The 69511-nt window shown below is 52.7% G+C and overlaps 2 protein-coding genes across 2 annotated transcripts; one reads left to right on the top strand and one right to left on the bottom strand.

The window, feature by feature from the left end:
• Positions 1–3433: 3433 nt before the first annotated feature.
• LOC103534195 (wiskott-Aldrich syndrome protein family member 3-like) lies at positions 3434–8236 on the bottom strand. Its single transcript, XM_030449075.1, has 8 exons — positions 8104–8236; positions 7243–7377; positions 6949–7102; positions 6567–6684; positions 6257–6432; positions 5621–5878; positions 4522–4886; positions 3434–3591 (listed from the first exon to the last, which is right to left on the bottom strand). Exons 1-8 carry the CDS (start codon positions 8234–8236, stop codon positions 3434–3436), a joined length of 1497 nt encoding a protein of 498 aa, XP_030304935.1.
• A 12697-nt stretch (positions 8237–20933) lies between these two features.
• Positions 20934–54697, top strand: SLC16A2 (solute carrier family 16 member 2). Its single transcript, XM_030449064.1, is given in 8 exon segments — positions 20934–21282; positions 46769–46866; positions 46868–46920; positions 51382–51844; positions 52264–52407; positions 52806–53034; positions 54083–54138; positions 54140–54697. Coding segments are annotated over 8 exon segments (1557 nt in total). The 3' UTR covers positions 54305–54697.
• The last annotated feature ends 14814 nt before the right edge of the window (positions 54698–69511 follow it).

Here is a 69511-nt window from a genome sequence, read left to right on the forward strand (position 1 = left end):
CAAGAGCAGGTTTAAGCCTGTTTTAGAGGGGACCTCATGGTGCTGCTCTGAAGGTGGCACCTTCTGGGTGGCATCCCCTGGAGGAGATGTCTGTGGCCAAACATGTCCCACCCAGCTCTTGCCTGAGGTTTTTCCTGCAGCAAGAGCCTTGCTGCTGGTGACAACCCCAGGATGGTGTCCTCCTGTGGGAACAAGGAGCACGAGGGATGTGAGGACCTTCCTGAGGGCATGGGGACCCATTCAGAGACAAACCCAGTGAGTGCTGGTGCTCCCCTGCTTTGCTCAGGCACTTCTGCAGGGGGGTGGAGGGGCAGGAGAAGCCCCCCCACTGCCATCAGAAGGGGGATGTGGTGGTGGTGGCGTCACCTAAGGAAAGGACAGCAGTCCTCAAAGTGCTGCTGCCCCAGGGAGGGGGAATTCGTGGGGGTGTGAAGGTTTGAGGCTTCTAAAGTGCAGTGCAGGTTCTATGGTCTTTGCTGTAAAGTGTAAACTCCTCAGGACAGGGTCCTTGTCCTTACTTTGAGATTGTTTTTCTCCATAAAGTGGTGTGCCAGCTGAGACAACCTTGTCCCTAAGTAACAACTACTACAGGAAAATGGGAAATTTTGGTGGAAAAAAATGGTGAAAGGAACAGCCTACCCTCCCCTTCCTGACACCCCACCATGGGGAGAACTTCCCATGGTTCTCCATGGTCCATCCAGAAGGAAACAGCTTGGTTCTCCTGCCAGCTGTGCCCCTTCACAACATCCCCTCCAGTCCTCCAAGGTGGAAATTCCATCCTGGCTTCCACTAGAGCCCAGGAGTCAATGCAGGCTCTGCTCCCAGGGGACTCAGCAAAGCTGCTCTTATGCTCATGAGAGGGAGTGGAGATGGATGAGTTGCAGGGTGGAAATCTGAGGGATCTTGCATGAAAAGAGCTCTCAAGAGAAGAGCATTTGTCACCAGAATAAAATAATCCCAGGATAAAAGAGCTGCAAAAGGAGAACCTCTTGTAGGGTGTGATGCTTGCTCCTCCCTAGGTCTCTGCCCAGGGTGGAAAGGTAGATGCTACCCAATCCCTTCTTCCTTCAGAACAACAATCCTCTAAGAGCCACCAGCATCAAGGGGCAGCTCCAATGTTCCCTCAGAATTCAGGATCCCTTGAGGGTGCAATGCCTGGATGGGATGTGGACACCGCCAGCCTTCCCCCAACCTTCATGGAACTTGCACAAGAACAGACTTCACACCTCCCATAGCCTTCCCAGGTGTTCCATGGGCATGGTGGCCCCAGAACGTCCTTTTCCAGATAAAAAACATCCAAGAGGCTCCTGATGGACCTCAAGGATGTGAAGCAGACCCAAAGTGGCTCATTTGTGCTTCTGCTGCCTTTGGCCCGATTCATCTGCATGTGTGCAGACAGGACCTCCCCCTGTTGGCAGTCATAGTGATGACTTTTAATCTGTGGCCCTGAATTGGTGAGCAGGAGAAAGCAGATAAAATGGCAAGAGGAACCCTCAGGAGATCAGTTGGGCTCATTAAACGTTTGGCACGAGCTGCTGGCAGGGAAATGTTGGATTTTGACACGGAACCCGATACCCTCGTGTGGAGGAGAATCTCCTCGGCCCACTTAGGGCACACTTGAGAGAAGGAGAAATTCAATCATCTGTGACCTGGATTGTATTTTTAATGGCTGCCAGGCTAGATAAAAATATTTAAATATTCACTTTTCTGTCAGCCCACGTGGGGCTCTGGGCATTGGAGGTTGCATAACGCAGCCTGGCCTACTTTGGGGAGAGTCTACAGAAGGGGGGGTAGATGGATCAGATACTGAGTGTGGGGCATTTGGGTCAGCCCAGGAGCATGGCCCAGCCCAGCAGAGCCCAAACACCAGAACCTGGGGTCACTGGTGTGAGATCTCATTGGTGGCCACCTGGGCAAAAATGAGGAATGCACCTAAATGAAGTTGGTGAACATCAGATGTGGCCAAGTCCCTCCAACCAAGGCACTGAGGATGTGGTCTGCCAGCAGAGCTGGCCATGCAGGAGTGGATGGATGAAACTGGGGCCTTGCAGGAGTGGATGGATGAGATGGGGGCTCTTCGGGTCACCAGGTTCTTGGCCACCTTGGGGTGCTGCCAGGAGCAAGGTGAGAAGAGCAGGGAGCACCAGGTTCTTGGCCACCTTGGGGTGCTGCCAGGAGCAAGGTGAGAAGAGCAGGGAGCACCAGGGTCAGACTAGAAATGGGTGACTACAGCTCCTGCTGCCTGTAAAGGTCACTTCTCCACCAGCTACACAAGAAACCTGAGCCATGGGTCTGATGGGGACATCTCGGTGGGGAGAGATTTCCTGTGGATCAGCCCCATCCCTGGTACCAGGACAGCTTCAGTGAAGCCAAAGTGGTTCAGATCCCTGGCAGAGCTGGGCCATGATGTCCTCAAGCAAGGTTCTGGTTCTGCTGATCTGCTTTGGGGCTGGGCATGTGACATGAGCTTGGGCTTCCAACCCAAACCAGTCTGTGAGTTTGATTCTATGACTCGGTTTCCCCCCCATTCAGGGACTTCTGTGGTATATGGGAACACAAGAGAGGGCCTTGGGACTTCTCAGTGCCTGGGTCTGAGCTGATCTCAAGCACACGGGCACAGTTTTGGGGGCTACATAGTGCAAAGTTTCCCTAAAAGCAGCATTTTGTCTAATTACTTTTTTTTTTTCAAATAACACTGAAATGTTGTAGTGCTAAGGTCAGGGAGAGCTGGGCTTGGAGAAGCTCCTTGGACACCTCTGCCTTGCTTTCCTCCCCTGAAAACATCACACGTGGCACCTTCTGAAGCCCAGACAAGCCTTTCCTTCATGCTTTTCTCCCAGAAAACTCATCCTGGGGATGGAAACAGGCTCAGGACACCAATGCCTTGGTGGTCTCCAAAGAAGAGCAGCACAGTGGGGACCCTCCCTATGTGACTGCAGCCAAATGGCTCTGCAGGGAAGGAGGCTCCTGGCCACCTGTGGCCTTTGGAGCTGCCCCATCCTACAGATGCTGTCAGCAGAGCATCCCCAACCCCAGGGTCTGACCATGATGGTGGCACCAGCCGCGCTTCTTCTCCAGGAGTTTCTCATCAACACGTTTAACACCTATCTGGAAAAGCACTACTGCCTCTGGGTTGCCCTTCTCTAGCAAAGCCAGCTCAGGGTCAGCCTCTGGTCTTACTCCAGGTGTAAACGTGGAGTAATTTGCCTTCAGAGCATTTTTGGAAGTCATTTAAACACGAAGGTGCTGCTAACTTCTGGTCTCACTGCCTCCGAGGTGCATCCTACCAGTGCTGCTGCTGCTGCTGCCCAAAGGGTGGGTGGAAAAGCAAAGCTCCTGCCAGAGCAGAGTTGGCATCGACGGTGGGGGAGGCGTCTATACACACCTGGGAGGGAGCTGAGGGGGTCCAGGCCAGCCCAGCCCCGGGGCCAGCTCAGTCTGACCACTCGTTATCGTCCAGCTCGGAGTCGTCGTCGGACTCGCTGTACTCCACCGCGATGCGGCGGGACAGGATGGTGGCCACGTCGTTACCCACGGGCTCTTTTTTGGCCTCTTGTTCCCATTGTTCCTGGACTTTGCGGAGCTGGATTCCTGCGGGAGGGAAGGGAGGAATGGTGTAGGAGCAACGGGCTCAGCACCCATGGGTGGGCTCAAGGGGCAGCATCCCCTTCCCCCCCTCCCCCCGGTTAAATGGATGGTCTGAAACAAGATTGCTGCACAAAATTCTGGTGGATCACCATGGCTGAAAAGTTCTGATGGGTCACCATGGCTGCATAAATCTGGTGGATCACCATGGCTGCATAAAATTCTGGTGGATCGCCATGGCTGAACAGTTCTGGTGGGTCACCATGGCTGGACACAGTTCTGGTGAGTCACCATGGCTGGACACAGTTCTGGTGGGTCACCACATCTGGACACAGTTCTGGTGAGTCACCATGGCTGGAGGGATTCAAAGGACATGCAGGAGTGGTGCTGAGGGACATGGTTTTGTGGTGGCCTTGGCAGTGCTGGGGTAATGTTTGGATATGGATCTTAAAGGTCTTCTCCAAAACCAAGGATTCTGTGATTCTAAGGCTCTGGGAGCTGATGAGCAATGCAGGGCATTCTGTGGGATACAGAACCTAACAGGATACAGCTCCTCCTCTGCTCCCACTCGACCCAAAGAGGTTGAACCTTCTTGAAGGTGAGATCTACCATTTGACCCAAAGGTTTTTGCGGGAGGGCAAAATGGGAGAAGCTTTGGAGTGTGTCACCTGCTCCAGATGACACGAGAGCCACCACTCAGCCCATGAGGCTCAGTCCCACCTTGGCTGAATGGTTCCCCCTCTCCCTCCACCCCCCCCTTGGGGTGCATTTCTCTTTCCTCCCCAGTTCCCACCACCTTCCCAGAATCCCAGCCTGGTTTGGAAGAGCCCTTCACACTCAACAAAGCCACCGCCACCTCTCCCCTCCACTGAGAGGTGCTTTTCCACCACGGTGGTGGCCTTGGGGACCTGCCCCGTGTCCCCCCTCCCCACTCACCCCTGCGGATGGCTGCCAGGAGGTCGCTCCGGGCATCGCTCATGGGCATCAGAGGGATCTTCCGGGGCTCCGCGGCGGGGGCCGGCGGCGAGGCCGAGTGGGCTGGTGAGGTGGAGATGGCCGGGGGGCCTGGGGGAGGGGGCGGGGGGGCCACTGGGGGTCCCATGGGGCCGACCTGCGGCGGGGAAGCGGAGTAGGGACCGGGAGGAGGAGGAGGTGGGGAGGGGGCGTAGGAGGGGGGGGCGGCAGGGGCGGGGGGTGCCGAGATGGGGCTGTCGAAGGCAGTTTGGGCTGAGGGGATGATGGGGGGTGGGGGTGGGGGGGCGGGGGGCACGAAGTACTCTGCCATTGGCACTGGCTGGGGCCTGCAAGGGGAGGGCAGAGATGGGTTGGGTTACGAGGAATGATGGCACCCAACACCTCTTCTGGGCACCCATTGCCCATCCCAGGTGCCCACCACCCATCCTGGGCACCCACTGCCCATCTCAGGTACCCTGTCACCCCTCCTGGACACCATTGCCCATCCCAGGCACCATTTCCCATCCCATGTGCCCACCATCCCTCCTGGACACCATTTCTCATCCCATGTGCCCACCACCCCTCCTGGACACCTATTGCCCATCCTATGTTCCCATCACCCTTCCTGAGCATCATTTCCAATCCCATGTGCCCACCACTCCTCCTGGACACCATTTCCCATCCCATGTGCCCACCACCCCTCCTGGGCACCCATTGCCCACCCTAGGTACTCATTGCCCCTCCTGGGCACCCAACTGGCTCTGCAGTGGTTGGTTTGCTCCAGCCCCCTATGTAAGCTCTGTTTCAGGGTGATGGAGGTGGGGAGGCCTTTGCAGGCAGGATGGGCTATGAACCACATGATGGTGGGAAGCCAGTTGGTCTTAGGAGCCCCTCCAACCACTTTATCCCTTTATCTGGGCTGAGGTTACCCCAAAAAAACACTCCTGACTGGTCTGGCTTTGGGTTTCACCAGCACTTTTGGACCATGCTGGCTGCAGAGGGGCTTTCTCCCTGCTGCATCAGCCTAGAAATGGTGGGGGCAGCTCCATCCTGTCCTTGAACACCCCTCCACCAGCCCTACCCATAATCCTTGACCAGGTGAGGTCTGGGCCCGTTGAGGACGGCCTCGGGGGGCACGTGGGGCTGCTGGAGGCGGTTCAGGCTGTTCTGGCGGCTGCTCGGCGCCGGGCGGTAGACGTGGTCCTGGGGGGGAAGGGCCACCAAACCCCCCCCCTCCTTGTGCTCCACTGGGGTGGGGTGGGATGCTGGGGCCAGCAGCTGAGCAGGGTGGTTGGGACTGGCTGGGTAGGAGTGGTCGGCTGCATCCGAGGCGTAAGATCTGCAGGACAAGAAGAGCCAAGGGTTGTACTGCCAGGAGGGGTTGGGGTGTGGGGTTGGGAATGCTTTGGGGGTGAGACAACAAACAAATAAACAAACAAACAAAAATAGCCATAGAAATATAGATGGTAGAACGATTTGGGTTGGAAGGGACCTCAAAGATAACCTTGTTCCAACCTCCTGCTAGCCCAGGGTGCTCCAAGCCCCATCCCACCTGGCCTGGGACACTGCCAGGGATGGGGAAGCCACAGTTTCTCTGGAGCTGCCGTGGGTCTTATCACCTCACCCCTGCTGTGGGCACTGTGTAACCCAACCCCGAAAGATGGAGAAGGAGAGAAAAGCAAAGGTGAGCTGAAGGTGCAGAAGGTGAAAAACGTGCCTATTATCTGGGGACAGTGATCCTTCCGATGAGGCCATGTGATAGGGGGATGGTGAGAACCTGCTATCGGGTCGGAACTCTTTATCATACGCCATCATGTTCCACTCCAGGCGCCGGTTCCGGGCTTTCCTCACTTTCTTCACCTCCCGGGTGGAATCCTCCACCAGCCGCTGCTCCTGGGGGCACACCCAAGCTGTGCTTTCACCTCCAACTCCTCCAGACCACGGGAGCATCACCCAGCCCCAAAAGATGCACCAGGCAGGTGACCCTCCCAGCTCCGACCCCACCACGTCCCCCAGCTGCTCCTTACCTTCTGCCTGCGCTTCTCCTTTCTCTTATCCTCTGTTGCCTGCAACATTTTCTCCTTCCATAAGTTGAAGAAGTAGGAGGGGTCAGTGTAGAACTTGAGGCCATCCTTTTTGTCATCCCTGGGGGGGGCACAGGTGGGAAAAGTAGGAGAGGAGGTCATCAGCCCCAGGAGCAGACCTCCCTTCCCCTGCACAGCAGAATTTGGTACCATCATGGCCATGAGCTGCTGCCCCACCACAAACAGGTCCTTGCCCAGTGCTCACTCCCTGGGGTCACTTGTCCCAGGTGCCCCACACGATGGGGATGGAGAAAAAGGGGTGGAGTCCCTGATGCCTTCTCCTAGAAAGGTCACCCCTCGGGGAGGGATGGAGCACCCAGCCTACCTGTAGGGTGTGAGGATGTTGAGGGGTGGGGGTTTGTCGCAGCGCTGGTACATCTCCATCACAGGGTTGGGGATGGAGTTGCGGGACACCACCTGCTGGTTCTGCACTGTGGAGCTTTTGAAGGCTTTCCTCATGTTGATGTCCTGCAGAGAAACTGGAGGCACAGGAAGGAGGTGGGATGGAGGAGTGTCCTCACCTCCCCCCCAAACAGGCCTGGTGGGTGGTTTGGTGTTGAGCACCGTACCCAACCTACCCCCACCTGGTTGTCACCCTGAGACAGCCCCAGCCCCTCACCTTCCTCCACCGTAGAGTCCAGCTGTGTCACCTTGATGACCAGCAGGTCCACCCTCTCCTGCAGCGAGTTCATCCTCATGTAGAAGCTGTTGGCTTCATTGAACAGCTCACCAAAGATGTCCTCTGCGTGCCTGCCTGGCAGGAGGCAAGGGGTGCCCATCAAGGGGTGCCCATCACAGGACACAGCAGCAGGCAGGTGGTCCTGGAGCCACATCTGTGTCCCCAGCTTTGTGGGGCTCCATCCCCTGCCTTGGAATTTTCTGGAGCTGAACCTCATCCTCTGCCAGACCTGGCTTCCATTTTTTTTTAGTTTTTTTTTGTCCCTGGATGAGGCCACCTAAATATAGCAGCTCCCTAAATACAGGGTTTGTTATTCTGGGAGGGTTTTGGAGAAGAATCTGGGGGAAAAGAGGGGGAGCCCTGATGGGCTTGGGCCTCTCTCTCTATTTTAGGTTTGATCTTCAGCAGTGGGAGCCAAGGACTGAGAACTTTTGTGTGACATCTTCACCTAAAGGTCTAAGATGACAAAGAAAAAGTTGGGGTTCTTTAGCCTTCACCTGACCCTCTCATTTCTGGCCAGGTCACCTGGCTGGTGAAGGTTTTCCATGCCCCATCCCACAGACCAGCCATGAGAAGGAAATGGGTCTTAAAAATGTCACCAAATCCCTACTTTGGGCTTGGTGCTGAGCATCCTCCGTTTTTAATTAGCAGGACAAATCCCACTGGATTTGGGGTGGCTGCAGCCTGCAGGACTCCCCTGTAGCCTCAGTTCCTCTGTGATTAGAACTGGAGGAATCCACCCCAGATCCTCCCCAGCATCCCATTGGTGTCCCCCTATCCCATCCCATGTTGCAGACTTACTGAGGCTGCCCAGCTGCTTGATGATGGCAGCCAGGGTGCTGTTGGTGACACATTCCAGCTCACTTGTCACCCCCTCGGGCAGAGCCCCCCGGCAGAGGTGCCGGGGCTCGATGTTCCTCTTTACCAGTGGCATGGTGCTGGTGAGGCCTCACACCTCCCCTGGGGAAGGGAGAAAGGAAGGAACAAAGAGGAAACCTCCATGAAGGTCGACAAAGTGCACAGAGTTCTCCGTGAAGGTCGACAAACTGCAGGAAGTTCAGCAAGGGCAAGGGTGAGGTCCTGGAATCTCAAGGACAATTGCAGGTTGGATGGAGGATGGAGAGCAGCTCAGAGGAGTGGGATTTGGGTGATGAGCAGCTCAGTGTGAGCTGGCAGCCCGGAAACCATCTGAGTGCATGGTCAGCAAGGAAAGCAAGGGGGTTGTCCCCCCCTCCTCTGGTGAGACCCCCCCCTGCAGTGCTGGGTCCAGCTCTGGGGACACCAGAAGGACACGGAGCTGTCGGAGCCAGTCCAGAGGAGGCCCTGGAGATGCTGGGAGGGCTGGAGCAGCTCTGGAGCCAGGGGGAGAGAGTTGGGGGTGTTGAGAAGAGAAGGCTGCAATGGGGAGACCTTAGAGCACCTTCCAGTGCCTGAAGGGGCTCCAGGAAAGCTGGGGAGGGACTTGGGACAAGGGCCTGGAGGGATGGGATGAGGGGGAAGGGTTTCCAGCTGCAAGAGGGGAGATGGAGAGGAGATCTTGGGGAGAAATTCTTTGAGGTGAGGGTGCTGAGCCCCTGGTTGTCCCCAGAAGCTGTGGCTGCCCCATCCCTGGCAGTGCCTCAGCCCAGGCTGGATGGGGTTTGGAGCACCCTGGGCTGTGGGAGGGGTCCCTGCCCATGGCAGGGGGGGCACTGGGTGAACTTTAAGGTCCCTCCAACCCTTCTGGGATTCTATAAACACAAAGGGAAGCACTCAGCTTTTGCCATTTGCCCAGGTTTTGCCCCCATGCCCTCTGCTCAGAGCACTCATCCTGCCCATGCCACGCCACAGGAGGTCTTACATGACACGAGTGCCTCGGGGCTCAGCTTTGATTGGGTTGATAAGGTCTGAAGACCACAACCAACCTTCCCAGATCCCAGTTCCCTCCTGATTCACTCCCTGGGCTCCCCCCAGCCCATCTTCCTCTTCCTGCTCTGGCATGGAAGGCAGAGCATCTTCCCAGCTTCCTGCTAACAGCCAGGCCCTGAGGACAGAGCCAACAATTCCCACCATGAACCCAGCCAGAAATCTGCAGACTTCACATTTTTTTGGCCCTGGCAGTATTAGGCAGAACAGTTTCCCATTGATAGCACCCGGACAGTGCTCTCCATGTCCTCCCCCACACTTCCACCACCATCAGCTCCTCCAAGTTTTCAGATGCAAATGCAAGTTCCCACCAGGAAAACAGACAAACAAACAAAAACCAACACAAAAAACCCTCCCACAATGGTCTTGAAATCATTCCTGTGGAGCTGATTGTGCTCCTGAAGCACTCCAGCCCCAAAACCCTCTTTAAGGTCACAAGATTCTTTGGGCTCTGAGCAAATGGTGTGTGGATTTTGGGGCTGGAGTTGTCCCTGGCTCCTCCAAAAATCCAAGAGGTTTCCTCCCACTGGTTATTTTTCAGCTGAGAAAAAAATCTGGGATTCTGGGATGGGTTTGCAGGGGAGGTTCCGGGTTCCTGCTGAGGGACCTGGCCACGTGCCACCTCTCTTTTCTGAGCTTCAGCCCAAACTGGTTTTGAGTTGGCTGTAGGTGGCACCCCAAAATCTGCCCCAGCATGTTGAGTGGTCCCTGGTGGGACAACAGGGCACAGGGTTAATGAGCTGCCCGGTAATTAGACCCAGGGAACAAAGAGCCATTCTCAGCATCTTCCTGGGACACAGCCACCACCCCCCTGAGAGGGGGCCTGGGAGGACTTGGGGCCACCAGGGACAGCCCTGAGGAAGAGCTGATGGTGGGTGTCTGGTTTGACCTCAGCATTTGGGATCATGCCATAGGGGAGCATCCCTGGGGAAGACAGGTGTCTTTTAATGTCCCCCTCAAAAAAAAGCTCAAACAAGACTCAGGGCTGGCAGAAGAAGCAACCAAGGGGGAACTGGGCACACAGGGAGCTGGGACAGGCAGTTTTGGGCCATCACAGGGTGCACCAGGCTCAGCAGCCACTGATGGGGCTCTCCCAGTACAGCCCAGCTGAGCATCATCAGCCAACCAGTAAAGCCACACAAAGCAGGACCAAATTCCCATCTTCCCATGGGTGCTGCCAGCCCTTGATGGCATTAAACAGCCTCATCTGGACCCCATGCTCCTAAAGAGGGGCCCAGGAGGTTATTTGAGCTCAGTTAATCCTACCCTGAAGGTTGCTGCTGGTCCTCAACCCTGCTCCTGGCTGTGTTCTGCTGGACCTAACTACAGCCTCCTGCCCCAGGTGGGTCCCTTGGGTGGGTGCTGGCACCCTGGGCTTGGCACAGACTTCAGGGTGAGTGTTGGACTTGTGCTGAAGTGAGGTCAGGGTGACCTGGGCTGTGGTGACCTTGTCCTTGTGCTTCAAGAGTTTGGGGTAAACTCAACCCAGGGTAGGTGGAGTGTTCAGCCTCGGTGTCTGTGCTCAGGTTGGACACCAGGAAGGGTTTCCCACCCTGCTGGGCTGCTCCAAAAAGTGTCTGACCCTGCTTCCAACCCTGCTTCCCCGCATTTACTTCACAGATGCCCCCAGGATGCTTTCCCTGCTTCTCTACCTGCAGGCTCACTGCTCTGGGGGGATTTTGGCTGTGGCTTTTCAGCACATGTGAAACGAGTTGAGAGGTCTCAGCTCTCCATCCTGGCTGGCAGGGAGGAATATTTCCTGTTGGCCAAGAATGGATGAGGACAGAGCTGCAAGTCCAGGGAAAGGGTCCAGCCAAGTCCCCCCAGCCAAAGGGAGGAGGAGGTAGGGTTGGGGCAGAGCCATGTTGGTCCCAGGGCTGGGGTGGGTGCCCTGTGTCCTCTGGGGAAGGTCCCTCACCCACCCCAGGGCTGGGAGCACTGCCCACACCTCTCCTCCCAGCCATCTGCAGCTCTCCTCCCCCGCCAGCCCGGGCACCAGCAGCTCCACCACCCCTCACAAGGCTTCAGCAGAGCAAAATGCTTCCCAGAGAAGCTCAACCCAACATTAAATCACAGCTAAAAATATTCCTCAGGAGTCTGATTAGCAAATGCCACCATTCGGGGTTGGGGTTTTTTTTTAAGGATTTTTTTTCTCTCTCTCTTTCCCCCTTCTACTGCAAACTGTTTCAGCTCTAGGAACAGCACTTGACTAAATTGCCTCTAAATCACCCACAGGCTGAGCTCTGCAACACCAACTTTCGCTAAAAGCCTGCTTAGGAAGATGCCAGAAATGCATCTACCTTGGGGTTAGGCTGAGAAACCTCCTCCTGCTGCTTGGCTGCTTTAAAACACACAGGTTCCTCAGTGGGGCTTTTATCTAAATGCTACTTCTTTACAGGGATTTTTCCAGCAGCTTTTTCTCTGTTACTTGGTTCTGTCATTTGATTTCTCAGCAATGAGGAGCCCTGAGTGTCCCCCAGGCTGACTGGAGACCTGAGTGTCCCTTCAGCAGCTCCTTCCCACCCTGCCAGCCCCCCCACGCCAGCTCCAGCTCTCCTTCCAACCCAAACTAAATCCTCACCCCTCTCCTCTGAAGGGAGAAAGGGCTGCAAAACCCCCCCAAAGCTGTGGATGAAGCCACATGTGATCCTTCTCCAGGCTCTGCTGGACCACAGGGATGCCCTGATGATCCTTACCAGGAACAGCAGCGCAGATCCCAGCTCTGCCCTGGCTGGGAAAAGCTCCCTGCAAGCTGAGAAATCATGTGTTGTTTTTCATGACTCTTTATCTCCAAAGGAAAAATCTTCCATGCCTTGGGTTTGGGGTTGGTTTTCTTTCTGTTATTGTGTGGTGTTGATTTTTTTTCTTTTTTCCTCCCCTCTTTCTTTGTGCTCAGCTCATTAACAGAAGGATCTCTCCCGCTCGCTGGCGGCTTCTGCGAGCAGGAGGCTGCCGAACAAACCCCCCCTTCTTCTTCTGGAAATAGAAGGAGCTTTGATAAACCCGGGAAACCTTCGGAGAGCAGCAAGGGGCTTTCTGGAAACCCGCTGCTCGCTGCCTCGGGGAGTACCCGGCGGGACCGACGGCTCCAGCCCCGGAGCTCTGACGCCGGCTGCTGCCTTCCCAGAGCCCGGGGATGCCGGCAACATTCCCACCAGGAATGGAGGATTTTAGGGCCAGGGAGATGGTTGCATTCCCGCTGCTCAGGGATGGGCAGGGGGCAGCTGGGAGTTGGGGTTGGGGGGGCTTGGTTGAGCAGCTCTGAACACACACACAGAAAAAAAAAAAAAAAAGAAATTTAACACTTTTGGCTCGGGGGCTGTTGTTGGTAACTTGTCAAGAGCTTGGCATCCACAGCTGATTTGTCATCCGCCATAAAATGGAGGCTCGAGCATCTCTGGTTCAGAACTGGGCCAAGGGATAGAGATGACAGCTCCAAGAAATAGGCTTCAGCTGGAGTTTTTCACCCTTCAAGCTCCTCGGGAAAAGAGGGGACATTAAGGGGACCAAGCTGCACCACAGGCATTTTGTGCAAGAGCCCTCAGCAGTGCTCAGCACTTGCAACAGAATCGCAGGGGGCACATTAACCTTTGAGCTGCCAGATGGAGTTTTGCTGTTCTGGTGCTGCCTTCAGCCTTCCCCAGTCAGAGAATCAGTGAATGGTTTGGGTTGGAAGGGAACCTTAAGGATCATCTGATGACCACGGAGCAGCTGAACCTGTCCTGAGGGATGCTCCCAAACTCCAGAAATACCACCATACCACCAGAACTTCAAAACACCCTTCCCCCCCCGCCTTTTTTTTTTTTTTTTTTTTTTTTTTTTTTTTTTTTAACAACCTCTTTGAATCCCAAGCAAGGAGCTGCAGCACACAGGGGTGTGCCCTCGGGGCGCTGAACTTAGCAAGATGAATTCTGAATTGTGCCACCACCAATCTGCCCATCCAACCATCCAGGTCCTGCTCTCCCTGGCTCCTGTCCGGCAGTGGATCCGGCTGCCAGGCAGCCCCAGCAGACAAAGCAGCCACAAACTCCACTAAAAAGTATCTTAATCCAGAGGTATTTTATCACTCTGCCACTACCACCACCGCCAGGCAGCAGAGGTGGAAGCAATAAAATTAAAGCTCCCTGGAAGTAGCTGAATCACCCAGCCTGGAGGCCCAAGCTCTGCACCCTTGGGTGCCTGCCTGCTGCCTTCCTGGGGGGGTTGGGGTACACACAAAGACTGGGGGGTCTTCAACCTCCCCCAGTCATAGAATCATCAAATGGTTTTTGTGTTGGAAGGGACCTTAAAGAGCATCTGATGACCACAGAGCAGCTCCAGCTGTCCTGGGGGATGCTCCCGAACTCCAAACCTCAGTGAGGACTCTGGGATGGGTGGGGGTCATGCATATAGCAGGTGCCACCTGCATTGCTGCCCTCTGCTCCCCCAGCCTCACACCAGGCTGCACCCACCCTGGATTTCTTCTTCCAGGGGGTGAGGAGCCCTGCTCTGTAGGTGTCTTTCTCCCCACAGGTGACCACGGGCCCAGCTTCTCCTGCCACATCGCTGGGAAACCGAGAAGCAGCAGCGGATCCTCCCTCCCCAAGATGAAAGGCTGGAAAAGGGTGACCCCTCCCCACTGAAAGGGTGCAGAGAAGCCAGGTAACACCCCCTCCCCAACCCCCTCAATCCCTGCAGGAATGCAGAGTGACAGCACACACACTTCCCCCCCCCCCCCCCCCCCCCATCATGCCAGGGTGAAGAGAGGCCCAGAGCACCGGGATGTAAATGTGCCAAATGGTTTGAGGATCCACCATTCCCCCCCCCCTCCCGCGATGGAAAGGTGCAAAGCAGCCTCTCCCTCCCACCCCCAGGTGAAGGTATAAAACGGTGGAAGATTCCACCACACCCCCCCACCCCCTGCCAATGAATAGATGTGAAGTGACAAGGGACCCCTCCCTGTGCAAGGCTGCAAAGCGCCAGGCACTCACACCCCCACCCCATGCAGAGGTGCAAAGCTGGAGGGGATCCCCCCTGCAGTACAGGGGTGCAAAGCAGACGGAACCCCCATGCAAGGAGGTGGAGAAGTGGATTCCCCCCCCCCATCCCCATGCAGGGATGCAAAGCAATGGAGCCACCCCCTATGCAAGGATGCAAAGTGAACCCCCACCCCCCCCTTCCTGCAGGGATGCAAAGCTGTGGGGAAACACCTCCCCCCCGCAATACAGGGGTGCAAAGAGGCCTGGACCCCCCTGCAAAAACGCAAAGCAGTGAAGACCACCCCCTCCTCCCCATGCAGGGGTGCGGAGTGGTCCGGAGACGCCCCCCCTTCCCAGGCAGGGATGCGAAGCGGTGGGCGATCCCTCTCCAGAAGGATTCCCCTTCCCCCCAAAAAGATACCAACCCCCAATAAAAAGGCTGCAAAGCGCCGGGGTCGCGATGCGGGTATCCACCCCCTTCGTCCCGTTTCCCCCCTTCCCAAATTAAGGGGGGGAAGGAGGGGGCACACATTCCCACGCCATTCCCCGCTCACCTCCGTTTTGCGGTGTTCGGGGTTTTTTTTAGGCTTGGGGAATGATGCTTCTCTCCGCGGCAGCCCCCGCAGGGCTGCGGCCGCTCCGCGCCTCTCCGCGCCCGCTCCGCAGTGCGCGCACGGCGCATGTGCCCCCCCTCTCCCTTCCCTCCCCAACCCCCCCCAAATTCTCCGCCCCGTTCCGCCCAGGTCCGCACGGGAGGGCCGGGGGTGCGGAGCCGGAACGGCACCGCACCCCCTGCCCTCCCGTGTGGACCCAGGTGCCTCCACCGTGGCTTCTGGTCCTCATCAAAAAGAGAAAACAAGACCCAGGGCATCACCAAAAGGGACAACATCTCCAGCGGTGTCTCAGCTGGAAGCCCTACCTGGAGCTTTGGGTTTGCAGAAGCTGAGGAGCTGGGAGCATCCCCCCACTGCCGGGAGCAGATCCACTGCAGGAGAGCTGGGGAGGGACCTTTTATAAGGACATGGAGTGATTGGATGAGGGGGGATGACTCTAAAAGGGTTTGAAGAGATTTAGGTTGGACATCAGGAAGAAATTCTTCACTCTGAGTATGATGGAGCCCCTGGTTGTCCCCAGAAGCTGTGGCTGCCCCATCCCTGGCAGTGCCTCAGCCCAGGCTGGATGGGGTTTGGAGCACCCTGGGCTGTGGGAGGGGTCCCTGCCCATGGCAGGGGGGGCACTGGGTGAACTTTAAGGTCCCTCCAACCCTTCTGGGATTCTATAAACACAAAGGGAAGCACTCAGCTTTTGCCATTTGCCCAGGTTTTGCCCCCATGCCCTCTGCTCAGAGCACTCATCCTGCCCATGCCACGCCACAGGAGGTCTTACATGACACGAGTGCCTCGGGGCTCAGCTTTGATTGGGTTGATAAGGTCTGAAGACCACAACCAACCTTCCCAGATCCCAGTTCCCTCCTGATTCACTCCCTGGGCTCCCCCCAGCCCATCTTCCTCTTCCTGCTCTGGCATGGAAGGCAGAGCATCTTCCCAGCTTCCTGTTAACAGCCAGGCCCTGAGGACAGAGCCAACAATTCCCACCATGAACCCAGCCAGAAATCTGCAGACTTCACATTTTTTTGGCCCTGGCAGTATTAGGCAGAACAGTTTCCCATTGATAGCACCCGGACAGTGCTCTCCATGTCCTCCCCCACACTTCCACCACCATCAGCTCCTCCAAGTTTTCAGTGTCTCAGCCCAGGCTGGATGGAGCTTGGAGCAACCTGGGCTGGTGGGAGGTATCCTTGACCATAGTAGGGAATGAACTTTAAGGTCCCTCCAACCCAAACCAGTCTGGGCTTCTGGGATTCCATAAACACAAAGGGAAGCACTCAGCTTGTGCCACTTGCCCAGGTTTTACCCCCGTGCCCTCTGCTCAGAGCACTCATCCTGCCCATGCCAGGCCACAGCTTGCACAAGGGGGTCTTAAATGACACGAGTGCCTCGGGCCTCAGCTCTGATTGGGTTGATAAGGACTGATAGCTTCCGCCCAGGCTCTTCCTAGACCTGTAGGCAGCAGGAGTGGTGGTTCCACCAAAGCTTTTTTCCTTGCCCACTTGCAGATTGGCTCTTTGGCCTGCAGAACCCTCCTGCTGGCACAGAGCTGCACTGCTGCTGCTCTCCTCCTGGAGCCACTTGCCCTGGAGATGTTTCAAGCTGACTTTGCTCTGGCCCAAGGGGCAGGACCAGGCAGTCCTCCTGGCCACACAGCTCATGGAGATGCTCCAGACATGGAATGAACCTCAGGACATCCTAGAGCTGGGATGTACCCCCCGCCTCAAACTGAGGAGCTGATGGACAATTCAATCTGTCCCCGGATAAACTAGGTAATTACCAGTTACTACCACTAATTAATGAACCATGGGAATAACTTATCCTGGGGGCATATCCCCAAACTTCTCTGTTAGCAATGCCCTGAAGACCTCAGGGCTCTTAAACTCCTGACAGCTCAGGGAAAGAAGGGGCACAGCCAGCCCCGAACCCCACAACTCCTCCAGCCCTCCATTGCACCCAGTTGGGCGAAGCAAACCAGCAGGGCAGCTGGAGCTGGGTGCTGGGAGGTTGCCAGAACCCTTCCTGCTCTTTGGTTTGGGTCAGAGCAGGAGGAGGTGCCAGGTGCTGCTGCACGCGCTCACCTCCCGCCCAGGCTGCTGCAAGGGGTGAGGTAATCCTGGGTAATTCCTGCCTTCCATGGAAATGCCTCCAGGCCGAGATGATTATCGCTGTAATTAGCCTCTCTGATTTTTCTTGGTGTTCTATAAAATATTAATTTACAGCTGGATCCTTGCCTCCTTTGTGCGCCGGCTCCAGCTCTTCCCAGCAGCCGAGCGGCTCTGGCACCTCTCGCCGAGGTCCCGTGGGGTTACAGGGCAGGACTGGGGTGGCCACTGGTGGCTGGATGGTGCTTGGGATTGGTGGCTCCATCCAGGAGCTTCCACTTCCCTGCAGGAATATGCTCTTGTAGCTCCTGTTTTAAAGGAAAGACTCCAAATCCAACAAAGCACTCCCAGAAAGTGCCCTTCACACCTCCCCATCTGGACGGTGATGATGAGCAGGCAGCTAAACCACTCCAGAAGCCCTTTGATACAACAGGAATCCATCCTTTGCTCCTTTTGGGACAGAAATAGTGGCTTTGCCCAAGTGCCTGGTAAATAAGATGGCGCAGCAGCTGTGGCCCAGCTGGACCCTGTTCCCCTCCCAGCTTGCTGCCATTCCCAGCACCAAAACAAAGCCACAAATGGGGGTCTATGGCACATCATGCCCTGAAAACCCACCCCCTGCTCCAGCACCTTTAAGTTGCCTCACTTTTATGTTTATTTTTTTATTCCAACTGAGTCAAATCGACTTTAATGTCATTAATGAGGAGGAAAATGCCACCTCGAATACGTTGATCCCAACCATTGGGAAGGTTGGGCAGGGAGAAGATGCCACAGTGTGTGTTTGACCTCAGCCAGGGTTTAAGAGGTGAGTGTGTGATGAGTCCTGGTCTTCTCACCATGGCAAGCCTTGGGCTGTGTCTGTCTGTAGGTGACCACTGCTGTGTCCCTTCAGGCTGTCTCCTGAGTTGTTTATTCCTCTGGGATGTCTTGGCTTTGTCAGGCCAGATGGAACCTCTGCCCTAACTAGGGCTGAAATCTAAGGAGAAAAAAGAAGTGTTGCTAATGACAGGCAGGGATTGTGCCCAGCATGTGAATGTCTCTGCTGGGAGCTGCTTGTTACTGGAGCTGTTTTTCCAGTGCTTTTAGCCAAGCACCAGAAGGTTGTCAGCAACATTTTGTCCTCGGGACAGCCCTACGTGTCCCCACACCACTGCAACACCCACTGAAACAAAGCCAGGGAGCAAACCCGCCGGGAACTTGTGTTCTCCTCCGAGGCCACATCCCACCACAACACTTCCCAAGGTGTTTGCATAAGATATTTCCATTTCGGTCCCTCCTTTCCTCCTGCAAAACCAAACACACATGTTTTGTAGGTGCCGAGCCCTTTGGCAGAGGTTCTGGCACCACGTTTTGGAGGCAAGCAACAAGCTGCTAAGAGCCATGCTTTGCCCAGGCAACCAGAGGCCCGTTGGCCACAACATGAGGTGCTGCCAGTCCTCCAGGGATGTTGGATGTGGATCCTGGAGAGCCTGGCCACAGCCACCCATCGTGTCCCTTACCAAGCCAGCAGGCTGGGGGCTTGGAGCAAAAGACACACAAGGGTATTTAATCATTGAGAGCAACCAGGGCAGAGCAGCTTTACCTGTTTTTTCTCTCAGTGTTTTGTTCAGGTTGTGGTTATGGAGATGCAAACCCTCCAGGTGGGATGCTTCAACCTAAATAAAATCTGGTCTTGTATCAGTGGGCAGAACCATCTCTGGAAACTGTCTTCAGAGCTTTCCAGGCTGAATCTCCCTCCTAGATGAAGCCTCCACCAGCTGCCCCAGTCCTTTAACCCCCCCCTCAAGTCAGTTCCCCCTTTGATTTTACCCCCAGGACCCCACTGCTGGTGTTCAGCCCAGCAAGCTGCAGTGATGCCTGGCACAGCTGGAGCCAGAAAATGCTCCAACAGGACATGGTGCAGCCCACATCCAGGAGAGCTGCTGCCCACATCCAGGAGAGCTGCTGCCCATATCCAGGAGAGCTGCTGCCCACATCCAGGAGAGCTGCTGCCCATATCCAGAAGAGCTGCTGCCCGCATCCAGGAGAGCTGCTGCCCATATCCAGGGGAGCTGCTGCCCATATCCAGGAGAGCTGCTGCCAGTGCTGGTCGGTGGCTTTGTCCCCTGCACAAGCTCCTCACTAACATCTGCTCCCTGTGAGGCCCTTCTGCATCTTCATAGAGGAGCAGCCTCAGGAGATGGTGTGAGCCATGGCAAAGGGCTCTCCCACCTTTCTATCTCTGCTGGTTTTAATCCAGCCCCAGCTCTTCTGGAATGAGCCTTTTTTTTGTTGTTGTTGGGGCAGGGGGGGGGGCTTCCTGAACCCTTTCCAGCTCAGACTCCTGGGTCTGAACAACAAAACCTGCAGGCCATCAACCTCAGCTGAACGAATGGTGGAAAATGGTTTTTGAAAGGCAGCGCAGCAGCTCCTGGTATCGGCAGAGGGCAGTGGAAGATGCTCCTAAACCTTCCAAGCTTCTCCCAACCCCCCCCCTCCCTCCACAACCCCGGCGGTGCTGCAGAGATGGGGATCCGGGGAGGAGACTCCATCAGAAAGGAAGGGAAATAAAAATGCAGTTCCTCCAGTAGCGAGGTTGACCCCAGAGCAGCGTTCCCTCCGGGATGGGGGGGATTTGGGACGGAGGGGGATGATGGCGATAAGGGAAGGTGAGGGGAGAAGGCCACATCTCCTGCCATCACTCCTCTCCAGCTTGGATCTGGCCAACAGTGGGAGAACCCCAGCTCCCCGAGGAAGCGGGTGGTGATGGAGCAGTCCTGGAGCCGGCAGGGAGTTGTAGCCGGGCAAGGCCAAGGAAAAGGTTTTTTTGGCTGTAGCAACATCCCGGAGGGTCTTCGCCAAACCCAACGAGCCACAGCACGTAGGCAAACACCTTCGCACCTCTCCGTGGCTGGGTGCTGCTCTCCAGAGGTGGGAAAAGCCAGGAGATGGGTGCTGGTGGTGGTGGGGGCCTGGCTGCTGGCTCCCTACCCTGCCCCGCCAGGAATAAATATCCCCGGAGGTAAAGAAAGAGCAGCGTGAGGTTGGGATGTGTTCTTTTACCCTGATAGGAATCTGACATTGACACAGCCATTAGGGTAAAGAAAGAATAATAACTTCTCCTTGGCAGATAGCAAAGTGGAAATACCTTCAGCGTGTGAAAAGATCGGCTGGAGGAGATGGGAGGGGGTGGTAATTATTTACTGAAGGAAAAGGCCGAGCTCATTTCAAAACCAGGTGGGAGGGGGGCAAGCAGCTGGGTTTGTGGCTGGTGGGCAAACCTGCTGGGTTTGTGTCCCCCCCCCCACCAGCCCGTCCGAGCTGAGGTCACACACAGCCTTTGGGACCCCCCTGCAGCAGGATGCTGGGGTGGCATTACAAAAAAAGCTCTTAAAACTCGAGGGGTGAGGGGGAATCCTTTATGAAATGAAATAAACCAAACCAAATCCCCTCCCTGGGGTTGCGTTTGCCACCTGCTCGGCTCCCGGGGGTCCCAAGGTGAGCAGCAGCAGAAGCAGCAGCAGCATTCTCGGCCATCGCGGGCCCCCCTGACCCCCCCAAAGCTTCCCCCCCCGGGCACTGTTCCCCCGCTCCCCCCTCTCCACGATGCTCCCACAGCCGGCGGGGATGTTGGGGAGGAGGAAGGGGCTAAGGGGGCAAGCGGAGGCTGCCGGGGGGCGGTGCTGTCTGCGGCCCGCCCCGGGGCTGTGCCCGCCGCAGGATGCAGCAGCGGCGGCGGGGGGGAGATGCAGGGGGGGGGCGGCGGCGGCTCGGCGGGCGGTGCGGGGTTACGGCCGGGCCCCAAGCCGGCATTAAGCCCCGCGGAAGCGCTGGGGAAGCGCCAGTGGCCAGACCTGGGGCGGGGGGGGGGGAAGAAAGGGTTTAAGGAGGTGTGTGGATGGGGTAGGCAGGCGGCTCCCCCCCGCCGCAGGTAGGGAGTGGGGGGGGCGAGCGGCGCGATGGAGGAGGAGGAGGAGGAGGAGGAGGAGGAGGATGGAGGCGGTGGAGGGGAGGCGGGGAGTGAGGCTGCGGCAGGAGGGGGCGGGCGGGGGGGCCGGCCGGGGGGGGCGGCGGGCATGTGGGACCGGCTGCGGGGCAGTCGGGCGGCGGGCGGCGGCCGGAGCGCGGCCGCGATGGCGCAGCGGGAGGAGAAGGAGCCGGGGGCGAGCGAGGGAGAATCGGGAAGCGGGGTTGGGGCCGACGCCGAGCGGGGATCGAGCGGAGCCGCCGCTCCTGCTGCTGCTGCTCCTGCTGCTGCTCCCTTCCAGCCCCCCGAAGGTGGTTTCGGCTGGGTGGTGGTCTTCGCCGCCGCTTGGTGCAACGGTTCCATCTTCGGCATCCATAATTCCTTCGGGATCCTCTACATGATGCTGCAGAACGACCTGGGGGAAGGGGAGAACGACCCCGCGTTGGAGTTTAAAACAGGTAACCAGGATCCCCGGCCCCTCTCTCCCGAGCCCAGCGAAAGGGGTTGCCCGAGTCGCCGATGGGGGCTCGCTGAAGCGGAGTTGGCAGCCCCGGGGGGAACCGGGGTTTTGGTCGGGGGTTCGGATGGAGGGAAGGTGCCGGTTCAGCCTCCCGGAGCTCACCGAGGAGGCTGCGGGGCTGGAAGCTCCTTGTCGGATGCATTGAACCGTGATTATTCCCCGCACACGCCCTCCCTCCTTTCGATCCTTGTAGTGGTGGCTATATTTATCTCCAGCAGCATCATGTGTTTCTAAGCTCCTGGGTACTCAATGAAAAGTAATTCATTGGGAAAGCTTGCCCAGAGTTCGTCCCTGCCCGGTGTGTTTTGGAGTGAGGAGAGGAAAGCTGGGGAATCAGCTGTTGTATGTGAGCCACCCCCCTCTTGGGGGTTTTCTTGTGACTGTTGGTTTGTTAGGTGGAGGGGGTTTTCGTGTTGTCTGTCTGCTTCATCTGCTGTCTCGGGGGTAACCACAGGAGAGCATCTGTCCTACCACCACCCTTCCTCCCTGTCGGATCCATTGGGTGGGAAAGCCCAGGCTGGGCAGGTCTGGCACCAGGTCACAGCGAAGGCAACGCGGGGTCTCGAGTAGCTGCCACCCCTTACCAGCAAACCCCACAAGCTGCACCCAGATGTGTATTTTGGTAGGACCTACAGAATCGAGACTAAACAAACTGCACCCAGATGTGTGTTTTGGTAGGACCTACAGACTTGAGACTAAGTAGCATTCATGCAGGGAAAAGGGACGTTTCTGGCTGCAGAGACACTGCTGTTGAACTTGACTTGGCAAGGGGACACCAGCCCCATGGGGTGTTGGTCCCAGTGGGTCGGTGATAGATACTGGTGTTGGTAGGCTCAGCCTTGTCCCAGGTTCTGCTGCGTCCTTCCTGAGCAGATCACACCCATCCCTGCCATGGACACCCATGGGCCACCTTGCTTTGATGTGGTGGGCAGAGACAAGCACTTGGCGCTGAGGGAACCTACTTGTGGTGTTGTCCTGACTCTGGCTGGGATGTGGGAAACAGTTGGAAACCAAAGTGGGAATGTGCTGTGGAGACAGGCAGTGGGGAGTGGGAGCGGGAGCGTGAGGACCCCAAAGTCTTATTTGATGGAGCAGTGGTGCCCGTGGTCCCTCTGCTGAGCTGGCTGGGGATCCCTGTGAGGAGCGTGGCGGGATGAACCACGTTACGGGATGCACTGCATCGACAGGACACAAATTAACTGGGGAGAACTGGTGCCATCCTGTAATTATGGGCAGTAACAGAGCGCCGCAGAGAGCTGCGGACGTGTGGCCGGTTGTAATTAGGGTGACTGATGGTTCTGGAGGAGTGTGCGGCAGTGTGATGCTGCCCAGGAAGCTCATCTCTGTTTCCTGCTCCCTCTGATCCTATCTAGAAAGCCTAAGGCAGAGCTCTTGAAGGCAGAAGCGGTAACAAAAGAAATTAAATCCCGCGAGTTCTGGTGGTTTAAAGGCTCCATACCCAAGAAGGGAGGTTGCAGGAGCCAGCATCTGCCTCTCTCTTCTGCCATCTCTTTATTTATGGCTGTGACCGTGCAGAGGCCTTGAAAAAAGCAAAGCGTGTGGGTGTGGGAGGTGAAGCTGGGCTCGGTAATTAAATTGCCTGGGTGACGAATATATGCATTTTTGGTCCGGGTTCTTAACGAGGAGGTCGTTCCTAAGCCCCGCGCCGTGGCTGGGTGCCGCCTCTGGGGTGCGGGGTGGCCGGCGGCGGCAGGAGGTGCCGGTGATGGAAGCCATCCGTGGTACCTCAGGGGAGGCTGCAGCTGCGGGCAGCTGGGGTGCAGCGTGGGGCCCCCCTCCAGCCTTCCCTCCCTTCCCTCCCTTCCCCGGGTTGCATAATTTCCCCGCGGCGCTCGTTTGCGTGCAAACATAATCAGGAAAATAGTGTAGCTCCTTTCCGAGCGCGAAGTGATACGGCCTTCCTGAAAAGGCTGGGGGCTGCCCGGCTGTTCGTCCTCCGGCCTCCGTCTGTTCCTGCCGGCTGCGAGCAACAGCCAAACCCATGGGGTCCCCCTCGTCCCCCTCCATCCGGGAGCGGCTCGGGGGGGAGATGGGGGAAGGGACGCGGCGCACACGCGGACACCGAGGACGCGGCCGCCTCGCTCGGCCCTTTGGCTCCGAAACCTCCCCGGGAAGGTGGGTTGGGATCAAAAGAAGGGATTCATTCGGAGGCAAAACGGGGAGCGGTGTTGGAAGGCGGTCCGGCAGGCCCTTTAAAAATAGGGTTCTGTTTATGCCGGAGCAGGTACTCGTCTGCACTAAACAATAGCCGCCCCAGCGCGGGGCTATAATTACCGAGGTTTATTTCTTGTTTGCATTGGTCACGTTTTCTCGCGTTTGATCTCGGGGAAACGCAGGATCCGCGGAGTTCAGCTTTGGGGTCAGGCTTTGCAAACAAACCCTCTGCTCAAGACCTCGTAGAACACATAGGCTCCGGGCTTTAAGGAAATATACTGCGCCGCGTGTGTCAACAAGCAGCGGCGGCCCGGCCACCGGGACCACCGCGTGGCCGTTCGCTGCGGGATGCCAGAGCTGCTGGGGGCTTCTGCGGGCACATTCTGTGCTTTCAGGTTTGTTTTCTTTTGGGGAGGGAGTGGAGGATTGAAAATGGAAAATAAATAAATAAATAGCCATGTGAGCGCTCGGCCAGGGGGTGGAAAGTGAAAAAAAAAAAAAAAAAAAAAAAAATCAAAACAAACCAAAACCACCTCCGTCTCCTCAGCTGGAGAGGTGTTGAGTGATGCTTGATGGTTTGCTGGGAGAGGAGTGGTGGTATTTCCCTCCAGTTGTACAAGGCTTGTTCCTGCGCTGAGGGATGTGTGGGGCACAGCTGCACGGGTGCCAGCACTGCCAGGCGTGGGCTGATGCTGAGCTGAGGGACTGAGGAACCGTCCCAGGGTGCTCATCTTCCTCAGCTCCAAAAGCCACTTTGGGTGGCAGAGGCATCCTGGTAAGCATTAACTGGACATGGACCTTCTGGAATCGATGTCTGTTGCTTGGATGCTCTCCCAGCCTCAGGAGAGGTGAGTGTGGGATGAGCCTGGCCCTGTCCAGGTCTCTGTCCTTAGCCAAGGTTGGGGGTTTCAGCCATGGAGGTCTCACCTGTGACCAAGCCACCCAAAGGATGCTTTGGAGGGCCAGGAGTGTGACATCTTGTTCTTCCAAACACATCCTTGATGCTTGACAGTCTGGCAAGCACTGGGGGGACAGCTTGGAGAGGCAGATTGATTTTTTTTATTATTATTATTTCTTTTTTTTCAAAAGTGCTTATTTATCATTTCCTTTCCCCCCTCCTCTGCTTTGTGTCAATATCCTGGGTACAGATTAACTCAATTTGCTTAATATTTAATGTTTCTGCTGCTGGGAATGGGAGCTGCTCTGGTTTTGGGTGCAGCTCCTCCCAGTGGTGTTTGGCAGCATCCTCCCATCCTTGTGCAGCGGCACGGGAGCAGCTTCTCCCCTCGTAGTCCAGCTGCTCTCCAAGCACCCTGGGCATGGGCCCCATGGCCCTGGGCTTCTCCTAACTCATAGGTGTCCCCACAAAGCTGAGGTGTACTGAATGCATCTCTACCTTGGTATTCGCCATCTGTTTCTGTGGGGAGTTCTCCCTGAGCAGTTGATTCACCACCCTTAGGGCAGGTGAGCCTTAGCTGGAAAAGGTTGGTTTTACTCCAACACTGGTTTGATTGGAGGCCTTGGTAAGAGAGAATGAGGTTGTTTGGGGGGGGGGAAAAAACCCAAAAAAACACAACACTTTCGACAAAACAAAACCAAAATAGTTGTGGTAAAGAGATCAGGAGGAGAAGCTGTGGATGAATCTTTGGACTGAGAACCCCAGCACTACGGTTTGGGTGTTGGGTGAGGGCAACTTGCCTCATATATTAAAAGTGTCAAGCAGCCAGGAACATACCTGAGACCTGGCATGGGTGTCACACCCAGTGCTGGCACCCAGGAGGTTCCTCTTCCTCTTATCTCTTCAAGCTGACACTGTGGTGTCACTCTTTACCCAAACCACAGGATTTGGGACTTTTATTTCATTAACCAGGAGCTGCACTGGCCTCGTTTCACAAGATGGGTGCTGTGGACCTTGGTGATCCCTGGGAGGCTTCTCCACATCCCTCCAGGTTTCCAGCCATCCCCGCCCATAATCCAGCCCTGCAGAGGGATGTGTGGGCATGAACCATACTGGAAATATGGATCAGCTTGGACGAGGATGTAAAACTGCCCAAAAAGGGCTCCCCAAAAGCCTTTTGTCACCCATCCTGCTAGCTGGGGGGGGGAGCAAAGGGCACTGTGGAGCTCTTCTGGGGATTTCTGCAGTGGGATGCTGAGTGCAAGGTGAGATAAAGCAGCCTGGAAAGCAAACACAACACAGTCCTGTCATTAAACCTGGTTCTTGAGGCCATCAGCAAGTGATTAAGGTTATTAAGAGGCCTGAGGGCTGTTTCTAAGGAAGGTTCTTGTTTGTAAAGCCTGCTGGGGCCTCTCAGCCAGCACGCTTGCCATTGTTAGTGGGGTTAATTTATTTTTTAAGTGTCCTTCACCATCCAGCCAAGAGATGCTCCAGTGTCAGTCGTGTGTCTGGTGTGGCAGCTCCTGTAGTAGCAGCTTTGCTGTAGTAGAAGAGGCAACGTGTAGGGGGTGCAATTGGTTTGGGGTTGGTTTTTTTGATGGTTTTATAACAAACAGATGAACCCTCTCACCTTGCTGGCCTTGGGCTGTGGTTTTAGCATGGAAGGTTGTTGGGTTTTGGTTCCCGCTCAGCGGTAAAGGAGCCAGTTTTGTAGTGCCTGGTTTTTTTTTTGGGGGGGGTGAGAATCCAAGCAGTTTGACAAACCCGACCTTTTATCCCTTTAAACACCCTGGGTAGGTGGTTTCTGCCCTTCAGGCTGGGGTGGTTGAGACATCCCACGACCTATAACCCATCAGGTTGGAATAAAGTCCCTGTAGCCTGGAAGGCATCCCTGACCTGGCCGTGGTGCCGTCGGTCCGGCTGCACATAGCTGGTCGTGGGCTGTTGTCAACCTGGCCTTGTGTCCCCAGGGCACGCCTCCCTGTGCTCCCATCCCTCCTCCTCACCCCACGTGTTAGGGATCTGGTGGTTCAGAGGTCCATTCCCGTTTGTGGGGTGGGCACCTGTCAGCACCACACGCATGGGGTGTCAGGAGAGTGGTGGAGAAGGCCAAAAGTCTGGGGGTGCCATGGAGACCCCCGTGCTGGGTGGATGTGGAGCAGGGCTGCTGCATCCCTTGTGGGGGTTCTAGGGAAGGAGGAACAACCTGGGTTTCCACCATCCCAAGGCTGGTTTTGTGTCCTGTAGCACGTGGAGGGGACAGTTCCCCACTGGGGACATCGTGGGTGGCCCTAAACAAGCCCTTCTTCTGCCATGCTAACAGGGTTAATTCCCAGTGGAGACGGTGGCACCAGCACCTGCTGTGCCCAGGGTAGGATTTGGATGACTTGCAAGATCTGGATATAGGACCAGATAACCTTTTGCTTTTTTATCCCAGTGACTCCTTGGCCCTCAGCCAGGCTGGCGTGACGCGTGTGCCACCAGACCAAGTGACACTGGTAGGGATGGGTGAAAGCCCAATGGGGACCTCGGTGGCTTTGGGTGGGTGCCCGGTGGCCCTAGGTCTCACCCCAGCACCCCACATGTGGGCTCCCAGAGCTGGTGCCCCCCTTGCTGAAAGCAGCTGACCCACCTCCAGGATTTAGGGGGTCGCCCACTTCTTGGTTGGCATTTGGGTGCCGTTGGGAATTTCTGGCTTGTCCCCAGATATCACTGTCACTCCCGCTCAGGTTTTAAGGTGGTTTTTTTTGGATGGTGACCTCATGGGGGTTTCCTGTAAGCCGGGCCGGGCATGGAGGAGGATGCCAATGTTTCCCAAGTGGGCTGGTGGCCCTTCATCCACCTCTTGTAGCCAACATTTTCCCTGGGGAGTCTCTTTTTTCCAGCCTTTCTGTGTCCTGGTGTGTCCATGGCGTAACCATCCCTCCTCTGCCAACAGGGTGAGGGCCAAAAGGAATGGTCACCCCTGGGATACTCCAATATAACCCACCTGCAAAACCACTGCTACACCCATTCCAGTGGGGATCTCTTGGCTTTTCCCTTCCTCTTCCTCAGAGGCTTCGTTATTGCCCCTTCAAAGGGAAGGAGGTGCTGCCTTTTGGTGGGAAATGGCCTGAAGAAGGGACGTGGGGCTGGGCATTGCCTTGAGAGGGGATCTCTTGGTTCTCTGTGGGTTCTGGGAGCTTGGTTGGTTCTAGGTTTTATTTCTGTCCCCCTTCTTCCCCCCCCTCCTCTCTCCTCCCCAGCTTCTCCAAGAGAGTTGGGGCAGTTGCAAAACCCCCGTGACGTGCGCCGGGAATTGCTGTAACACGCTCACCGGGCTCGAGCCATTCCCACCTCTCCCCAGCACCTCGCACAACAGGTCCTGCCAGCTCCTGGGGCAGGCAGGACATGGGGCTGCCTGCCTGCACCCCTGCCTGCACCCTGCCTGCACCCTGCCTGCCCCACCACCCATCCCCGGGCAGCACTGCTCCCGCCGCTGCTTCGTCGCGAGGTGGCACAGCCCTGGGAGCTGTTAGAACATTTTCAGGCTTCCTTTGCCCTGGGAGCTGTTAGAAGATTGTCAGGCTTCTTTTCTCTCCCCCTCCCCTCCCCTCCCTCTTTTGTTTGTAGATCCCTAAAAAAAAAAATAATAAAAAAAAAATACACCCGATGGGAGAGGTGCCTCCAGGGCATCCCCTGAGCTGGGGGAGGCAGGGCCTCGGCATGAGTTGGAAGCATAATTTTGAGGTTGACACCATGGCTTTGGAGCCATCTGGTCTCCAGAACTTTATGGTGGAGGAGATGAGCTCACCAGACCCTGTTTTTGTTTTTGTTTTTCTCCCTGTTTTGGGATTTTTAGTTTTTTCTTTGCCTTTGGGTTTGGGTTTAGCAGCTCAGTGATGGGTTTGTATCTTGCAGAGCATGGATGGGCTCAGAGCACCCACCCATCACCCCATCCCCAGGGACCAGCTGGGACAGGGACCCCTCAGCCACCAGTGGCATCCTCCTAAATCCCCCTTGCTGGCCATCTGGCATCAAAAACAAAGGGGTTTGTTTCAAGCTCTTGGCCTTAATCTGCTGGCCAGCAGATCCTGTGCACGAAAGGGAGGTGAAATCTGTCCCTCTTGGGGGATGTTGGGGCTTGCCAAGGAGTCAGGCATTTCAGCCAGAGACTTTATCCAAACCCCAAGAGAAGGAGCAGGAGCTTTAAGAAAACTGGAAAGCAAACATTGTGGAGTGAGGGCTGTGCCTCCTCTGCGCTCTCTGAATCGGGTCTGCTGGGGGGAAAAAAAAAATAATAGAAATAATAATAAAAATCATCTGTGATTAAGGATTGGCTGTAATTACCTAATGGGTATGCACCAGATGATGCCCAGACAAGCTCCCTCCTGGGATTTCCCAACTTTTAGTGTGTTCAACTTTGCAGTCATCCTAAAGTGCTCCTAGATTTGTGGAGTTATTGATATTAGAGAAGTGCTTGCAGGAGGCTCGTGGCTGAGCTCCTCAGCTTTGATGGCCAGGGACATGTTTGGGACATGAAAGATGGATCTCCTCGTTCCATATCCACCATTGCCATGGTAGAAACAATTTAAAAAAAAAAAAAAAAAAAAAAAAAAAAAAAAAAAAAAAAAGAGGGAAAAAATCTGCTTTTTGGGTCTATCAGCCAAGCGAGTCGGGCATCTGGGGACGTGTGCTGGGTGAGGAGGCAACACCAAGAGGTTCCTGGGGGTGGGCCAGCTCTTGCTCTGTGTGTTTTAGCAAAAAACCCACATTTATTTCTTAAGGTTTGGGTAAGCAATGAAAGTGGGGAGCACCGGGGGGAGCTTGTCTGGGATTAAAATCACCCACAAGCCAAGCACGCCGAGCTCCTGAGCCTGGGGAGAGCTTAATTAAAGTCAAAAGGAGAAACGTTTCCAAGCAAATAATACCCGAGTAGTTAAATGGGATATTTTTGTTCTGGACCCAGAATGTATCTTTTTTTTTCTTTCTTTCTTTTTAATTTTTTTTAGGTTTTGTTTCCCCCCCCCTTCTTCGGTGTCAGCTTTAATGAAACCAAATGAGATCTCCAAGAAAAACAAATTGGAGCTCTTAAAAGGCGCTGGGGAGATAAAAATCAATTTCAGAGTGTTGCTGGTAACACCTTGGGTTATTAAAACGGAAAGAATGCTAACGATGCGATTTGCATCGGCCTTTCTTGTGGCTGTGCCCCTGGCAGGAGCCCTGGGGATAGAGGCAGGGAGGGCACTGCAGGACCACCCCCCCCCCCCCCAGCCCCCTGCCCATCACCGTGGCCTCTGGGCTGGGTTGCAGGGCACGGGCCAAAGGGATTGGGGGGTATTTGGTCATAAGTTTAGGGGGAGGAAAGAAAGGGGAGGGGGGATTTGGGAGGGCTTTGGTTGTTCTTTCCCAAAGCTGGTAAATACCAAAAGCTGGTGGGGTTGGGAGTGGTGCTGAGGTTAAATATGAAAAGACTTGAAAAAATGGCAAGAATCAGGATGTGGGGGACACCAAACTTCAAAAGAAAAACCCAACAAAAAACCCACCCAAACAAAATAAATCAGGTCTTGGTCTTGCTGGAAGGGACATTGTAACCTGTGAGAGCTCTTCTGGAGGTGCTGGATGTGTGGATGAAAATACCAAGGTGGTCTGCAAGGTGTTTGGGGTGGCTGAGATGCTGGGATGGGGAACTGGGGTCATCTCCTCCAAAATCAGTGCCCCAACCCACCTGGTGTGGCTGAGAGTCCCGAGTCCTGCACTGAATGGTGCTCCCAAGGCATCCTGGCTGCTTCCTGGGATGCTGAAGGAGGGATGTGGGAAGGGCTGGGGAGCAGCTGGTGATGTGGTTTTGCACTTTGGTCCCTCAACCATCTTCTTTCTGCCTTTCCATGGGATCAGTGGGTTAAATGCTGCTGGTTTTTTGGGTTTTTTTTTTATCATGTGCTTCCATCCTGGACCATCCCCTGGTGGGAAGCAGGTAGAGGAACCAACATCCAGCCTGGCTCCCATCCCAGGGCCAGAGGGATGGGAGCAGGGATGGGGGTGATGCTGCTGGCTCAGGTTTGGGGGGAGGTGCTGGGTGTCCCTCTTTTTGCTGAGCAGGGGGATGTTTTTGGACAGGGTGGCTTCGAAATGCCGAGGGTGATGCCATCCATCCCATAATCCCCACCCACCTCCAGTGCAAAGGCCAGGCCCCATCAGATAAAGCAATTAGAGCTTTATGGCTTAATTGCAGGGTGTAATAACTACAGTGTTTGAGGGAGATAGGACACGGCCAGGGGGTGACTATCAGCTGGGTTGGGTTTTTGGGTAGGTTTTGGGGTTTTTTTTCTCTTTTCAAACTCAGTGCTGCTGGAGGGGTGAGAGCTTCCCAGGGCTCCTCCTGCCTCTACCCTGCTTTGTCTCCTGCTCACTGGGACACCCAGCATCCAACAGAAGCCTTGCTGACCACCCCTGCAGCTGGTGAAAAAACCCAGGAAAGGGTGAAACTGGCCAGGGATGTGGTCAACCCCTTTCCAGATGGCTTTTCCCTTGCATCTTGGTTCCATCCCTCGTGGCTTTTTCCTGTTGGCAGGTTGCAAGTGCAGGTTCTCCCCTGCTCAGGGACATCCTCAAGCCCTGCCACGAGGCTTTTCCACTCTTAGGGTTGCATGTGAAATGCTACGAGGTGGGCAAAGGAAAATGTTGGATTTGGTGACTCCTTTGGTGACAACTTGTTGGGGTTGGTGTGGGAGAGGTGAGTGGGGCATCAGCCCAGGACCCAGAGCTCTGCTCAGCTCCAGCCTGGGGGATCTGGTTTTCCACTCTCCTCATGGAACCTGTGGCCAGCAAGGTGGCTCTGTGATCCTGCTCTTGGGATTTTGGGGCATTTTCCTGCCCAGACTGGCCTGGCTGGGGATTTCCTACCTTGAAAATGAGGATTTTGGGGGTCTGGGTTGGTGCAAGGTGGGTTTCTCACCAAGACTTGGTGAGAAATAATAATTTTTAGCAGTAGGCTTGGTGGAGTCAGGTTAATGGTTGGACTCAACAATCTTAAAAATCTTTTTTCCAACAAAAATGATTCGATGATTCCATGATTCTATGGCTTGTCCTGGTGTCTTCAGGGCAATGAGATAAAATCTCAGGACACATGGGGACAAGGGAGGATGTCACAAGCTTTGAGCTGCAGAGTCTTTGGGATCTGCATACATTAAGGGAGCTTCATGTAAAATCAAATACATTGCCCAAAGCAAAGAAATCACTGCAGATATTCTTTTGTTGTTGTTGTTGTTGTTGAAGCTGTTAAACTCTGCCCTGCTTCAGCTCAGCAACCAAAGCCTGAACCAAACAGTCCTGATTTGACCTCAGTATCTGTCTGTTTAACCCTCACTGCCTCAGCCTAAACTACACCTGGAGACAGGAATAACCCTTATCTACATTTCTAGAGCTTGTTTTTCTCCCTGGGGATGACATCCCCCTGGACCTCAAGTTTCCCAACCACCCTGCCTGCAGCCTCCCCCCAATCCTCTAATCATGGTTTGTGCTCTGCTGGCCTCATAAAAGAAATAAAACCTGCAGAAAAAAAAAAAAAAAAAAAAAAAAAAAAAAAAGAAAATCAAGAAAGCAGTTTTTATAGCAGGGTTTTTCTGTTCAAGGAAGGTGGTTGCTCCGATTCACTGTGGAATGGAGAGGGAAGGAGGGGGAAAAAAGTCAAGAAAAACCCTAAAAGCTGGTGGGGAGATGATGTCAGGCCAAGCAGCATGAGCAGCAACATCTTGGGGAGTTTTTAATAGTTCCTCCCCTGCCAAAGGAGGAGGAATTGGGTCTTGCAAAATGCCAGGCAGTGCTGGGTGATGTTTGGCTCTTGGTGGCTGGTGCTTTTTGCAGCATGTGGTCCTTTCTCCTGTCCCCTGGCCACTCAGCTCTCAGGGTTGTTCTCAGCCTTTGAATCAGGGAAAAAGATGGAGAGATGGAAAGAAATTGAAAAATGAGGAAGAAAGGGACCCCAAAAAAGCAGGATGGTGGAGCCAGTGTGTGAGCAGCAGGTTGTTGGCTGGGTTCCCCTTTAGTCAGGGCTGGGGATGAGTCCATCTCCTTTTCCATTTTCTTATGAATGAGTCAGTTTTGGCTCAGCCCCATGGTCCAACTGGTTGGGTGAGAAGCAGCTGGGATTAATCTCATCAGGAATGAGACAGGAGTCAGCTTCTCCCCGTGGGATCCCCAGCTCCTCCCTCCACTGAGGCCCCTCCTGATGGCAGCAGCGTGGGAACCCCTGAGCCCCAACTCTGGGGGGATTTGGCTTCTCCATCACCCCACTCCCCTGTGCTGCTGGACACACTGAAGCTGCAGGGTTGGGTCAAACCAAGTGGAAGATGCCAACGGGGATCTGGATCATGGGGATCTGCCCTGGGTCAGTGCCTCAGCACAGGTAATTTATTTCTGGGGGGTGAATTTCAGCTTCTGGTCACCTGTGGTTGCTGCTTGGCTGTGGCTTGGGTGTGGGTTGCTGACCCCATTCCAGAGTTGCTCCTTGGCCAGCAGGAAGGATTTGACCTTTTGCCATGAGCTGGAGCAGTTGGGATTCTGGAGCCCTTTGGGATGGTGAGACCCCTGGTCCCACTGCTCTGCCCTTTGATGCTGGCATGTGGCACAGATTTCCAGCCCCTGGCCCTGCTCTGTCCCTCTGTGGTGCCGCCATCTGTGTGTGCCCCAGAGCTCCCTGGCCCTGCAAGAAGGGTGAGCCCAGTGCTGGGGTCATTGCTGAGCTCTGCCTGGGAGCTGGTGATGCTTCAGCAAACAGAATCATAGAACCACAGAGGGGTTTGGGTTGGAAGGCGCCTTTAAAGTTCATACAGTCCAACCTCCCTGCAGAGAGCAGGGCCATATTCAACTAGAACAGGTTGTTCAGAACCCCATCCAACCTGACCTTGAATGTTTCTAGGGATTGGGGCTTCTGCCACCTCTCTGGACCACCTGGGCCAGTGTCTCTCCATACTCACTGTAAAAAAAATTCTTCCTAATGTCCCATCTAAATCTCCCTTCTTTCAGTTTACAACCATCACCCCTTGTCCCCTCACTGCAGGCCCTGCTAAAAAGCTTTCCCCCTTCTTTCTTGCAGACCCCTTTAGGTACTGAAAAGTCACAATTTGGTCTCCCAGGACCTTCTTTTCTCCAGACTGAACAACCCCAACTCTTTTAGCCATAGGCAAGGCCCCCCCCCAGCACCATCATGAGGTGACTGGTGTCCTCCAGGAGAGCCCCATGGACCAGTGCTGGGGTTAGCAGTGGGGTTAGATCCACCCCACACTCAGACTTTTGCATCCTGGGCCTTCTCACATCCCTCCTCACCCCAAAATCATCCCTGGGAACCCTGAAGTTCCCAGGAAACTTCAGCTCCTCGTGCTGAAACTTCTTGGTCCCTGCTCTTCCCTTTTCCCCTGGGCATGGGTGAGAGAAGTTGGAGCTCAGGAGCCAAGCCCAGGGATTGTGGTGAGTGTTACCCCCCTCTGGCACCTGTGGAAAGGGGGAATGTTGATTCTTACCCCTACCCCAAAGCCCAATATTCCCATGAGGAGGAAGAGGAGGCTCCTTGGCCAGTAGGGTGGGACAGATGGTGTTTAAACCTGGCTGGTAAGCAGAGCAAAACCTACCCAGTAACCACTAGAAACCTTCCCTGTGATTTACTCTGATTTCAGAAAAAAAAAAAAAAAAGAACTGCTTTTCTGCAGGGCAGCACATTAATATTTCACCAGGTCTCAAAGCACTTTGCTGCTGAGGCACTTGGGGTGGCACCACCTGTCCCCAGGTCCCCTTGGTCTCATTAAACACTGTGTGGCTCCAGGGAAGCCTCAGCCTGGCTCTGCCCACAGCCTCCCAGGGGTTAAAGCCCTGGGGAGTCACTTTTTTTAATATATATGGAGATGTGTGTGTATCCAGAGGTGCCCAGGGACATATCTATGCACATCTGAGAGGGATTATGTCTTTTGGAGCCCCGTTTGAGGTCTGTCAGGAAAACCTGGAGGGTTTGGGGCTGGGTTCCTGGGATGCTAACGGGAAATGTTGGGCTGGAGAGTGTGGGCCACAGGAAACCCTGGTGCTGGCTGAATATGAGCCTGAATGTGCCCAGGTGGCCAAGGTGGCCACCAGCATCCTGGCTTTTATCAGCAAGAGTGTGGCCAGCAGGAACAGGGCAGGGATTGTTCCCCCTTGACTCCAGGGGTCAGTTCTGGACCCCTGATGACAAGAGGGACATTGAGGGTCTGGAAGGTGTCCAGGAAAGGACAATGGGACATGGGAGCATTCAGCCTGGAGCAAAGGGGCAGAGGGGAGACCTTCTGGATCTCTACAGCTCCTTGAAAGAGGTTGAGGTGAGGTGTCTGTCTCCTCCCAAGGGAAGGGACAAGAGGAAATGGCCTCAAGTTGTGCCAGGGGAGGTTTAGGTTGGAGATTGGGAACAATTTCTTTCTGGAAAGAGTGCCCAGGGCAGGGTTGGAGTCCCCATCATCCCTGGAGGTACCTAAAGCCATGTAGGTGTGGTGCTGAGGGACGTGGGTTGGTGGTGGCCTTGGCAGTGCTGGGTTAATGGTTGGACTGGATGATCTTAAAGGTCCTTTCCAACCCAAACAATTCAATGATTTGATGCCTTGCTCGTGGCTTTTCTCCACACACCCCGAGCACCAAAGGGCAGGGTTGGCCTTTCCCTTTCCCTGCCGAAGCCACCCGGCATCTGGAAAACTTTCAAATGAGACCAGGTCAGCCAAAAGTAACAGCTCGTTGGCAAAGGAGTAGAACCTGCTTTGTGTGGAGGGGAGAAAAAAAAATACAAAATAACCCCAAATCTCACTCTTCTTCAGTTTCCTTTAGCTATCGGATTTGCTTAATTACAGCCCACTCTGTTTTCTTGAGATCTCCAGGTGTTCTCAAACGTGCTCTTTAATGTAAAGAAACACCAAGAGATTAAAATCACATGGATATTTTACCCCTCTTTTGGCCTCTGGGTGTTTGGTTTAATGAGGATACTCACATCTCCCATTGTTTGGGGATTTTTTCCCCCCCCCCCCTCACCATAGGCTTCAGGAGGACTTCCCAAAGGCCTCGGTGTCCCCATGCTGGAGAGCAGCAGAAGAGGAAAGAATTTCCCAGTAGCTGTCAGGAGAAGAGCCCCAAGATCTTGCACCAGGGTGGCTGCAGGTCTCAGGATGCTCCCTGGGTGGGTGCCCACCTAAGGTCCCTGCTCAGCCTCCTCCCAAGCAGCTTTTCTCTATTTCTTTGGCTTTTTTCTTTTCAAGCTGCTCCCTCAAAGGCGGAGCCTCCCCGATGGATCCCCCAACCATGGTGATTGTCACCTCGTGTCACCCATGGGAGGGTTTGTGGGGCTGAGCACCACCAGATGGAAGAAGCCATGGCAGGGAGGTGTCACCTCCTTCAGGAATGAAGCCTGGGGGGCAAAACTACCTGAAAAGCAGCCTGGGGAGGGCCCTCCCTTCACAAAACACCTGCAGCAGCCACCCAGATTTTTTTTTTTTTTTTTTTCCCTTTCATTTTTCTCACCCTGTCTCCAGTCTGGACTTGGGCAGGTTTTGTCTTCAGGGAAACTGGGGCCTTGTTGGGTGTGAGCAAACAAGGAACATAACTGAGATATTTTGATCCTATTGGGTGGCTCTGCTGGGGAGTGGGGTGGGGGCAGAGGCATCGCTGCCACCCCAAGGCTCCCCAATTCTGGGTGCTCACCCCAGGCTCAGGGTGCCCCCGTACCCACCCCAAGAGCCTGGGAGGGTCTGTGGGGTGCTTACAGGCTGGGGGGTTGTTGAGAATCCTCAGCAGAGCTCCTGGGTGCTGCAGGGAGGACCACAGGGGATGTTTCTTGCAACCTCATCAGGATTGGGGTACCCCAAGATGGGGCTGGGGTGACAATGCCATGGGGGGTGGCTCCTGCAGGGTGGGCTGCTTTTTTGGGGTGTCTTTACAAATTGTTGGGGTGTGATGTGACAGGACATTGTTCTGGATGGGGACAATGAATTATTGCTTGGTCCCCAGGAGGATGTGGGAAGGTGTCTTCCCTGAGCACCACACACTCAGGAAGGGTTGGGTCAACTGGGAGAGGATGGAGAAAGAATTAGCCTGGCCTGGGGTTGTTCTTGGTAGAGGAGGGAAGGTCCAGGACCACCTTCAGCTCTCAAAAAAGTTGCAAGAAATGTCATGAACTGTTCTGCCAGCCTGGTGAGGGGCAGGTTGCAAAGTGCTGCTTCGGTTGGGAGAAATCCTTGGAGTGAAAGAAGTCCAGCCCTTGTCTAGAGGAGGTTGGAGATGCTCCTCACCAGAGAGTTTGGAGAAGAGGCTGGGCAGAAGCCAGCCAGGGCTGGGAGGTCTGCAACAGCACAATATTTGTCTAAAAAATGGTGGTTGAAGTTTCTGGGCAGGGTGGAGGAGCTGTGTCCAGGACTCCTGGATTTGAGACTTTCCCCTTAATGCTCAGGACTGGCAAAGGGCTGGAAGTATTTTTCTTTCTGAGTAGCCCTTAATTAACTGCAAGGGAAGGCTGTCAAGTACCCAACTGGGAGAGAAAAAAGATCTCCCTGAGCCTGTGACCAGCCCAACATTTTGTCTCTGTTTGTTCTCCTCGGCTTCTTTGTTTTCCCTTTGAAAAAAACAAAATTAAAAAAGGGTGTTTTTCTCTTTCCCTCCATTTAACTGCTATTTATTTGCTGGTAAGTGGAAGGAATTCAGCTGGGATCAGCCCGGCTCCTGCCAGCAACCCAAGTTGAAAAGTTTCCGTGGGGAAGATGGAAGAGCAGAGCAAGGGGGAGGTTGTTTTCCACCCGCCGGGCCCCTGCATCCCAGCCAGCCAAGCTGGGTGGGTTTAATTCTCTCTCTCTCTCTCTCTTTTTTTTTTTTTTTTTTTAATTATTATTATTTTTATAACTGGGATGTTGACAAGGACCTGTGGGAGCTGCAGTGGGAGGAGCGCAGAGCTGGGCTGGAGGGTTTGCTTCTCACCCTTAATGGGAACCAGAAGATGGCTGGGGAGAAATTTGGCAAAGGAGGAAGCTTTTCTGTCTCTTCCAGCTTGGAAAAAAACATCATTTCTCACCCCAGCCTCCCGGCAGAAGGAGGAGGGTTCCCAGACTCAGGAACTCAGTTTGCCAGGGTGGGGAGAGAAGGCAGAAGGGGGTTTCGCAAGGGATGGAGTTGTCTCAGGCCACCAGGCACACTTGGGGGGTTGTCCCCAACCTGCCTGCCCTCCCAGCTCCACACCACAGCTGTGTCTCCATCGTGGGGGTATTAACCCAAAGGCACAGCTGCAGGACCCCAAAATCCCCCCTTACCCTGGAGTGACAGCACCTCTGGGCACCCCAAGGCAGGGAGGGGTGGGGTGTGCTGGGCATGGGCACCCAGAGGGATGCACATGGGTGCTGTGCTTGGCCAGGTGATGCACTGTTGACCTTGATGGAGATGTCCCCTGTTGGCATCACCACCCTGGCTCAGTTTCTGCTTTGCTGTCTGCACTGGCTGGAAGCCACGACCTCAGTGTCACAGAGCCCAGCTGGGACCAGCCACATGCATGGGATGGGTGGCAGGGCTGTGGGACACAGTGAGGTGCTCCCAGAGTTGTCATCCTGCCCTTTTAGGGGTTTCAGGTGTCCTCTAAAAGTGGCAATGCCCGTTTGGGTCCCAGGCTGGTGCTGGCTCCATCCTGGTGCCATGCTGGAACAGGCTGTCCCACCTCCTGTCCTCACGGGCCCCCAACCCACCCCTTGCATCCTCCTTGCCCCGTTTGCAGACCCGGTGTGGTTTGCCTTAGCTGGGCCATCGTGTCTGTACAGAGTGGTCTCTTGGTGCTGGAGGTCTTCAAAGGGAGGTAAAGCAGCGGTGGGAGTTCCTTAAGCTTCTCCAGCCCTGTCCCCAGCTGCACTGTCCTCCCAGTTGTCTCTGTGCTTTGGGAACTGGTTACCAGTCTGAGCCAGCCAGTTAGAGGAAGAAATTGGAGATGACACAGGTTAGGGCTGGGCGAAGAGAAAAGGTGTCACCAGCAGCCTGTTGAGGACAGGACAGGGGGTGGAAGGGCAGGAGTGCTGAGCTGGTCCCAAGGCAGCACTTTGCACACTTGTGTGAGTGAGCAGAGGGAGTTAATCAGAGTCAAAGCCCAGTGAAGTTTGGTCAGGCCGTGACTTCTCCAAAGGCTTTAGAAGTTTGGACCTGCTGGTGTCCATGGCCAGAGCTGACCTGCACCCTCCTGCCCAAGTTAATCATTGATGTGGTGATTCCAGGATCTGTGGGAACCTCTTCCCTGAAAACACAGGGGGAGGAAGCTGACACTGGAGGAAACCTCAACCCGCTGGAGTGTGATGGGCTGGAGAGAGCCAGGGCCACTGACCCCAACCCTAACCCAAAATCCCTGACCCTGAAGGCTTGTCCTAACACTCACCCTAAATGACCCTGACCCTAATCCTGAATGGGATCTTGACCCTGACCCATTGCTGCCCCTCTCATTGTGGAATGCAGATGGCATGTTTATTGCCCTCTTGGAAGCCACATGGTCACCCAGAGTGGGGCCACCTGGAGCAGCTGCTCAGGAGCCCCCCCTGCTTACCCCGCTCTTGGGGACATGGTCTGGTGGTGGCTTTGGCAGTGCTGGTTTAATGCTTGGACTGGATGATCCTGAAGATCTTTTCCAGCCAAAGTGATTCTGTGGGTGAGAGGAAATGACCTGGTCCACTTTGGTCACCCAGTCCCAGCTGGGAGATCCCTGAGGGGCTGCTGGTCCAGCCCTGAGCTGCTTCTCAAGGAGATGGATGTGGCCACTGTGTGCTGGGAGTGTGTAAATCCTAAATTATTCCAAACTGAGCTCAGGGATCATGAAACTTGGGGTCTCCAAAATGGTGCTGGGACTTCTTGATGGTTTCCCATCAGTTTTTCCCCATCCTCCTGGTGTAGAGCTGCCCCAAAAACATGGGGGCTCCTGTTCTTTGGGTGAGTGCTGGTGTGGCAGGGGGACATTCAGGGGGTGTGACAGCTGGGGAGAGAAATTAGATTGAAAAAGAGAAAAAAGGAAAGATGGAAAAGATCAGGAGGAAGGTCTGGGGTTGGAGCTTTGGGAGCAACCAACCCCTGGTCCTGGTGCTGCCGATGCTGGAAGGGGATTAAAATATATATATATTTATATACTTTCTTCTCTCCATGGGTGTGTTTTGAAAAGGGGCTTGGGAACAATGAGGATTAACAAGCAGATAGAGAATTAAATGCCGGGTTTGAGTCTTCAAATGTGTGCACATTTCAGAGGGGCTCTTTGTGCCAAGATCAACTCCATCAGGAATAAACAGCGCTCGAGATGAAAGGCAAATTACAGATTGGTGCTCCCCGGGTGGGAGGAGGGAATTTTCTCCAATTAAAATGGAACTTTTCTGGAGTTTTGGGGGGTTTGTTGTTGTTTTGGGTTTGGTTTTTTTTTCCCCCATAAAGGCTCTGGATTAAAAGACAGCCAGAGGCTGGTGAGGTGTTTGATAGCATGGTGGAAGGAGGGGATGCTTCCCCCAGGACATGTTGGTGGTTTTTTTTTTCATCCCAGAACTAAGGATGTTTAGGAGCTGTGGCAGGGCACTGGTTTCCTCCAAGAGTGGTTGAACCGAAGAGTGCGGCCCTGAGCTCTCACCTGGATAGGAGACATGGGAAAACTTGGTCCAACTTGGAGTCACCCACCATTGGGAGAGGTTAGATGAGATCTCCAGCTTCCTCGAGGATGTCGATCATGGAAATGTATCCTGACAAAAGCAACATGGCAGGCAGGTTGAGGGAGGGGATTGTCCCCCTCTGCTTTACCCTGATGAGCCCCTCCTGCAGTGCTGGGTCCAGTTCTGGGGTCCTCAAGCTTGAAGAGGGGAGATTGAGATGAGATCTTGGGTAGAAATTCTTCCCTGTGAGGGTGCTGAGCCCCTGGCCCAGGTTGCTCAGAGAAGCTGTGGCTGCCCCATCCCTGGCAGTGTTAAAATCCAGGTTGGATGAGGCTTGGAGCAACCTGGGCTGTGGGAGGTGTCCCTGGGCATGGCAGGGGGTTGGAACTTTGGAACTGGATCATCTTTGAGGTCCCTTCCAACCCAACCCCAGTCTGGGAGTCTGTGACACCTGGATGGGTCAGGGTGGATGGGAGCCCCTGTGGAGATGAAGTTGTGACTGGAGCTCCTATTTATTGGGCAACTTTGGAGTGTGGTAGGTGAATCATCTTGCAAAAATTGTAAGCCAGAAGGCAATGCAGAGAAGAAAAACCTTCCTGGCTCACTGAGAGGAGAGCTGGGGAGAAAAATCCAGGCAGGGTGGTTTTCAGCTGCAGAGCACATGCTGCCTTGTTGCTTTTGGATGGATTTCATGAGAATTTGCATTTCTGGACCTGCTCTGGAGCCTCTGAAGCTGAGTAGGAGCCCGGCTGTGGACAAGGAGGACGTGTTGCAGCTCAGACACGAGCTCCAACGCCATCTTGCTCTAAACAGGGTCGGATTTTATGGTTTTGGAGCAAAAAGCTGCAAAATGTGGCTGGGGCTGAGTTTCTCCAAGGCATTGAGCACAGGAACCTCAGGCAAAACTCCGTGCTGCTGCTTGCCAAGCCAAACCACAGATTTGTCTCCATCTCTACTTAACATGGCCACAGGACAGCTAATATTGGGCTTTTTCTCTCACATAAGCCGTTATCTGTCACTTAGTGGTTACAGGAGGTGGCCTGGGCATCATCTCTTTGATGTCCCCTGCGTCCTTGGGAACAAGGGAAGGCAGAGAGGCCCCATCAGGAGAGGTGGGGTGGGTTGTTTAAAGCAAAGTACATTCCCAGCCTGCTCTGCTCCAGTGCCCTGTGCTCCTGAACCAGTTAAAAATTGATTTTTTTGAAAGGTCTCCTATGGCAAAATCTAGGTGGAAGCTTGCTGGGTCTGGGCTCTGGGAAGCTGTTGCCTTATCCATGGTCACGAGGCCACGCTGTGGTGGTGTCACACCTCACCTCTCCTACAGCCCTCACTGTTTTTTCCTTACTCTGTCCTAATACTGCACTGAAAAGGTCTTTAGTCAGATCTGGCCTTGAATAATTCCTCTGAATAATTCCATTTATTCCAGTTTTTGGGCCGTTATGGAATTGTTTTTGAAACAAGGAGGGAGGGAGAGCTGTCAGCCAAACCTGAGAAAGGAGGACTTTGTTTCTGGAGCTTTAGGGTATAGTACCAAGCAGGGGTTGCTATACAATTAATGAGTTTATGGCTTTTAGCTGCACATGATTCTCAGTGCTGCCACCACCACCTCCTGTCCAAGAGCTTGGCTGCTCCTAAGTTTGCTGCTCCTCAACGGCAGTCTGCTTCTCCTTAGCTTTGGTTTGGCTTTGTTTGCTTCTCCTTAGCTTTGGTTTGCTGCTCCTCAGCTTCAATTTGCTGCTCCTCAGCTTCAATTTGCTGCTCCTCAGCTTCAGCTCCTGGTCCCCACCTTTGGTTGCTGCTCTCAACTTCAGTCTGCTTCTCCTTAGCTTTGATTTGCTGCTCCTCAGCTTTGCTTTGTTCCTCAGCTTTATTTTGCTGCTCCTCAGCTTCAATTTGCTACAGCTCCTGGTCCCCAACTTTGCTTTGCTCCTCCTCAGCTTTATTTCCTGCTCCTCAGCTTCAGTTTGTTGCTCCCCAGCTTTGGTTTTCTCCTCTCAGCTCCTGTGAGCTGCTTCTCAGCTTGTTTTCCCTTCCTGCTGTGCATCGTGGTGGCCTCCTCAGATGTCACTTTGCCTCTGTCTTTCTTTAAGCTTTGCCCAACCCTCCCCGGGATCTGCTCGGTCCACGGGGGGTGTGGAGTCCATGGGGCTGAGCTGTTGGGAACTTTTCAGGCTTTGCTTTGAAGGAGCAAGAGGATGACGCAAATCGGTTTGAAGGGCACAAAATGAAACAGCTGCTTGGTTTTGCAGACAGATGTGCCGCGGGTGGCTCGTGTTAGCTCCACCAAGGGAGGCCACAGCCCTCCCTTCCCAGCAATGGCTGCGTGGGCAAGGCCACCAGGTTGCTCGGGTCCCCAAAAAAGCAGCCAGGTAGGGCTGGGGGGGCTTTGAAGAGGTGTGATGAGGTTGGTTGTGCCAGCAGAGCTTCCCTCCTCTCCCCAAAACACACAGGGCTTGGGAAACGGGTGATTTCTTGATGGAGCTGGGAGCTGGAGGTGAGTTGCCTCGGGCTGCCCCACCTCTCTCTCCTCCAAGGAATACCGAGTGGCTGGGGATGCTGACCCTCCCCAGAGCATCCCCTCCCTGCCCTGCCCGGCGGGAGAAGCCACGGGAAGCGAGGGAAGACACTTCCTCCAGCGACGGATCTGAGGTCACCTCCTGGTCCTTGATCCCTCCAGCCCGGGGTATTTGGGTCAGCGGGGAAGCACGGCTGAGAGCGACGTCCCTTTCTTCTCTGTCCCAGGAGATTGGGTTCTAAAGGAACAAATAGGCTCAGCCCCGAGTCCTGTTGCAGCCCGAGTTCTTAATGATGTTTTTTGGAACAATGAGCTCGGCCCCGGGGGGAGGTTGGATCTGTGTCTCTGAGTGGTGACATTTTCCTCTGTTGTTTCTCACCTTCCCGTGCCCACCTTGATCTGCTCTGCAGAAACCTCTTTCTGCTCAAGAAAATACAGGCAGGGAAGGGAATTTTTCAATCCCTTTGGGATGGCCTTGCTGGAAAGCAAAAGCAGTGTGGCCAGAAGGGGGAAATTGTCCCCCCTGCTCTAGTGAGACCCCCCTGCAGTGCTGGGTCCAGCTCTGGGGACACCAGAAGGACACGGAGCTGTCGGAGCCAGTCCAGAGGAGGCCCTGGAGATGCTGGGAGGGCTGGAGCAGCTCTGGAGCCAGGGGGAGAGAGTTAGGGGTGTTGAGAAGAGAAGGCTGCAATGGGGAGACCTTAGAGCACCTTCCAGTGCCTGAAGGGGCTCCAGGAAAGCTGGGGAGGGACTTGGGACAAGGGCCTGGAGGGATGGGATGAGGAGGAAGGGTTTCAAACTGGAAGAGATTCAGGTTAGATCTTAGAAAGAAATTCTTTGCTGTGAGGGTGGTGAGAGCCTGGTCCAGGTTGCCCAGAGAAGCTGTGGCTGCCCCATCCCTGGCAGTGCTGAAAACTTGGTTGGATGAGGCTTGAGTCATCTTCACTCCTCCCCTCAAAAAGCTTTACAGACCTTTTTTTTTTTTTTTTTTTTAAAAACTAAAAAAGTTATTCCTGAGTTCTTTGGTGTTTCTGTCAAGGCATCCCCTGGAGAAAGGGGTTTCTCAGCCCATTGCCAACTGGGTCCCTCCATGGGACCTGGCTGGCCAGCTCCAAAACCACCAAAACCAGTGCCTTCAGCTGGTGCTTCCAGAGAGGTGGTTGGACTTGGAGCACCTCAAGACTTGATCAAGTCTTAACCTGACTCCTGTCCAAATTCTACCCCAGCTCTTGAGCTCCTTCCAGCCCATCCCCAGCTGGCTTTTGTCCATTCTTTCTTTTAGGGATCTGCTTGATTGCAGATAAGGTGCTGATAAGGCTCCGTGCCTCTTGTGGGGGCTTGTCTTCATGTGTTTCAATATCTCACCCAGCCTGTCAGCCACAGGGAGCTGTGAGGTGTGGCTGGGTTAGGAATTAACCATCTCATCCAAACCCTGTGGAAATCAGAAGCAAAGATATTTTTTTTTTTCCCCCCCACCACTTTTTTTTTTTTTTTTTTTTTTTTTTTTTTTTCCTATGGGTTTTAAGTCAAGTCTTAACTTCTCCAGCATCTGAGGAGGTGCCAAAGGGGAGCCCTGACTCAGGCTGGTTAAACCCTGCCTGGTTTCCAGCAGCAGAGTGACTGCCTCTGCCCTTCACATCCAGGACCATCCAGGAGGAGTTCACTGCCTCCTTACACCCATCCCCCAAAATCAAGTCCCTGGGAGCCCAACCCCACATCTGGAGGGGCAGGTTTGGGGCTACATTTCACCCGAACCCCATTTTTTTTCCCAACCTGGGGTTTATGCCATGGCTTTCCTCCAGCCTTGCCCTGCCCTGGGTGAAAGGAGGTAAAACAGGAGGGTAAATGGTGCCACCTGCTCTCTGGGGGCTCTTGCAGTGGGATCACACCAGGCTTGAGGTGGCTTTCTCCCTGCCCCCAGGTTTTGCTGAGGTTTCCTTCCAGTGCTGGGAGCTGGCCCAGCTCTCCCCGGCTTCCTGGGGCTTCGCTGGGAAACGTTGGGAAGACAAAAACCCCGCTCTGGAAGTGAAGCTATTGTTCTTACTAATTTTAACTTGATGTTCTTCCCCGAGCCTATTTTTATTCATTGCTTGTGGTAAGCCCTTTTCTCTAAGGTAGAGCAATTTTGCCACAAGACCTCCTTTTTTTTTTTTTTTTTTTTTTTTTTCCCCAATTAATAATTATTTTGATATAATTTTAAAAAATTACTCTTTTGGGGGGATGTGTTTACCTAATTTTAATGGAGCCATATCTCCTTTTTTGCAAACCCAAAAGCTGGAGGAGCTTTTAAACACCCATTGCCTGAGCCTCTCACCTGGGTTTGCCTTTGATCTCTGCAGGTGAGTGTGCATTTTTTTTTTTTTTTTTATTTATTTATTTTTAATTTTTTGGAGGGGGATGGAGGGGTCGTGGGGGCACATGGATTGATCCTGCTCATTTGCAATGTAAATTCCCCGGGTTATTAAGATCCGAATCTGGCCTTTAAATTTAATACTATCGCTTTTATGCCTTTTATTTCCGCATTTCTGAAAGTAATTTCCAAAAATAACAAACTTCAAACATGACGGGGCCATCTAACGTTTTTACTGCCTTGGCTGGAGTAAAAGGAACATTTCTGGAAGTATATTATCCAATTTAAACGAGCCATTTTCCCATCTTGGCTCCCCCTCCACCCTCACCCCCTCGCCAACTTCTTTTAGACGGCTCTTTGGAGCAGTGCCACCTAATCCCATTAGAAGGACTTTCATTACACTCTGCCTTGTGTTTAGAACCAAGAAAACCAGCTGGAGATGGGGGCTTTGGGTCCTCACCATCCTCCTCACCCTTTTTTTTTTTCTGTATTTTGTATTGAGGCGAGAGCCCGGCGACTCCCACCCTGTTCTCACTCAGTTTCTTTTCTTATGGAAAAGTTGGGAGTAAATTGGGTCCTTGAGACCTCGTCATTAATTTGGAAGGGTCAGCTCTTCCCAGGCTAGGGAGGGTTTGCTTTGTGTGGTCTTTTGGAGAGGCTGTTCTGCAGCTGGGGATTTGCTCTTAATAGGGACCTGGCTGTTTTCTGAAGGTCTCCTGGCTCTTGGAGGTTGTTACTGGATGGGGGTGGGAGGGTGGGGGGAGAAGTTGTGCTAAAAGGGTTTGCAAAGTGCTTGGTTTGGGTGGAAAAAAAAAAACAAAGCCCACAAAAACCCAAAAAAACAAAACACTAAAAAAAAAAAAACCAAGCAACAAGAAAACCCCCCAAACCACAACTCCCATGAAAAAGAAACAAAAAACCATAAAACCCAAGCCTGGGGAGGGCTGTGCAGGGCAGCTCTGAGCCAGCAGCTGGAGATGCTCCAGAAGGTGCCCATGGGTGCCAGGTAGGTCTAGGGACCTCTTGCCCATCCATCTTCTTGCCCTGCTCTAACACCTCACCAAAGGGACCTCTTCTTGCTCTGCAGAGCTGGCAGACTGAGGCTTGTTTGCCTTGCCACATTGCTTTTCTTGAAAGGCTGCCTTTCCACCCCAAAATAGTCATGAGAGAGAGAAGGTGGAGGGCAGGGAGAAGACAATCTGAAGTCATCTGCAAATAATCAAAGTTTCTGGAAAAAAAAAAAAAAAAAAAAAAAAAAAGACATTCCCCTGACAGTGCTTTTCTCCAGGGCTGGTTGGAAGGAGATGGGAGATCATGGTCCTGCTTGGGCATCACCCTGGTTCTCCCATCAGCTCAGCTGCTGCCAGAAATCCCAGGGGAGGTGATGTGGTCCCAGCTTGGGGGAGCAGCTGTGGGGAGTGGGGGACCTGGAAATGCAGAGCTGAAACTCCAGGTAGGAAACCTTCCTGGCCCAAGGCAGGGAGCAGAGGGCTCTGAGGAGCTCGGGGAGCTCTGGCCATGGAATGTTCCCCAGGGGCAGTGGTGGCAGTGGAGGTGTCGTTCCACACACCATGAGGGCACACACTCCTTAGAAAGGAGGCTTGGAAGCTCCAGGACAAGTTGAACTCAGTGAGGGGGAATAAAAGGAAAAGTTGGCTGGTCTCTGTCACACGGTGAGCAGTTGGGTTGCCTCCCAGGCTGTGATGGTGTTCCTGATTGAGCTGTACTGGCAATTCATGGGCTGATGGGGTGGCCTGCCTGGCGAGACACCTTCAAAGCTGGAGTTTGTCCTGCTTGTTCCCTCCTGGCCTCGGTTTGATGTCCCAGCCTGACCATCCCCTTTCTTCTCTCTCTCCCTAGCATGGGTTGGCTCCTTGGCCATGGGCATGATTTTTTTCTGCTCTCCCATCGTCAGCATCTTCACCGACCGGATCGGCTGCAGGACCACGGCAGCCATGGGGAGCTGCCATTGCCTTCATTGGACTCCTCTCCAGCTCCCTTCACCAAGTAAGGTTGCAGAGGGGCTGTCCAGCTCCTTGGCGAGCTCCTCTTCTCCCTGTTCCCTCCAACCCCCCTGCCCATCCTTTATTGCTGTCTATTGGGGTAAAACAGGTGGTTTCCATCTAGACAGGAGGGCTCCTGGCATCGCCCGCAGCCTTTCCAAATTGCTCTTTTGACCTTGAATAATGAGAGCCAATTTTACTTGCACAAGAGACTTTATTTTATGAGATTTTGGCCCTCGGGCCCTTCCTTTGGTCTAGGCAGTGAGAAGCTGATGTGCCTCTTGCAAGGAGCTCCTGAGAAACACTCCTGGACTAAACCAGCCTCCTTCACAACCAGTTTCACCTTGGGTACTGAAAGTAAATTAATGTTTAAAATACTGTTGGATGGGTTGCACCTATCAGGAGGGAGTTTCCACACAGGGCTGGTGAGAAGGAGGAGGCAGATAGGGTTTGGAGTAGTTTGGGCTGTTCCTGGGCTGGCTTGGGGGGTTGCTACTCCTTTTTTTCCACGACTGATCCCATGCCATGAATTTCTGCTGGTAGCACTCCTGATGTGCATTTGGATGGCAGATGTACCTGATCCAATCACAGAATCATAGAATCATTCTGGTTGGAAAGGACCTTTAAGATCATCCAGTCCAACCATTAACTGCCAGGGCCACCACTAAACCATGTCCCTAAGTGCCACATCCACATGGCCTTAGGTACCTCCAGGGATGGGGACCCCACCACCCCCTGGGCAGCCTGGGCCAGGGCCTGACAACCGTTTTGGGGAAGAAACTGTTCCCAGTCTCCAACCTAAACCTCCCTGGGCAACTCGAGGCCATTTCCTCTTGTTCTACTCCCTTGTTCCTCAGGAGAAGACAGAGCCCTTCTTGCTTCAACCTCCTTTCAGGGAGTTGTAGAGATCCAGAAGATCTCCCCTCAGCCTTCTTTGCTCCAGGCTGAGCAATATGAGAGTCTTTCCAACCCCAGACATTCGTGTCTTTGTAGGAGCAAAACGAATTCACCTCTGGGCTCCTTTATGTGGCACTTGTTTAAATGTCAAAGCCACCATGGAGACACCCTCCAAAGAATCCTTTGCCCCAGTTTTTCTGAACAAAGGCATTGCTTTGGGTTGGGTTCAGTTAAAATCAATATTGTTTTAATTAAATTCTTCAAGGAGTGGGATTTTTTTTGTTTGTTTGTTTGTTTTAAAGCAAATAGACTCTGGTTTTCCCAGTGGGTGACTTGCCTGCTCTTTGCTCCTCCCTCCCACCTGCCCACGCCGGGCAGCGGGCCACCACCTCCCTTTCCCCTTGGTCCCTCATGCCATCTCAACCCTGATTCCTGTGGATATGTGGTGTGTGATGGGGAGGAGGAGAAGGCAGCTTCAGAGCCTCCTGGCAAAGCCCAGGGGACTTGAGATGCCCAAACCATCTCGCCCAGCAGCAGGGTGGAAGGAACCACCCTTGCTGGCTTCCTCCACCGGTGCCACCCCTTTGATTTTAAGAGGTCCTAGTGATGGGGGAAGGCACAGTCAGTCCCAGCAGTCATTTCCCATGTCATTTGCTTTCCTCCCTGATCAACCCCAGCCTGGATCTTCTGCCTCCCCACTGTAAAAATGTTCATGTGCAGCCAAAGAGCTCATGGGACCAGGGAGCTGCCAGCGGAGCCCTTCAAAACAAAACTCCAACAGTCCAGGCAGAAAAGAATATTATTTCCAGGAGAGCTCCAGAGCTGCAATCCCCATTTCCTGCCTTTCCCTGTGCTGGTCTCGCATTCCTTCACCTCCCTTCAAGGGGGGAAAGGAGCCCTTGGCAGCTGGAGAAAAGAACCACGGGGATTTGGCAGAGCTCCATCTGGATGGTGAAGACCCATCCCAAAATTACAGCTGTCGTGGCTCCCGCTCCCCCAGGATGATGGAGAGAGGTTGTTTGGTTGGGTTTTTTTTTTAATTTTGAGGGTCTCCTTTACCAGCTGGAAGTGCCCCAGGCAGTGCTGGTGGGTGCAAGCTTGAGGGATCAGGCAAGGGCTGGATCAAGGCTCATTGACCCTTTTCTTCCTGCTTTTTTTCTAGAATGGGTTTGCTTTGTCCAAAGAGAGGAATTCAGGTTCCCAGGTCCAAAATCGTGGCCACCCAGGGGGAGCTCAGCAACCCCTTCCATGTTTGGTGTCTCCTCCACTTCAAATATTGGGAGCTTTGGATGAAAAATCCCCAAATAAACAAAATCTGCCGGAAAGCAGAGCCCTGGGGCAGGCTGAAGTTTTCTGGATGGGTCTAGATGAGGGCTTTGCTGCCTGGCACTGAGGTGTCTTCTGCACAGGTCAGCAGCCCAGGCCACCTCAGATTCTTCTGCACCCTCAGAAGAGGGAGAGCCCAGTTGGTTCAGACTTCACCCTCCCTCCAGTTTTAGGGGGATGTTTCAGTGTGAGGAGTGGGAGATGGTGACAGTTCAGCAGGGACAGCTTCATCCCCCCTCCCCCCCCCCAGTGCCCTCCCAGCCCTCCTCTTCTCCACCATTTAGAGTTTTATGGTGGGCTTTGAGTCCCTTTTCCTCTACTTCTCCCTCCTCTCTGCAATTTCTGCCCAATTTCTCCTGCAAAGAGACAACTCCCAACCTCTGCCAGTTGTGCTGAGCTGGGGACATCCCTGTTCTGAGCTGTCAGTGAGGCAGGGCCACCTCCTTATCCCAGCTGTTATCCACGGGAGGCCTCATTATCTAAGAGAGACAATGCCACCCTTCCACCAAAGAGCAGCTGTCTGATTCCCGATGGAAAATCCTGGCTAAGGAAGGAACCCCTGCTCCATGTTGAGGTGTCTTAGTGTCCATGGGAGCAGATGGGATCTCCGGGGTTTGTCTCCACTGCTCCAACACATCAGCTTAGCTGCAGTTCCAGAGCTGGTGGGACCCAGCTGAGCTGGCCAAGGGACATGAGCAGCACAGCCCAGCTGCTTGTCTGCCTCCTTCTGAGGGGTTTTCTGATGTGGCTTCCCTTCTGGAGGAGCTGGAAATTGCCTCTCCTGACAGTCTTTGAGCTGTTGGGTGCAGCAAACCCGTTCTGCTTGGCCAGCTGAGGAGCTGAGGATGTAATGGAAGAAATGAGGGGCTGGGAAAAGGTTTGCTCAGCTTCAAAGCATTCTGTTTGAGCTGGGCTGTTGGCTTCTGGCTCACTGCATGGGAGACACTCAGTATTTCCCATGAGTGTCAAAGACCCATTGGTGGAGCATCTCGTGCTGGGTGAGCTGCCCAAAGTTTTCCTCCCATCCAGTATTTGTGGCAGACTTTGCAGCTGGATGCATTGCACGGGGATGAGGAAAACCAATCCATCATCTGGAGAGGAACCCATCGGGTGGTTTGCCCTGCTTTGGCTTCGCAGCCAACTGGAGGCTCCTTTCTCAGCTGCTTCTGTTGGGAAAAATGGGCCGGCACCTGGGAAAAGGCTCCTTCCAAGGGCTCTCAGGACTTTCTACTCCTGCTGTATAGCAGCCACTTTGCTCCTTCCTTGAGTGAAGCCACAGATGTGAGGTACAAATTAGATCTATTAACTGTGTAATTGAAGGTCCCAGAGGAGGTTGAGGTAGAAGAACTTAATTAAGCAGCCTGAAACCTGGGCAGAAACACAATGTTCCCTTTGTGAGTGCCCAATAACCAGTGGGGTTGGTGCCTTCTGCTTTCAAACGGGGAGTGCAGAATGTTTCCAATTTGTCCTTTCTGTGTGGGGGCTGGGAAAAAAAAAAGGATTTTCTGACTAAAAACAACCCACTCTGCCTACCTTACAAAATCTTGCCAGCTGTAATTTCCAACCCATCCAAGGCAGGTCAGCTTCCCAAGGAGGATGGGTTGGCTGCTGCTAGGTCCTCTCTGCACAAAGCCCTCTCCAGCCAGGCTCATTTTCCCAATGAGTTAACGTGCCAACTGTGAAAGGAGAATAATCCTTGCTTTGGCTGGGGCTAAGCTCCTGGAGGTCAGACCATCTGCATAGCACCCGTGGTATGTGAGGCCTGGGCCCTGTCTCCAGGTTCTGCAGGAGCATGGGGAGCTACACTTATTGCAGAATCCTAGGATGTCAGGTTAGAAGGGACCTCAAGGGCTGTCTGGTCCAACCCTTCTGATATTATTGTTCATGTTGAAATTTTCCACTGTTGAGATGAGACTTGAAACTTTCCAAAGTGAGGAAACCACCATTTCTCCTGGGAGACCATTCCAGTGTCTGACTGTCCTCAGAGTGAAAAATTTTCCTCTTGTGTCCAACGGGAATCTCCCCAGGAGCAACTCGTGCCCATTGCCCCTTGTCTCGTCCATGGGACTCCTTGTAAACAGGGAATCTCCATCTTCTTTGTAGCCCCCCTTTAAGTATTGGAACATGGGAATCAGGCCTCCTCTAAGCTTTTCCTTCTCAAGGCTGAACAAACCCAGAGTCTCCTCAGCCCCAGACTTAACGCAACCTCTTTGATATGGTCTTTGGTTCTTTTTTTCCCCCCACCAGATCTCTGGAAGTTCGTTACTTCACCTACGGGATCCTCTTTGGCTGTGGCAGCTCCTTTGCCTTCCAGCCCTCCTTGGTCATCCTCGGTCACTACTTCAAGCGCCGCCTGGGCTTGGCCAACGGGCTGGTGGCTGGAGGCAGCTGCCTCCTCTCCGTGCCTCTCCCCTTCTTCCTGAAGATGGTGGGGAAGGCCATCGGGCTGGCCCATACTTTCCAAGTACTCAGTGCCTTAATGCTCATCCAGATCTTCTTGTCCTTGACCTACCGGCCCATCTTGCCACCTTCTTGTGACTCTCAGCACGACGGGCAGGACAAGCTGGGCAGTCGGAGTATGAGGCAGCAGTGCTGGGCCCAGACACGCAAATATTTCAACTTGAGGGTTTTCCGGAGAAAAACCTATCGGATCTGGGCCTTCGGGATCGCCACGGCCGTCCTGGGATATCTCGTTCCTTACCTGAACCTGGTGAGAGCCTCAGCTGGGGCTGGGAGGGGAGGGAGGTCCCTTTGCCTGGAGCAAAATGGCTCCTCCAGGCTGGTGAGGGAGGAGGTGGGAAGGTGGAGATGGGCAGCAGGACAGAGCCACCTTTGAAGGCTGGAAAGGGGAAAAGGGGTGGGAGCAGACATGTTGTCCTCCTCTTGTGTCTCCTCTGTGCCAGGGTGGGCAAGCCAGTCCCTCATGGCTCAAGAATCAGTCACAGGAGAGGAGCAGGGGCTGTTGAGTTTGGGGTGGGTGGTGGTGTGGACACCAGGGTCATACAACCAACCCCAAAGCCACCAACCCTCTGTGGGAAGTCTTTTTTTTTTTTTTTTTTTTTTTTTTGGGCCATGAGAGGGGTTACCTTACTGAGGAGTCACAGCCTTGCATCCTGCCCTCCCTCCTAGGTAAAATACGTGGAGAAACGATTTCAGGAAACCAAAAAGGACTGGATCCTCCTGGTCTGCATGGGAGGCATGGCAGGCCTGGGGCGCTTGGTTTCGGGCCGCATTGGTGACTGCATCCCCGGGCTGAAGAAGATTTACCTGCAGGTATGTTGGGTCCCCCTCCTTGAGTACCTGTTGGCCAACCTCAGTGATGGGCAGAGACGTTACACGCTGGAGCTGAGCTCTTTGTGTCTTGTTGAGCAATCAAGGTCTCTGGTCTCAGCTCTTCCCAAGCTGCTGGACACCCTCTCACCTTCCTGTGGTTTTTGAAAAACAAACTGCTGAAATCTAGCAGCTAATCCAGCAGCTAATCCTTCCTAAAGCTTCTTAAAAGGTTATTCTTAAGGGCCTCTGCGAGACGAGGGCAGAGGATGGATGGCTGTGCTGGGTCCACAGGAGGGGCCGATGCCATCAACCTTTTCAGTGACAACTCCATGGCACTCCCTGCTGCCCAGCCCCACTCCTCCTCCATCCCAACACCCTGCCCACTCTTGTCTCCCCAGGTTGTGTCCTTCATGCTGTTGGGCCTCCTCTGCATGATGATCCCGCAGTGCCAAGGGTTCGAGGGCGTCATTGTCATCTGCCTCTTCCTTGGCCTTTGCGATGGCTTCTTCACCACCATCATAGCCCCCATCGCCTTCGAGCTGGTGGGGCCAATGCAGGCATCCCAGGCCATAGGGTACCTCATGGGGCTGATGGCCGTGCCCATGACGGCGGGCACGCCGATAGCAGGTTGGTAGCACCACGATGCTGGACCTGGAGCAGCTGTTGGGGAGGGAGATGCTTCCAGTACCTTCCATCCATGGTGCTCTTTTGGCGTGAGAGCAGACATACGGGGCTGAATTTTCTGGCTTGTTGTCTTTTGTGGAGGTTGGAGTAGAGGTGTAGTGTCAGTTCATGGTAGCATCTCAGGGCCTTCAGCACTGCCAGGGATGGGGCAGCCACAGCTTCTCTGGGCAGTCTGGGCCAGGGCCTCACCACCCTCACGTTTCTTCCTAATGTCTGATCTAAATCTCCCTTCTGCCAGTTTGAAACCATCACCCCTCCTCCTGTCACTCTATGTCCTTATAAAAAGTCCCTCCCCAGCTCTCCTGGAGCCCCCTCAGGTACTGCAAGGACCTGAAGGTCCTTCCTGTGTTTCATGGATGTAATCCCCAGGCAGTGTCTACAGAGGAGAAAGTTCAGTGGGGCTTTCCAGAGCCGATAAACGGCGGTGCCTTGATCTCCATGGAGGCCTGGCTGTGTCAGGACTTGCTGAGCTCACACGTGCAGGAGGACCTCGTTGGTTTTTAAGGGATCTGCCAGCCTGTATTTTCCAGCTGACATCCCCATGGAGATAAAATATCCATAAGCAAAGCAGGGCTTTGCCAGAGGGAGGCAATCTCCAGAGGAACGGCCCCTTCCCGCTTCTTCTGGCACCTCCAGGCCAGCACAGGGCTGGGAAGAACCACCTCAAGTGGTTGGTGGGTTGGTTGGCTGGTTGGTTGGTTAACAGTGTCTCAACTTGCATTTGGGTTCATCTGGGATGTGTCCCATTGTGTCCTCTTCTGGTTACATCGGAAGGATGGTTGAGGGTTTCCATCTTGGTCTCCTCGCCATATCCTTTAATCCCAGGGCATAAAAACCTCCAAGGAACACACCCAAAAATATTGGTTTAAGAATCCAAATCTCCCCAGATCTGGTGGTGGAGGCAAGCTGCAGCTCTCCCTGAAAGGAGGAGAGGAGTGGCTCATTGGGCTTGACCCCAGAGCGGCCTGTAACCACCCTTCTTCTCTTCCAGGATACCTCAACGATTATTTTGGGAATTACGACGCGGCTTTTTATTTCGCCGGGGTCCCCCCCCATCATCGGTGGTTTGGTGCTTTCCTTCGTCCCCCTGATCCACCAGAGGATGCTGAAAAAGCAACGTTTGGATTCTGGCAAAGACAAGATGCTGGGTTCAGAGGCAGTGGTCAACGGGGAGCTGCTGCCGGGTGCCCCGGCCTCCGAAGCCCACATGTAAAAACCTCCTCTCCCGGCCTCACCGGTGCCACCAGCAGCTTCTCTGTAGCCCAAGCACAGGCTCTTTTCTAGCTGGACCATAAATCTTGATGATTGCAGATGCACTGTGTTTGTAAAGGAGAAAAAACAAACAAACAAGCAAACAAAAACCAACAAAAAACCCCACATTCTTCTGGTTAAAGGTTTTTAACTGGCAGAATCACTCTTTTTGGGGGGACAGTTTTGATTTCCAAGCCACCTCCTTGGGTTGTTTTTTGGTTTTTTTTCCTCTAACCATTTTTTCTAAGGAGAACTCCCACCAGGATTCACACTTGACCCATCTCCCCTCCCCAGTTTTCTCTATGTCACGACAGAGGTTTACAGCTAATAAATGCCTTTTTTACAGCAGGTCACAGAGGGAGCTTGTTGGACCTTCCACCTGTCTATCCTTTTCCTCCAGTGTCACTCAGACAACCTCCCCAGCCAGCACCAGAGGTTGGGACCCAGATGGAGGAATCACTGCTTTGGTCCAATGCACAAACCAAATAAATGGTCGGCGAGTCCCACTTTAATCTTCTCCTCCTCCTTTTCCACTGCTCTCCCATGCACCCAAGGAGCTGCAGCTGGGATGATGGGGAGCTCGCTGCCACCCTCATCAAATGGAGCCACGTGGGAGCACCCCTTTTCCTCCAAAATATGCCTTAAAAAAACAAGTGGACAAGAGCAGCAGGTCCTTCAGCCACTTTCTGCCTCTGTTTTCTTGCCCAGTGACTCATAAGTGGGCTTTTGAGGGGCAGAAGAGAGGGGCAGCTCTGGTTCTGTAAGGTGAAACCCACGGGCAAGGCTTTGAAATGGGATTTTTCAGAGGTATTGAGGTCTGGTAGGGTCAGGACATCATGTCATGGAGCCATCCATGTGTCATGGATCCATCCAACGTGTCCTGGATCCTGTTGGGTGCCAGGAGGTGGTTTCCCTGCACCCAAAGGGTGTGGAGATGCACAAGGTGCCACCATTTTTTTTAAATTTTTTTTTTTGGGGGGGGGTTGGGAGGGAGGGAGCAGTTGTGTATTTTGCAGCAATAATCACCAGTCAGTATTGGAGGGGGGAGCCTGGGGTTTCCAAAGGGTTTTTAGGCCATGGTAGCATTGAAGTCCTAGGCCAGGTGTTGCCGTGGAGAGGATGGGATGGGATTGGTGAAATTCCCAGTGGGAGAGGGCTCAAGGAGCTGGTTCAGTCCATGAGCTCAACCTTGCTGAGAAGTTTATCAGTGCATCACTAATGAGCCTGGCACGGAGCAAGGGAAGTCCTGTCCTGGTCCTAGTGTGAACTGCTGGGACCAGGGTATTTTTTCCAGGGAATAATAACCCAGGAGAGTGTAAGAAACAAAGCTCCCCATGATCCTGGCTGCAAAACCATCCTTTGTTGGATTTGCATTTTATTTTACCAGCCATTAAAAAATCAAAACAAAACAAAACAAAGAGAAGCCTCCAAAGGGGACGTGTGCTGTGGGACTCATCCTCCCACGGGAATCAATCATCATCCTGTGGGAATCAATCATCATCCCGTGGGAACCAATAATCATCCCGTGGGAATTGCCATCCCATGGGAATCCTCATCTCATGGAATTGTCATCCCATGGGAATCATCATCTCATGGGAATCCTTATCCCATGGCAATCATCCCATGGTCACCGGGTGAGTGTGGGGGTTTGGAACACCAAGACCAATCTTTGCTGGGGAAACTGGGTTTCAGTGGTGGACCCTCCCCCCGGGCAGTGGTGGGGGCTTTGTATATAGGCTCAGGATCCTGCATATCCCTCTTTTCCTGTTTTGAATCCACGTTGGCTAATGCATTGTGACGTCTTGTAGTCTTGTGGCCCTTCTGTCCTGTCCCCCCCCATCCCCCAGGACGAGCTGGAAAATTAACTGGTGTGTTGTGATGAGTCTGTTGGTGACTATAAAACAAGATGTCCCTTTGTCTCTTTCTTTTATGTGCTTTGCTGTGACTTATTCCCCTTCCCTGCCCCTCCTGCATCCTCTGCTACAGCTCTGCTGCCTCATTGCTTGGTTGAAGAAGCCCCAGGAGGCAACAGGAGTTGAGTTGGAAGGGAGGGCATGCAGGCACCTGGGTGTTGGTGGGATCAGCCTAGGGCAGGGTGTTCAAGTGATGCTTTTCAGGCAGGAGCATTGGCAGTGGAGCAGCTCCAAAGCCACCTTGACAGCTGAAGGAGAGGAATACAGAATCCCAGATTAGTTTGAGTTGGAAGGGACCTTTGGGATCATCTCATTCCAAGCCCATGCCATGAGCAGGGACACCTCCCACCAGACCAGGTTGCTGGATACGTTGCATTGTAACTCCTTTGGGGAGTTTTGGGGCTTTTATTGACATCAGAGTTGGATGGAGTTCTTGAAATCATATTCTTCACCCTAACATCCCCAAAGAGGAGCTTAGGAGGTATTTTGAATCAAAAAGTAGCATCTTCAGACCAAGAAGAGGAACTTGTCTGGCCTGAGCTGCAGAGCAGAGCCCACCTATGAGAGCACCCAGCTTGGGACAAAGCTTCATGGCAGTCAAACCTCTCTGGCTCATAAGGTAATTGATGGTTGAAATCCCAAATTCCTGCAGATTTCCTCTTGCCTTAAACTCTCCTGCAAGGGCTTTTACCCCAGGAGGAGCTGGAGTTCTGATGCTGAATGCTGGGAAGGCATCAGACCAGCCCTGAGCCAGATTCCACCGAAGGGATGATGGTTCCCACCTCATTTTTGATCTTTGCTCTTCTTACCCACCCTCTGGGAGTTTCTGAGTGATGAGTTACATTCGTTAGCCACCTTAATTTGGTGGAAAGAAGCCACCCCTCATCCCCTCCTGGATCAATGTCTGGTACCAGCCTCCCAAACCCACCCTGAGCATCTTGGATCCAAGTCCTGCTCTTGGTGAAGAAGAGGGCAGGTTCTGCAGCCGGGAAAGCACCAGCCATGAGAGCTTCACCTCATCTGCAGACACAGGGAGGAGTGGGAAGGGCAAAGGTTGGTGTCTGCCAAAATACAGGGAGGTATTGTAGGGTCTGTCACCTGCTCTGTGTCTAGTTCATCACTTGAGTATTTGGCAGCTTGGAAGATTTTGGGGGGACTTGGGAGGTGTGAGAGGAGGGATTGAGTGACTGGAGTATCTGTAAAGAGGGAGAAAAAAGAGGTTTCTGAAACATCCTTTAATCATAGAACTGGGTTGGGAGGGACCTCAAAGACCATCTGGTTCCAACCCCCTGCCTTAGACAGGGACACCTCCCACCAGGTTGCTCCATGCTCCATCCAACCTGTCCTTGAATCCTTCCAGGAATGGGGCAGCCCCAGCTTCCCTGGGCAGCCTGGGCCAGGGTCTCACCACCCTCCCAAGGAAGGTTGCCAGAAACTTCATCCTAAATCCCTTCCTGCTCCATCCCATCAGGACCCTGATGGCTCCAACACACCTGTGGCTTCCTCCAGGTGAGCAAGCCCTGACCAGGAGACCTTCACCAGCAAAACTCCCTTCTCCTCAGGTTTTTCATTTAAAAAAAAAAAAAACAAACAAAAAAAACCGCTTTTGAGTGCTAGGAGGGGAAGGTGAATCCCAACGCTCCGAGCTCAGCTGCTTTGGGGAGCTGAGGAGGCCACAGGAGGAGGCTGAGCCCCTCGGGGTGGGAAGGGGGTGGGAGGGAGCAGGAGCAGCCTGGGTGCCCGTGGCTTTCTGTGTGTGTACGGCGAGCTCGGGATGTGTCCCAGCAGCGCTCTGCTTGGGGCTTGGCTGGGGCTCCCTTTGTAAACCTTTAGCTTCAGGGTGTTCAAAAATGAGTTGGGTTTTCTTTCTTTTTTTTCTTTTTTTTTTTTTTCCACCCCCTATTCTTTTAAACTGTTGAGGAGTTTGGCACCAGGTTTAACTCCTCTGGCTCCAGCTGAAGGATGGAATAGGGACAGCCCAGCTGGAAGAAGGGCTCCTGGGTGGGTGGTGGTGGGTAGGTTTTGTTTTTTTTTGGTTGGTTGGTTTTGGGTTGGGTTTTTTTTGTTTGTTTTTAGTTTTTTTTCCTGGGAAGTGCTGTGATTCATGGCTTAGAGCTCATGGGAGTTGTGAAACAAAGCTGGAACCACTTGCAGGAGCTGCTTCATCGCAGCGTGCCCTGCCCTCAGGTCCTGCCACTGGGAAAGACCCAGTTCTAAGTCACACCAGAGCTGAAATTTAACTAATTCTGGCTCCTCTTTGGGCTGGGCTTGAGGTTCCCTACCATTTTCCTGCTGGGAGAAGGCCACAGACTCATTCCCACCCAAGCTTGAGGGGGTTTTGTGGTACCTTGGGGCTCGAACCCTCCAGTTTCAAGATGCCTTGACTCTGCCTCCCACCACCATGGGCTGTTGAGGACCTTCATAAACTTCCAAGATGTAATTCCTGGGCTGGAGGAGCTGGGCAAGGACATTCCTGCAGTGGCCTAAGAGTGTTTGGCACAGTCTCTTGGTCTTGGTTTGTTGGTGCTGAGAGCAGTTTGCTGTGGGCAGTGGGATTTGGTGCTTTGGATCTCATCTACACTTGCTCAGATCACCCCACCCAGTTCAGGATCTCAGGTGGGTTCTTCACCCTGCCTGACATCTCCATCTTTGCCCATCCAGTCTGCAGAGCAACAACCTGTGGCCAGGTCAACATGGACCAAACCCTTGGGATGTGGTGAGAGATGGATCCAGCTGAGAACCTTGCAGGTCCCTCCATCCTTCACTGCAGACCATGCCCCACCTTCCACCTGCCTCTGCACCCAACAGAGGTTTGTTTGGGGGCTCCTTTGGTTATTTCAGCTTCAAGAAGTTTCATGCTGGCAGAGTCCACCTCTTCTTAGCAAAAACAGGAACGGCTTTGGAAGCCCCAGCTCCTTTGCCAAGGCAAACCCTCTGTTGCTTCAGGAGGCCTTCCACCATAAAACCTCCCACCCAGGCAGCCCTTTGAGGGGCTTTTGTTTAAATCTCAGAATTCTAGGGGATGGAAGGGACCTCTGGAGATCATCTAGTCCAACCCCTCTGCCAGAGCAGGGTCACCCAGAGCTGGTTGCACAGGATGGCATCCGGGTGGGTTTTGAATGTCTCTGGAGAAGGAGACTTCACCACCTCTCTGGGCAGCCTCTTCCAGTGCTCTGCTGCCCTCAAGGTAAAGATATTCCTTCTCATGGTTAGATAGAGCTTCCTATGCTCAAGTTTGTGCCTGTTACCTCCTGTAGCCCTCCTAACCTCTGGGGAGAACAATGTGACTGACAAATGCTCCTTCAACACTCCAGTGCTCTCTGCACAACGCAGGGATGGAGCTGGCACCATGGAGGGGCTCCACCAGCAAGCAGCAATCCACTTAAAGCCATTTTCCTTCTTTCTGAGAGCCTGAGGAAGGAAAAGAGATGTGGGGATGGGATGGAGCTGCCATCCCCTGCAGCTCCCCACAGGCTGGGGAGGTGAGGGAGGCTCTGGGTGTTTTATCAGCTTGGCACAGCAGGTCCTTGGACTTAGGTCCTGGTGACAGGGAGGTTATCACCCTGCACAACCCCCTTTTAGGCTGTTTGGTTATTTGAATTTATTTTTTTTTTTGCAACCTTTGCAACACCCTTGGTGCTCCACCTCCCAACCAAAGCCGAGTGCCCACCCCAACCCTGCCTGGGTCCCTGCTGCTGCTGGGAGGGGAAAGACACCCAATCCCTCTTCTTTTCTGCAAAAACATGGCTTTGGGCAGGAGGTCTCATCCCTCCAAAGCTTTTCCTCTTTTGTTTCCTGGTAACACTCTCCCCAACCCTCACCCTCCATCACCTCCCACCAGCATCCCTGACCCGGAGCCTTAGAGCCCAACCTTGGTGTCTGGTTTACTAAGAAGTAAATCTTCCAGTTTTGGGGGGGGATTCCTCCTTTTTTGTGTGTGTGTACCCTTTCACTCAAGGCCTGCAAGCCGGGTTGTTTTAGGGAGCAGATTCTGGCCCTGATGCTGGGTCTGCTTGGGTTTATTTTTTTGGCACCTTCAATCCAAACCGTTTCGGTTTTCAAAGGCCACGGAGGCTTCTCCAGGGCTGAGCTTTCCCAGAGGATCCTCTTTCAGCCCTTGGAACCTGCAGAAGCACGAAACAGGACTTGGTTTTCTTATTTTTTAGGGGGAAATGACCCTGCTCTCCCTCCTGCTGCCCCCAAAACCCAGGAGGGTGAAGCCAAATCTTTGCTTTCAGCTTTGGGGGTTTTGGAGCCAACCCCAGTGAATGCAGTTTTGAGTCCTGCACCTCTGATGTGCTCAAGATGTGATTAAGACTCAAATAAGAAACGTGCAAGCATCCTGGAGAGCTCTGCAAACCCCCGTTTTTTGATTTATTTTCTTTTTCCCCCAAGAAGTCCTGTGAGGTTCCTGGGGTTGCAAAGGGATTTGCTGCAGAAGTCAGACCCTGGAGACAAGAATTATTCCTGGTTTTGTTTTTTTTATTTGGTTGGGTTTCTTTGTTTGTTTGTTTGTTTGTTTGTGGGGGTTGTTTGGTTTGGTTTGGTTCTTTTTTTGGTTGATGTTCTCTTTTTTTTTGGTTCTTTTTTTGTCATCTGCTCCTTGTAAGCATTTTATAATCCCTGAAACTTTTGTATCTTAAAAAAAAAAAAGAAGAAAGAAAGAAAGCAGCAGCAAACCTGTCCTGTATATTGTTTTGTTTTGTAATGTTTTCTAATGTTTTCTAAATGTCACTTAAAAAAAAACAAACAACAAACTGTGTAGAATAAAACCTCTGTAAGAAGTTTGTGCCTGTGTCTCTCTCTGTGGCTGATGGTGGGTGCTGGGCCCCTGGATGCTGGAATATCAGAAGAAAAGGGGCTGGAAAGGTAGGAGCTTGAGATGGGAGTGATTTTCATTTCTTTTATTATTTTTTAAAATACTTTTAATAATTTTTATCAAGTCTTTCGTGCACCTTGAGGTCCTGGGAGAAGAGGTTCCTCCAACATAGGAGAAAGAAAGCTGGAGTCATGGAGAGAATATTGGAAAGAAAGAAAGAAAGAAAGAAAGAAAGAAAGAAAGAAAGAAAGAAAGAAAGAAAGAAAGAAAGAAAGAAAGAAAGAAAGAAAGAAAGAAAGAAAGAAAGAAAGAAAGAAGAAAGAAAGAAAGAAAGAAAGAGAAGAAAGAAAGAAAGAAAGAAAGAAAGAAAGAAAGAAAGAAAGAAAGAAAGAAAGAAAGAAAGAAAGAAAGAAAGAAGAAAGAAAGAAAGAAAGAAAGAAAGAAAGAAAGAAGAAAGAAAGAAAGAAAGAAAGAAAGAAAGAAAGAAAGAAAGAAAGAAAGAAAGAAAGAAAGAAGAAAAAAGAAAGAAAGAAAGAAAAGAAAGAAAAGAAAGAAAGAAAGAAGAAACCCCCAAGAGCATCTCAGGGCCCAAACTGGAGGCAAAGATTCTCCTGGGTCTGCTTTTTGGGGGGGTCTTTGCTCCATGGGGGCTCTGGTAGCACCAGGGTTGGGGTTTATTTTAAGTAACGGTAATAATAAAAATAATAATAACAACGAAATAATTATACTACAGGATACACAGGATAGATAAGATATATGAGATATATATATATATATGATTTATGAAATCACAGAATCATAGAAAGGTGTTGGAAGGGACCTTAAAGGATCATCTAGTCCATCCCCCCCTGTCAGAGCAGGATATATCAATAAATATATGTATTATACATTATATAATATGATACACTAATAACATAATTAGCACATACTATACATCATTTAATACATATTATAAAATATATAACATGCAATATTTAACACATTATGATATAAGTTCTATATTATAATAGTACAATACATATTGCACGTTTTGTACTATGAAGTATATAATTATATATCATGTAGTATGCACTATATAATCATATATACTGTATATTATTAAAAATAAAATATTATCATTATCTGACAGTTACCATAATTATTAATTGTGATACACACTACTTCATTATTATAACATATTGCACGCTCATAGCAACAAACCAAATTATTTTATATTATAACCTTTTATAACTATTCTAGTCAATTATAGTTATTAGTAGTTATGATACTGTGTTTCTTATTTTTATTGTTGTTATTATTATTACCATCATCTTCTTCCTTTTGGCAGGGCTCAGGGGCAGGGTGAGGCCTCCCAGGTATTTATTTATTTATTCCTGCTGGGCAGGGGGAACAAATCTTTTTTTGTCAATAGGAGCAGCTCAGGGAGGGCTGAGAGCAGGAAGGGGGTGGGTGGGGGGTGAGTATTCAGCAATGAGGTTACCAGGGCTGGGAGACAATGGAAATTGAATCTGGGGGGAGTGTGGATCAGCTGGAAGGCAGGAGGGCTCTGCAGAGGGACCTGGAGAGACTGGAGAGTTGGGATGATCCCAAGGGGATGAGGTTCAACATTCCAAGTGCCGGGTCCTGCACTTTGGCCACAACAACCCCATGGGGAGCTCCAGGCTGGGCACAGAGTGGCAGAAAGGGACCTGGGAGTCTGGATTGCCAGGAAGCTGAAGAGGAGCCAGCAGTGTGCCCAGGTGGCCAAGAAGGCCAATGGCATCCTGGGCTGTGTCAGGAACAGCGTGGCCAGCAGGTCCAGGGAAGGGATTCTGCCCCTGTGCTCAGCTCTGGGGAGGCCACAGCTTGAGTCCTGTGTCCAGTTCTGGGCCCCTCAGCTCAGGAAGGAGATTGAGGTGCTGGAGCAGGTCCAGAGAAGAGCAAGGAGGCTGTGAAGGGATCCAGCAGAATTGCTGTGAGGAAGGGCTGAGGGAGCTGGGGGTGTTGAGGCTGGAGAAGAGGAGGCTCAGGGGAGACCTCATCACTCTCTGCAACTCCCTGAAAGGAGGTTGGAGCCAGGGGGGGGTTGGGCTCTTTTCCCAGGCAACTCTCAGCAAGACAAGAGGGCAGGGTCTCAAGTTGTGCCAGGGGAGGTTTAGGTTGGAGATGAGAAAGAATTTCTTTCTGGAGAGGGTGATCAGGCATTGGAATGGGCTGCCCAGGGAAGTAGTGGATTCTCCGTGTCTGGAGATCTTTCCAAAGAGCCTGGATGTGGCACTGAGTGCCATGGGCTGGGAACCACGGGGGGAGTGGATCAAGGGTTGGACTTGATGAGCTCTGAGGTCCCTTCCAACCCAGCCCATTCTGTGATTCTAGGATTTCTCTTCCCAACTTGCTGACTTCATTACCATTACATGAAAGCTGACATCATCTGCATTAGTTTTATATAGCTCAGGCTTGATTATTTTTTTTTCCCTTTTTTTTTTTTTTAATTAAACGTGCAGCTCAGCCCTTTTTTCCAGGTGAGGCTCTTTACCCCAGAACATCATTTCGCACAATTCCAAAGGGCTGAGAGCCCTGCAAGGAGGACTTTGTGCTGTGCTGCAGGAGCTGAAAGTTTTGGGTGACCACAGGGAGCCCTTTGTTGGCAGGGAACAAAATATTTAGAAAGCAACAGCAATGCCAACCTCATATTCCACTATTCCAATCTAACATCCCAGTATTCCAACCTAATATTCCACTATTCCAATCTAACATCCCAGTATTCCAACCTGATATTCCAACCATCATCTTGGGGTGGTGGTGGGTGGGTGTGTGTGTGTCCCAGCCCATTTAAACCCCCCCATCCAAATAGATAAAGGAATATTTGCTTAAAGTTTTACGTGCCTAACTAAATAAAGACTAAAATATCTACACTCAAAAAGAAATAAAGGAATAGATATACACATTTTATGTATATATATATATATGTTTTTGTGTGTTCTCACTGGGAATCCAGGGCACAGAGCAGCAGCTTCCCCACACAGGCTGCTGGATCAGGCCCTACCATGGTGAAAAAAAAATAGGACAAAAAAAATTAAAAAAAAGGTATTTTGGATCAAAGGAACCCCCTGGGCATTTCCAATAGAAAGGCATCAAACTAGAAAAGACCAAACCAGCCAACAAAGGGAAGGGCTTGTTACTGTAAGACAGCAGCTAAGCATTTCTATAGCTATTTGCACATTAAAATGGAAATGCCATGGATTTATATAGTTTTTTTGAGCTGATTCTACGTAAGAGGAGACATTTGTATTCAGAAGGATGCAAAATTCACAGCTCTGGTTTATGGCTTAAATCCCAGCCAGACATCGATGGGTTCTGTTTAATCAGTCTGAATTACAGGGATGGGTTAGACATAGATATGCCAATGGTATAGATGATATCTAGAGCTCTGTTTAGCTGTGTTTGGGTCTTTTTTTTCTTTTTTTTGTTATTATTTTTAATGTAGACAAATTGACACAGATTAGTGGCTGCCACTGGGGGAGGGGGAGGGACTGCCTGGGGTTTGGTGGCCATGGGGCTGCTGGGCTTGGTTTCTTTTATTGTCTTCTTTTCCATCTGTTTTCTTTTTTTTTTTTTTTTTTTTCCCAGCACTTAAATATGACACTTAAAAGAAGAAATAATAAAAATAGAAATAATCCCCCATCTGCAGGTGCCTTTTGAAGGAGCTGAAATCCACACCGAGTGACAGGAGCTTTTTTTTTTTTTTTCCTTTAAATAAAGCCTCTAAATGTCAGTGTTTCGCAGAGCTTTAAATATTTACTGTGACATTTAAAGCAATAACTGGGGGGAAAAAATGTCCCTTCCTAGGGCTGTGAGAGCCATTTCCCCCCCTACCTCATCCCCACCTCCCATCCCTGGGTACCAGGAGCATCGTGGATGGGGACAGGAGAAGCAGCTGGGGTTGAGGGGTGGGTGGGGTGAACTTGGGATGCACTCCCTGGCTTTCAGGGTGGGTTTTTAGGGGATTTTGAAAACACCATGTGGGAAGCTGCTTAATTCTGGCAGCCAGACAAAGCAAAGGAGGAATGAATGCATAAATAAATAAATAAATACACGTGCATAGATCTAAGGCAAACCCAGCAGGAGGGAGGGAGGGAGGGAGGAAACAAAAAAAGGAGCAGGAAAAAAAAAAAAAAAGAAAGGGGAGAAGGGGAAAAAAAGAGCCCCAGGAGGTGTGTGTGTGGCTGGGAGGGAGAGATTGGGCTCCTGGAGAGCCAAAGGTGATGCTGAAGATGGAGTATCCCCATTCTGGGGGGGACCCAGAGCCCACCTCCCCAGGGCGGGACCCGAGGGACACGTTGGGCTGCCAGAGGAGCTGATTGCTTTGGGATCCATCTGTTTGCTTTTGTTTTATTTTTTTTTTGTGTGTGGTGGTGTTTCTGGGTCAGCAGCCCCTCTGCAGCTGTGTCCCCCCAGCTATTGTTCTGGCACTGGGCTCTTCCGCCCTGCACTGGGATTTTCTGGTTGTAAATCTGTTGGCATCTCATCTGGAGCATTGTTGAGGGCCAGCCAGCCCCTGGCCTACGTGGCCACCACCACATCAGCCCCAGCAGCACCTCCCACCCCCCTCCAGCTTGGTCCCAAAGGCTCCAAGACCCCTGTGCCCAGGGCTCTGCCTCTGGACCTGTTCCGTGTCCTCCCCCCCTCCTGGTTTTGCTCCCTCCCCAGCTTCTTCCTCCACCTGTGTTGATGCTTTTTGCTCACTCAGTTGAGCAAAGTTCAAATGTTTTTTCTTTTTTTCTTTTCTCTTTGTTTTCACCCTTCCTTAGTTTGCCCTCAGTTTAGTTCACCCCCTGTGTCCTTCATCCCTTTCCACCATTTCCCACCCTCTCCTCTTCCCTCCTGGCCACCCCACGTGATGGATGAGCAGCACTGCCTGGACACCAGCCAGCAGCCATCACCTTTCAAGGCATTTCCCCTCCCATAAATATTTCATTTTATCTAGAGCCATCTTTAGATATTACAGCACAAATCATCCTGAAGGTGCCAGCAACAAAAGCCGACTCATTTCCAAGTTTATTTGGGATTTATTTCATTTATTTCCAAGCTAGAAGCACCAACAGAGATTAAACTGTGCTTTCCACTATGTATTTTTCCTGCCTTTCACCTGGGCTGGCAAGGAAAAGGAGATTTTTTGGGGTGTTACAGTCAAGAACCCAAGCCTGGCACTTCTTCCTTCGTGGCATTTCAGACAGGACCCGTAACAACAGCCAAAGAAGCTTCTGCTCCAGAGAAAAAAGAAACCCCAAACTTCCAACCTGGAGAGATGACATTTTGCAAATCCATCCTGAGACATCAAACCAGTGGGGGGGGGGGGGAAAAAACAGAAAAACCATCACAGCATCTGCCAGAACCAGGGAACCCCCCCCAAGGCCAAGCAGCTCCCACCCCCCAGATCCCACCAGGGTATCAGCAAGGATGATGTTTTCCTCAAAAACCCAGGGCCTGATGACTCCAGAAAGCCTCAGGAAATATGGGTTGACCCTTGTTTTATGAAGTAATCATTGTTGAGGGGCCTTGATGTCTGGGTTTTCACATGCTCGGCTTAACAGGGGATTTATTGAGGGGAGCAGTTGGAGCATGTGGCATCAGCATCTCATTAGCATCCCAGACAATGCCCCTCCAGTTTAAGGCTAGAAGAAGAGGTTTAGTTTTTCCCTATAGAACTTCCTGGGCAGGGCTTAGGCAGCCACCACAGAGCTGAGTTTAGATTCATCATATTAAAAAAAAAAAAAAACAAACAGCAAAAAAATCAAACACCCCTCCAAAAAAATAAAACCCAACCAAAAAAAACCCCAAAACAACAAAAAACCCACCCCAAAAGAAGCTCCAATTCCACTTGGCCCAGCCAGGAAGAACGAGCCAGCCCATCTTTGATTTTCTCCTGCCCTCTCCATTCCCAAACCCTTTTTGGAGGTTGGAAGCTGGGAAATGTGTGGCTATTCCTGCACCCCGACATCTCTGGGGGGGATGGGTTCACCAAACACAACCTTTCTGCCCAGCAGCAGGACCACAAAGCAGCCAAACAGCCACCCCTGTGAAGGTCTGGATCCACCACAGAAATATATCCTGAAGGGAAGTGTAGGACAACGGCAAAGGTCACAGGGGTTAAGCACCAAGAGGGAGGAATGAGGTTATATAAAGTTCTGCAGGCCAGAACAAAGACCTTGAATATATTAAAGAAAATAAACAGAGGGATGAAGTCAGACACACGCGTGCTCCAGGCTTGGTTTGGGCTCTTGGAGCAAGGTGGGGGTTGCTGGGTGGTTTGGAAGGAACAAACACAGGGCTGCCCATCCCAAAGGAGGGCTGGGGTTCCATGGGGGGCTTTCAGAAGTGAGAACCAAAATAGAAGTTAATGCCTATGCTGAAGACTCCATTTCAGCTGACAGAATTATGGAATCAGTGAGTCTTTTGGGTTGGAAGAGGCCTTAAGCACCATCTCCTTCTGACCCAGGTTGCTCCCAGCCCCATCCAACCTGGCCTTGAACCTTTCCAAGGATGGGGCAGCCACAACTTCTCTGGGCAACTTGGGCCAGGGTCTCTCACCTGGTCACCCAAACCTTCCAGAGCAAGAAAAAACAGGAAAAAAACCCCACAATCCTGTTATCCAAGAGCTCTTCTTACAGAGAGTGAAGCTGGAGGAGAAGCCCATGATTTTCCTCCTTGCCAGACAAGATCATCCCACTAAGATCATCCCTTGGTGCTGCTGACGCTGCTGCCCACCACTGGGGCACCCAAGACACTTGCCATGGGGTGTTTTCAAGCTCTCCATCCCTTTCCTACCCCTTCTTCTCTTTTGAGGTCACCCTGTCCCTCTTGGGGAGCAGCTCCTGCTTCCTACTCGAGGCAGGGAGCTGAGGTGAGGGAAGTGGGTAATAAAAGAGAGCTTCTTAGGCCCTCAAAAATTTCCTTCCCACTCAGTGAAGCATTTGCACGTAGAGCAGCTACTAATTTTAGGCTGAAGCTTTTAGCCATGTGTGAGAGCCCCTCCTGAAAGTAAGTTTCTGGGGAGCCTCAGCCCCGACAGCCAGTACAGCCCTGGTACAGATGGGCACCCAAAATAAAAAAAAGTCACAGCTACTCCTCCAAAGACAACTTGCAGGGTATCCCACATAGCCACTGGCAGATTTACAAAAGTCTGGGACCCAGTGAGATTTATTGCTCCACTTTTAGGCACCAAGGAGTAATAAATTCTCCCCCAGCAGTGAAGTCAGCACCACTCCAGCCTCAAGGGAAGGGATGTACAGAGGGCAGAAATTCCTCCTCCACATCCACCAGCATTTCCTCCAGCACGTGCCCACCCTAAGAAGAAAACCCAAGGAGTGATGCTGGAGCACAAAAGGCACATTTCATGCATTTTACTGAGTCTCTTGAACTTTGCATTGTGACATCTTACACAAGGACCAAACTCCTCCTAATGGTTACCTCTCAAATGGGGTCGAACCACTGACCTCACTCTGAGTTACCATTTGGTATTAAACAAGTCCAACAGATGTGAAAAAAAAAAAAAAAAAAAGAAAGCTAAATGGGAACTGTTACGTTTTCAGTTGTGTTTTGGGCTTACCAAGAGCCTTGCTAGCAGATAGTAAAATTCAATGAGGGGTCTTTGGGTATTTAAAGGAACAAATCAGATCAAACAACCAAAAAAATAAAAAACAAACCAACCCTCAATGGTGTGTTTGCATGTAATAAAAAAAGAGACACAGCTCACATCAAAAAGAGGTTGGGAAGCCCTGGTACAACAGATGCAAACTTCTTTCTTTGCCACACCACACCTTGTATGTGCTTTGGGTGAGTTAGCACTGATTTCCCCCCCTCCTTCCTCCCTCCCTAGCCAGGGATAAGCAAACAAAAAGCCCAGTGTATGCAGGGGCTGGAAATATTTCTGAATTTGTTCTGAATTCCCTTAAGGTGGCTCCAAGCCAAGCTCCTCCAAAGCACCTCCTCCTGGCAGAAGGCAGGGGAAGAGGCAGACGTTTCGGGGAGGGCTGCCTGCCCTGGGGGACAGACCCTCCACCCAAACCCCATGGCAGGAGCCAGGCTGAGCAGGGGCAAAAAGGAGACACCAATGGATGTGTCAAGGAAAAGGATCCCAAAGGAAAGGTGAGGGAAAAGAGTTAGGTGGCCCTGTGACTGCAGAGGTGGCACCAGGAGCTCCAGGAAACCCCCTGATGGCTCTGCTGAGCCTCAGGGACCCACGGTCAGCCTTAACCACCATTCTCTTCTCCTCTTCACACCAGACCCTCATTATTGTGAGACCACTGGGAACCTCCTCTTTGTGTTCCAAGATAAACACGGGCTGCAGATCCACCAGGGAACCAGCTCCCTGCATTTGCATAATCCAGCCAAGTGACAGGAAACTGGGCTGACAGTTCCTAGGGCCCATTGTGCCAACTGTGCTGGGAAATCCACT

Source organism: Calypte anna, chromosome 4 (genome assembly GCF_003957555.1).
Source record: "Calypte anna isolate BGI_N300 chromosome 4, bCalAnn1_v1.p, whole genome shotgun sequence".
NCBI classification, from domain to species: Eukaryota; Metazoa; Chordata; class Aves; order Apodiformes; family Trochilidae; genus Calypte; species Calypte anna.

Excerpts from the sequence above, each read along its gene's own strand:
- LOC103534195 (XM_030449075.1), bottom strand. The coding sequence starts at position 8,236 with ATGCCACTGGTAAAGAGGAACATCGAGCCCCGGCACCTCTGCCGGGGG. Across the intron at positions 7,378-8,103 it reads CAAGCAGCTGGGCAGCCTCA|GCAGGCACGCAGAGGACATC; the intron begins GTAAGTCTGCAA and ends GCCTCCTGCCAG. Across the intron at positions 6,685-6,948 it reads AACATCCTCACACCCTACAG|GGATGACAAAAAGGATGGCC; the intron begins GTAGGCTGGGTG and ends TGCCCCCCCCAG.